We start from the raw sequence: 72,089 nt of genomic DNA, 5'->3' as shown, positions 1-72,089 counted from the left end.
CCTAAGACTCTGACGGGTCTATGTGTCCATAACGGGTGTGGATTGTAAGGAAAATTAAAACAAGATTGGCTTTGAGAAGAGCACTTACCAATTTTATAAACGAAACGAGGAAGTATAGCACTGACGATTGAAGCAAGTGAACGGTTCAGCCCCTGACAAAACGTGACGGATACGCTTTGACAGGTGTGACGGGTAAGCTCTGACAGGTTAATTTTTGCTGAAACTGAAGAAATGAGAGGGAATACTCCCTTATTTATAAGGGAGATACACGGAAGTCAAAGCATCACTTCGATCCGAGGTAAAACCCAATCAAATTATGACACGTGTCATCATCATTAATGACTTTCGTACAGCCTGTCTATAGTTGGTATGGTCGACGGACTCCTCGTTTGCATCGTCATCCTAGCTTGCATGAATCCGTCAACCCATTGTCACTATAACCTTAAAACCTCCTTTTTGTCTTATTGGTCTCATTCCGTCATAAAAAATATCCGTCACGCCCTTACCTTAGGGTCGTCACCCCATGGTTCCTTTGTCCTAAAAGCTGACGGACCCTTAGGGTGAAGGGGGCAACTGAAAAGGATAAAATATGAGCCTGACGGGCCTATGGTAATGGGCCTGATGGATAGGAACTGTTGGGCCTGTGTAAAGATGATCCAACGCACTTTGAAGGCCCATCGCTGAAAGGCACAGTAAGGGCCCATGATTTGAGATCTCTATCGCTCATTGCCTAGAAACGCCCTAGAATCCCAATATGGAAATCCGAGTACAAGGGTGATTCTAGAAGACACGCACGCTGAAAATAGATCTCCTCTATAAGGAAAACCTTGCTCACCACGCTCGGAAAGACTTGAAGTAGAGTCCCATATGGTAAAAGACTTCTAGACTAAGAAGGAAAAAGCCGACTCTCTACTACTATAAAAGCCCTAATACTCTCGCGAATCAAGGTACGCATAATTTACCCTCTCTAGCACTCTAGAGTTGTGAGAATAGTTCTAACTTGACCTTCGGAGAGTGTTTGGCCGGCACCACACCGGTGCTCTCTAAGGTTTTATTTCGATTGTTTTTGTTGTGCAGGTTCGCTTTGAGTCGTGAGTGTTGTGTGACCTATTGGTGATATTTTCGACATCATCACCTTAGATCCCCAACAAACTTTGTTTCCCAAGCAGGATACCAATTGATTTAGAGAAGTCAATTTTGCTGCAACAAACACCTAAAAAAACAGCCAAACACCAAAATCAACATAAAAAAATTTTGAAAAAAAAAAAAAAAAACTGAATAGTATCATTTTTGGAAAAAAGTGTTTTAAAAAACTCATATGCCAAAAGAGAAATCAAGAGAAGGGAAGAGTTTGCTTATTGTTGCAGTCAACACAGCACAAACTCCCCTCCTGTAGACATGTTGTTATCAATAACACCAAACATCACCCTCACAAATTTACAAAACAAATATTGGCAGCTTCTAAAGAAGGATATTGTTGTTTAGTGCATTTGAGTCCAAAATAATAGCAAAACCTTCAAACTAAAAATGGACTAGGCAGGATGTTGACAGTATCTCCTCATTTTCAATGACTACAAAACCAAATCAGCAACAATTCAAGATTACAAATTATGGTGCAAATCCAGAGAGATAAATTAATTCCAAAGAGCACATTAAATTAAACTGGAACTAACCCTAACACAGCATATATTTATATTAGGGTTATAACATGATTACAAAAATACCATTAATAATATGCTAAAATAAACGACAACTATAACTAACCCTAACACATTAAATCAAACTTAGCCATTTAAGCTGCTATGCACCAAAAATAAAATAAAAAGTTCCTGGCAAAACAATTAATTGAAAAACTAGAACATTTCACTAGGATCTAGCAATTATAAAGATAAATTATTTAACAAAGTTTAGTTACAAAATTGTTGTAACCTTATACTACAACTTTACTCAATATCTTCTTATTGAAGGTGAATTTTGACAAATTTACCACTAGATTACATCTTCTTTTTATATCCAATAGCTATATCATCAATAAATTGTTTAAATTGCAAGTTTTTCTTCTAGATCATATGGTAAATAATATCCGATTTACACAAATTTTGACGTGTATTAAGAGAATAAAAAACAAGCAATTCAACAGTTGTAATATTTATTTTATGTAGTAATGCTTATTTTATTGAGTAAGTTTGTAACCTAAGGCTATATAGCCCAATTTATAACTAAACTTTGTCCTAAATTATTCTAACTCCAAAATCCCTTGTCTTCTCTATTGTCAAATATTTGGTGCTAAGGGTATCAATTAGCAACAATCCAGGCTTAAGCTCTTGAACCCTAGAAAAACAGAGAGATCACCAAGATAAATCTATATATAAGTCCAAAATCCCTTCGCAATTTCTTGAAAGAAAACCTAGAAAATTGCCAGGTTTTAAGAAATAAACCCTAATCTCTTAAAGACATGTATTGAAAGATACCATCGTAATCGATATTATTAACTGAGGAAAAAGAAAAAAGCGAGTTATGAAAAATATGAGGGTTGGGTAAGGGTGGGTATATATAGGAAACAAAGTCGGCCTAATCCAGAGTTGGTTTCTTATTACGCTCCAACTCTGACTATGACTCGAACTCGAACTTAAGTCATCGCTAATTTAATTTAGGGAAAATTACAAAGTTAGTTCTTATCATTTACACTATATTTTAATTTGGTATCTAATCTTTCAATTGTGTCAATTTGGTCCTTAATTAGTTCTTGTCGTTATCTCTTGCATGAAAAAAATTTGATGTGTCAAACATAATAATAATAATAATAATAATAAATTCTATGCCACATCAACTAGTAGTAGTCTAGTACCACCACGTCAGATTAAAATAAAAAAACCAAATTAAAATAATCACACATGAGATCTTGAGGAAAATTCTAAAATCCCTAATTTCCTCTCTCTCTCTCTCTCTTCAGATTCATCTCCCTCTCTTCTCCCTCATCCTTGTTCTCACTCTCACGTGAGTCAAGATCAAGTTGTAGACAACGAACTCCGATGGCAGCAGCTTCATTCTCTCTATCTTGCGATCTCTCTCTCTATATATATCTTGGCTAAAATGGGTTTTTCCATCCAAGAATAACGACATGGACTAAATTGGCACATGATAAAAAGATTAAGAACCAAATTGGCACAATTGAAAGTTTAGGGGATAATTAAAATATAATGTAAAGAATAGTGACCAATATAATGTTAAAAAGTGTTTAAATTATATACGAAAATTTTGTGTATTAAATTATTATAATATAATATAAAACATGCTCAGATCTCGTTCCAAATAACTTGATAATATATATATATATATATATGTGTGTGTATGTGTGTTACACGAGTAGAATTAATGTATTTTTTATATTAGCTTATTAATTTATAAAAGTCTATAATAATTTTCAAGGGACTCGTATAATTTTGATGTTATTAAAAAAAATATTATATCTTTTATTTACATTAGTTTAAATAATATTTTATTTCTCAAAAACAAAAAGTTTAAATAATATTGATAAAATATTATCTTTATCTATATATATATATATATACACACATACATATATATATATATATATATATATATAAAGTTATATATAATTTTTAATTAATCCATGCATGCTATGGACATATTATTAATAAAAAAATAAAATTACTAAGTACCAACCACATGTTATCTCGACTTCTTTTTAGTAATTTCCAAAAAGCGAAGTGTCCACTCATTTCATTCATTCAATCCTGTAGTGAGGTTTGTTTGAAAAAATACTTTAAATAAATTATAAAATGAGTAATGCTATTTCTATTAGCTTACCCGTTTAGAAGTTTCTTTAATTAAAAAAATATTGAATGCATTTCGTCAATCAGATAATATATCTCTGACCTATCCAATGGCAAAACCCACAATTATTTCTACAATTAACTTTCAATTGCGCACTGGGTACATAAGGTTTCAATATTTCATGCAATTTTATTGTAAATTGCCTAACTAAGAGGAGCTCTTGACAGAGAGAATGTAGCACGTGTAAAGGAAATAACCACTATCAGCTCACATTAATTACCCTCACTTACCAATAGCTTCTCAATATTAAATGTTGATCTAATTACCCTTCCTTCCCAATAGCTTCTCAATATATTTTTTTTTATACAAGATAAAATTTTACTCTAACCTAATCTAAGTGTATATGTGTGTAAAACTCCCTCTTGAAGACTTGAACCCTAGCCCTTATCTCTCACACTCTACAAGCACTCATACTTGTGGAGTGACCATCACACCAAACTTTATTACATTCAATCTGAAAAACAGTATTAGAAGTGAGAATGCAAAAGGAAAATACAATAACAAAGCCTTAACAAAAGAAATGTTAGAGAAATGGCTCTTGGTTGTAATACCCTTCAAGAGAAGAATTTGCTAGGCTACTGTAGGCGTATTCTTTCCCTCCTCCGAAATGACCTATAAAAGTGGGTGAAGAGACGAGTGATGGAACGAAAGCTCACTACTACATTTCTGTTCTTGGGAAATAAATTTGAGCAAGTATAAATACCCACCCAATACCCACAAGAAGTGGCAGAAAATAGAGAAAAGAAAGAATTAAAATATATATATATATATATATATATATATATTGTTAACGGATGCTCTAACAGATAAAATTATGGGTAAAGATAAAAATAATTGTCTTGTTTAATAAGTTTTTATATTTCCCATGAAAATGATATTAAAATTTTCTAAAATAGTTCAGTAATCAATGTCCTAAGGACGTTTGTTAACAAAACCCAAAAAATAAAAGGTAAACACACAAAAGGGGAAGTGACTCACTTTTGTAATAAATAAGTTAATTTTTTGAATTCCTCACAAGATCAAATTAAATTAATGGTACTTTTTGAGTTTTTTCTTTTTTCAAATTTTCCAAGGCTTGTCCACAAGCATTGCACAATTTTCAAAGTATACCTCTATTAGTAAAAAAATTTCAGATGCTTAAGTTAATTTAATTTAAAAATAAATTTTAAAAAATGTTTAGATTATGAAACATGCTCACTACAGACCTTGCTCCAAATAACTCAATAGTATGTGTGTGTATTACACTATTATAATTAAAGTATTTTTGTCATTAGCTCTTTAATTAAAAATTATTAACACAGTTAATTTATTTTATGTAAAAGTCTATAAAATTTTGAATGGACTTGGATAATTTTGATATTATTAAAAAAAATCTTTTATATTTACATATAATTATTTTTATTTTAATAATATTATCTTTTATACATATAATTAGTTTTAATAATATTAATAAAATATTATCTTTATCTACACATAATTTTTTATAGAAGATATCTACATATAATTAATACTTTTATACTTATATATAATTTTTAATTAATCTATGTGTGGACATATTATTAGTAAACAAATAAAAATAAAATTAATGGATACCAATCACGTGTAGTATGCATTTGAATGCAACTTATTTTGCTGAAAACTAAAAACTAAAAACTGAAAACAATAAATTTTTTTTTTTAACTATTTATTACTGTTTGGCACTGTTCCTTGGCCTAAATACACTGTTCATGGCCAATGAACAGTGCATAATACGCTGGTTTTAAAAAAAAAAAAAAAAAAAAAAAAAAAAAAAAAAAAAAAACGCGAACGCGCAATACAAACAAACCTGTAATGTCTCAACTTCTTTTTAGCACTTTCCCAAAAGCAAAAGGGAATATTCAAATCAATTATCGTGATTTGGAGATATATGTTTTTAAAAAATTATTTTAAATGAATTATAAAATGGGTAAATGTTAATTCTATTAGCTTGCCATTTAGAATTTTTTTTAATTAAAAATGAGATAATACGTCCAGAATGACAAAACCTATGATTATTTCATACATTTAACTTTCAATCCTTGGTCAACAAAAGGTTAAAAGTATTTTTATATTGATATTATTATTTAGGTTATATTAGCAAGTACCCTTAAAGTAATAGTTAATAAACCATTTTAGAAAAGTTTTAAGTTATAACACCGCTTTTATGAAAAATATTAAAAACCTTCATAAAAACTAATTGCTTTTTTCTAATCCTCTACAAAGTTTCTAAAACTATATTCAAAATCCAAGAAAATTCTTATATACTCCTGAAGTACGAAGAAATGGTACTCTCTTCTCTAAGATTCATGCCCATCATGAATTTAAAGAATGGACTCCTCCATGAATATGAGAGGAACACCATTTTTTATGCTCCAAAAGTACATAAGAATTACTCAATCTACGTCCATTAACTTTTTCCTTATTATTTTTGTGCACCTAAAGAGGCAGATTACAATAATGGAAGAAGCAGTTTACATGTTTGTGCACCTAATAAAGAGGACCAAGTTGATCTAGAAAAGCATATCAAACATACATGCCTTAAAAAAACTGCCAAGAAACAAAATCCATAAAATAAATTGAACAAGTGACAAGGTTCAAGGGTAAAAAATGTGAAATCAAAAGAGTATTATAAAGGATTTCATATTGCCCAAGAACAATAAAGATTCAACGCTTCTATACACTCTTGCTGCAAAAGTAAATCACAATTTTTCCACTCATAGACAAACCATGAGTTAAAGTCTTTGAACTAACAATAAATAGCAAGACATAATGAAAAACCAGTGTCTAGTAGAAATGAAGTTGCAAGCTGATAAACTAAAGACACCATTGTTGTTGTTGTTGTTTTTTTTTTTTTTTTTTACCAATACACTCACATGTTCAGGAAAGAATAATGATTTCAATTGATAAAAAGAGAAAATTGCCTTATGTCCTCAAATATAAAGATTTGAGAACTTTATGTACTCTGTTGCGAAAATCATCATTTCCCCTCCCTATAGAGTGTAGACACATCATCACAAATCAAGATTGTGAATCACAATTTCCCCTTTCATAGACACATCAAGATTCAAAAACTTCTAACTAACAACAAATAGCAAAATATAAATAAAAGTATAAAACTCCAATTGCCAGCTGACAGAAAATTATATCAATGATGAAATAAACAACAAATAGCAAGACTTCAATTAACAAAAATGAAGCTGCAGGCTAACTAACAAAGAAAAAACACACAAGCTGAAACATTACCATTCAACTAGCTAAAACATTTTTATTCAACTATTATGAAGAGTATGAATAAATCAATTGATAAAGAAAGATTATTCCTTCGATCCTCATCAAACACCATCCTAAGTAGACATACCATACCTAAACATATTAAACTGATTGATTTAGGGGTAAAAAAATCATAAAAATCCTCAGTATCACAGAGCATGACCCAACAATACAAGAGAAAACTTCATAACTTTGAAACCCTACCAACTCACCTATGGAGTGCAAATAAGGAAGCACAGACATAAACTGGTATTTAGAGAACAACAATGTATAAAGCATGCCGATCATATCTTATATGGCTGCCAATAACAATAAATCACCAACAACTAATGCAAAATATCATATGAAGCTGTAGAGCTAATGACAAATTTAAAATTGTAAATCTTAAGTTCTAAAAAGTTGTGATGTGCAAATGGATGTCAATAAGAAAAAGAAACCAGGGAAAACATGTTGAGTGTTGGAATTAGTTAGATCTGCACAAACGTAGCCTGAAATATCCACAATAGAAACACCCATTTTCATTTACAAAAAAAATTTAAATTTCTTAATCCATAGTAACTAGCCAGCTCAAAAGAAAAGGGAAACTAAAAAAGTTCACATATTTGTGCTCCTATAGAAGAGTACCAAATTGATTTAGAGAAACCAAACCTTGCTACCACAACCAATCTTTGATTCCATCCACACACACACACAAAAAAAAAAAAAAAAAGGCCAATCTCCAAATTTTATAAATAAAAAAATTAGAGCAAAGAATATTATAATATTTCAATGATCAGTGGTAAAATACTTGCAATAAGGCTTTTAAAATGACTTTAAAATGGCTTGATAGGCTGTAGGAATTTTTTTTAGAGTGGTCACTAGGAAATTTAAATTATGCAAAATCTAATAAAAAGACAACTTGAATATATCAAGTTCAAAAAAAAAAAAAAAACACTCAAATACATAAAAGATTACAATTTTTTTCGTACTAACAAATTGAAAGGGAAAAAAAAATACTAACAAGAAATAAAATGGAAATTGAAAATACTGAAATGAGAATAATAAAGTAACCACAATAATTTCATAACAAATATTATGCAACAAATTGTTATTGGTGGATAAAACATGTCAATGTTGAGCCCAAATCAGAATTAATAACAGCTTACCATATAATATTTATTGTAAAAATATTACGGATGTGTCGCATTACTTTTATTTTTATTAAACTCAAATTCTTGTAGTTCTCAAGTCAAGGTGTTTTAACAATTTTATTAAGGTAGTCAAAATAGGTTAATTTAATATATAATTTTTTTTTATAAGTGTATATATATTTTTTCAAGTCATGATGGTCACAGAACAGATTAGTTTAAACTAATTATTTGCTACGTATTTAAAAAAAAAAAAAAAAATTGGCAAGTGAGGGTGGTCCTGTGACCACCCTCACATACAAGTGGAGCCGCCATTGAACTCAACACCGCCCCACCCTGCTCAAACTCCCCCCAAAAACAAATCTTGAAAGCCCCAGTGAAATTGATTGTAATATCACTTCAAGAGGTAACAGTCAAGCCATTAATAAAGGGCAAAAAAAAAAAAAAAAAAATACCAAACTTCATACTTTTACATAGATTTACGATTCCTTAGTTTTGATAAAGGCATACAGGTTTCTCACATAACTCAGGAAATAATGCGTAAGGCATCCACTGCTTCTTTTACAAACTCACTATACGAAGATAATTCATATATAGCATATCCATGTGCAGTAGGGGTGGCAATTTTTATCTATATCTATGAACCCGCTCATTACCCACCTTATTTGAATAAGTCTTAACACAATCCATTTGAATATTTAGGTTAAATGGATAAATACTCATTTGGTTATTTAATTAGATGGGTCTAAATAGATAAATCCATTAATACCCACTAAACCCATCTAAAATTTAAAGTTAAATAAACCCACTAAACCCTTCTAAAATCTAAAACTTAAATAAACAGTATGACCTCAGTCTCACTCTCCCTCAGATTTTATCAGTAACCAAACACTTTCCCTCAAATTTGAAGAAGAAGAACAACCCTAACACACCATTGACTTGGGTATCAGTATAGAAAGGAATCACCCCTTTGGCCAAATCTTCAAGTAAGTAAAACACATCGTGAATGACCTCCAACCCGTTGAGATCGAACGTGCCATTCACGTATGACGAAGCTCTAGATTGCGTCTTCAAATTGTTCTCCCTCAACCTTGTCAAGGCCAAGATCGAGCACCTCGATTCCAACTCTAATTCTGATTCCAATTCCAATATTGTTTACAAGATTGTCGATTTGGTGTGTAGGTCTAGGGGGCTCGGAGAGGAACAAATCGAGCTCATCGTGCTTCAGGTTCTTCTCTCCGCGGTTCGATCTCCCATCATGTTGATCTGTCGTGATTGTTTGGTTCACGTAGTGCGGACTTGCTACAATGTCTATCTCGGTGGATTGAATGGTACCAATCAAATCTGTGCCAAGTCTATTCTCGCTCAGATTTTTTAGCTTTTTTTTTTTTTTTTTTTTTTTTTTTGAAGTTGACAACTTTTCTCTTTCTTTCTCTGATGGTCTATTTGGTTGCCGAGTAAAACAGAGGGAATAGAAGGGAAAGAGGAAATGAAAGGAATTTTATAACTTTCGTCTGGAGCCTTACGATAATATTGCTTGAGATTCTGTTTCGTTGCCAAGAAAAAAAAAAGTCATTTTTTTCTCTCTTTGTGGCCTTGTTTGATTTCTGAGAAATGAATTTTATGAAGAGAAAATGAAAGGAAAGAACAGGAAAAGTGATTTTTGAACTTTTTAATTTTTATTTTTAAAGTTTTTAACAAGTTATTTTTTTATTTATTTGGATCATATTGGGTTAAATGGGCAGGTTACTAATTAAATGGGTTGAACGGGTAATGGATAATTAATTTATATATAAATAAGTCATAAATGGATAATTATACACCCAACCCATTTATAACCCAACCAACCCATTTATAACTAAACCCGCCTATTTGCCACCCCTACTGAGCAGTATATCAAATGGCCAACCTAGCACGCCATATAATAAGCCTGCTACGAAACTCCACATTCCCCGGAACCAACAGAAACAAAATCCACGAAAGGTCACATATCTACCAAGAGCCCAAAAACTTATTTCCTAATAGTCCAATCCAAGACAAAACATTATAAGACAAAATAACTTATAGAACCTGTTACAACATAGTTAATGTCTACAAAGAATGAGGTTTAGAACAGTAGCACATTTTTTTTTTTTTTGGTGGCGTAAATGCACTTTTGGTCCCTACATTTTGGATCATTTCTCGCTTGAACTGATTTTGCTCCTAGGTCAGTCCTTGATTTTTTTAAAATCGTTTTTAAAATGGTCCTTGCCATCAATCCAGTAACACAAAAATTTAAGATGGCAAACAGAGTGCATAGGTGGCATGTTAGATGCCAAAATAACAAATAAAATAATATTAAAAATACCATATCAGCATCCATGTTAGTAGAAGAGTATTCTAATGACAAGTCAGCATTTTAATTAATAAAAAATTCAAAAAATTTAAATTCAAAAAATTCAAAATCAAAAACAAAAAAAGTAAAAACTTTTTCAAATCCTCTCTTTCTCTGTGTTTGTGTCTGTATCTTCTTTCTCTTTTTCTTTTTTTTTTCTTTTTTTTTTTTCCAGATCCTCTCTTTCTCTATCTTTTGGTGCGTATTTGTGTTTGTATCTTTCTTTTTATTCTTTCTTTATTCAAGCTTTCAATCTCTCTCTCTCTGAACCTGAGACTAATCTCTGGGTTTTTCTAGTTTTCTAGTTATTCATGGGGTGGCCGGTAATAGAGGTGGAGATCGGTGTGGTTGGGGTGGAGATCGATAATCCATTGGTCTTGGATTATGGGTTGGGGTGGAGATCGATAATCCATTGGTCTTGGATTATGAGTTTGGTTGGAGATGTAGATGGCTAGGTTTGGTTGGAGAGGTTGGGATTTTTTAAAAAAATAACTACAAAACCCATACTATATTATAAGTTAGCCAACATTTTAAACTTATTTCATTTCTAACAATTCGAGTCCAATGGACTCGATTTACCCAGAAACTGATACGGACAAACTAGGAAATCGAGTTCAATAAACTCGGTTTCCATGTACAGAAACCGAGTTCATTGAACTTGGTTTATCTACACAGAAATCGAGTTCTTTAAACTCGGTTTCTATACATGGAAACCGAGTTCATTGAACCCGATTTCCATGTCTGATCCACCTCCTCCCCACTTGGTTTTTGTTCAAACACGAACACCATGCATGAAATAACTTAACCCTGTTTTACTCTCCACAAAACAGAGCATACTTCACAAGGCATCTAGTTTGGTGTAGAGTTTCATGTCATGTTCAGATAGCAAACAAAAGTCTAACATCATCACTGTACTTTGATAGCTTTGTGTACTATAATATTTTCCAAAGTAATGTTTAGTCTTATAGCTTTGTAACTGATTGTCTTTCTTAAACTCATAATGCTCTGTTTTGTGGAGAGTAAAACAGGGGTGGTGTAGTTTGAACAAAAACCGAGTGGGGAAACATGGATGAGACATGGAAATCAAGTTCAATGAACTCAGATTCCATGTATAGAAACCGAGTTTTCAAATTACCATTTTGATTTTTTTTTTTTTTTTAATTTATGTGGCAGAACGCACATTCTGTATATATTGCGTTGGATTTTCGCTTTGCGTTGGATTTTCGCATTTGTAGAGGTATGGAAAGTTTGATAGTACGGCGCACATATCCCCGAGTTATTAACACAGGTTTTTAAATTTTTTATGGAAATCGAGTTTAATGAACTCGGTTTCCATGTATAGAAACCGAGTTCAATGAACTTGGTTTCCATACATGGAAACCAAGTTCTTTGAACTCGATTTCTGTGTATATAAATCGAGTTCATTGAACTCGATTTCCTAGTTTGTCTTCTGGGTAAATCGAGTTCACTAGACTTGAAATTTTAGAAATGAAATAAGTTTGAAACGGTGGCTAACTTATAATATAGTATGAGTTTTGTAGTTATTTTTTTTAAAAAAACCAAGTTGGGTTTTTCTGGGTTTTAGTAGGGATGGGTTGTGGCCATGGAGATTGGTGTGAGTCTTGGATTTGTGTTTACAAGTTTGGTTGTAGGTGGGTTTGGATTTTTTTTTTTTTTTTTTTTGGTTTTCTGCGGGGGTGGGTGGTCAATAGTGGAAGTAGAGATTGGTGTGGCCATGGAGATTGATGTGGCCGTATTTGTGTTTCAGAGATGGAGATGTCTCGGTGAGTTTGGTTTCGTGTTTGTGGGTTTTTTTTATTTTTTTTTATGTGGATTTGTATATTTATTTCTTGGATTTATTGGGTTTGATTTACTAGAGGTTTATGGGTTTGATTTTTTGGATTTATTGGGTTTGATTTTCTGAATGTTTATGGGTTTGATTTCTTAGATTTATTGTGTGGTTTATAAGTTTGATTTTTTAGATTTATTAGGTTTGATTTACTGGATGTTTACGGGTTTGATTTCTTAGATTTATTGTGTGGTTTATAAGTTTTATTTTTTAGATTTATTAGGTTTGATTTACTGGATGTTTACGGGTTTGATTTCTTGAATTTATTGGGTTTGATTTGGGGAAGAACATGAAGCTTGAAGTTCATGTCTTGGGGAAGAAAAAAAAAATTAAGGTGTCTTAAAAAAAAAAAATTTCGTTATTTGTTTTTTATTTTTTGAGATGGCTTTTTTACTTATTAAAATGCTGACATGGTTGCTAACGTGATATTTATTAATGTTATTTTATTAGCCACATCAGCATCTAACATGCCACCTATGCACTCTTTTGCCACCTCAGATTTTTCTGTTACTAAGTTGATGGCAGAGACCATTTTAAAAACAATTTTAAAAAATCAAGGATTGACCTAGGAGCAAAACCAGTTTAGGGACCAAACCGAGAAATGACCCAAAATATAGGGATCAAAAGTACATTTATGCTTTTTTTTTTTTAATGAATCCAAGAATTACACTTAAGTAATAAATATCTACAACTTTGCCAAGCACCCCGAGCAAGAACTTGCAGAACATGCTCCAAGCACACTGCTTGAAACACCTACAAAAGTAGCCGATGCAGATCCAAAGAACAAATTCAAACGGAAGAGATATAACAGTTAATACTATTTTAAGCCCAAAAGAGCACCAAAATGTCAAATAATGTATGCTAGATAGAGTAAGGAGGCGAATATAGACAAGCTCCCAATAAAACTTCTAAGCTGTCTCTACAAGATAAAAAATATTTCCTTTTATATAATGAAAGAAAATATAAGACAATAAAATCACAATTTATAGAGCATGGCACATACTGGTGCTTCAAAAAGTATAACCACATATGAGGTTAAAGAAAATAGAAAGAACCCTAACAAAAGATACCACACGAGGTTAAAAGAAAATAGAAAAAACCCTAACAAAAGATACCATACCACGTAAATGGGCAAGGAAAATAATCTCTTGCTAAATACTAAAACTAACTAAAGCACCACTGTACAAGACCCGATCCCACTTCACCGAAACCATCTTTCAAGAGACTAACCACAAAATTCTTCCTTCAGTGGACCTGGGGGATCAATGAAAGATAAGTGCTACTTTCATAAAAACAGATTGCAAGAATTAGAAATAACCAATGAAGTACATGACACTAAGAATCACATCATGCTTAGCCAAAGAAAGAAGCCCCTATTTAAGAATTCTACAAAAATAAACAAAAACCAGCATGTTCATTCCGAAGCCAAAATTTCCAGAGTGTACATTTTTCGTGACTACAGTTTTAAAATGTAGACAAATAATTTCCAAGGAATTCTCAATTTTTCAAACCAAATGTCCATGATCCACTCATTTGCAATATAGCAAAACTTCGACATAATATTTTAGAATAATTACATATAGACATATACTGCATTTAAAAAATAAAATATTAAAGGAAGCATGAAAGAAGGAGCCAAACACAGCTGCTTAAAACAGACAAAAAAAAAAAAAAAAATTCAGACAAAAAAAATATCTTTCGCATGAACACAATACAACACTTATGGATCTAAAGACCAAAAACATTACTATAAGTTTAAAGGCCTAGAATAGAGAAAGGAACACCAAATTAATCCTTTATTAGACTGATAGGGTAAGTGCACCATTCAATGCAAAGGAGCACAAATTGTAAATTGTAAACCAAAGCAAGTAAGGTATCCATGGGAACTGAGATACTATTAGTTCCCTCCACTTCAATCAAATTTACACCATTTGTTGATAATGTTTGTCCTTATAAGGCAATCTCATAGGACACATGGCACTTAAGTAAAGATCAATCCAACAACATAATAGCATCACTTTCCATGAGACTCCAAATTGGATGTCCTCACAATCTGGATATGCCCTCCAAAAGAAAAAAAAACAAAACACCAAAAAGTTTTCTTATAACCTAAGAGCAAGAAAGATTAAAGACTTCCACACACTGTTGCACAAGTAAATCACAACTTCCCCTCCTGTAGTAGACACATCAAGATTCAAGACTTCAGACCAACAACTTACAGCAGGATGTAACGATCCAACAATAAAAGAGAAAACTATATAACTTTGAAACCCTACCAACTCACCCATAGAGCGAACATAAGGAAGCACAGCCCCACACTTCAGAGTCATTTAGAGAAAAGCAAGTCTTTAAAGCATGCATATCTTATATCCTATATGGCTGCCAATGACAATAAATCACCATATTGACAAAAGCTCCAAAAATCATAAGAGGTAGAGCAAATGACCAAATTCATGATTGAAATCTCAAGTTCTAAAAAGTCGTGAAGTGAAAGTTGATGGTAGTAGAAAAAGGAACAAGTGCTAATGTTATGAATTATGATGCAAATACCAAGACTCAAGCTAAAACCACTTAATTCACATAAAGCCAAAGTGCCAAACTATTGCCAATCACAGGACAAGGCAAAAACGTCTATTTTTCTACCTCCACATCCAAATAGGGGTCACTAAGTCCAAAAAAATTATGCTTACTGTAGTCATGTAAGGATTGAGATTTAACACACTCCTAAAATTGCAGAAGTAGAAAAAAAAAATTAAAAGAAAAAAAAGGAAGAACTCATCTCTACAAGATAAAAATACAAGAAAGTCAAAATCAGTTTGACCTCCTGTAAACAATTAAAATTAAATTATCAACATTGCGTTCATAAAACCACAAAGAGAGCACCACCAGCTTATAAAGACACGTGTTACTCGATGCTCATATATGATGAGGAAATCAATCGACAATAACATAAGATTACAAATTATGATGCAAGTTCTCCATGTAATTCCCAGAAAGCCCAACTCATACAGAAGCACAAACCTATACTTTAAAGGCATTTAAATAGCAGACATGTTTAAACCAAGCTACAGCTATCTTACATAACTAACCAAGACAATAAATGACCATATCAACCAAAGCTCCCAAAACCACAAGAGGTTTTAATGAATAATGAATTAATCAATTATCTTAGATTCTAAAAAGTTGTAATAAGTTCAAGTAGATGGCACTAACAAACATGCAAAGTTGTAATAAGACTGAAATGCACACAATACAAGAATCAGCCACCCAACAATAAGGGAAAGTAAAATTTTCTTATTTGTGCCACTAAAGAAGACAAACCAGATCAATCTATAAAACCAACTTTGCAGCAACAAATTCCTTAAAAACTGCCTAGTACCAAAATCACTAAAATAAATTAAAATGGAACAGGATCATATTCAAGGGAAAAACTTCAAATACTTGTAAACAAAAGGTGAATAGGTACAAGAAAGACATAAGATGTTACACAAAATCTGTTGCTCCAGTATATATTTGTGAAATCTTCAGACTAATAAAAAACTTGGTTCAACATGGGATGCATCTGGCTACTCCTATTCAGTTATGATATCATTAAAAAAAAAAAAATCTACGATATCCAGAGATAAAAGTTAAATCCATGTAATTCTAAGAAAGCTTTATAATCCAGTCGGAAACCAAAGCCTAGAAAAGCAATCACAGGCCCAAATATTAGAAAGAATTAAATCAAGAATTTCTTCCCTATAATTCTAATCATTATAGGAGACAAAAACGAAAACAGGAGGAAAAGAGATCTTATTGCCAAATCAACTCCACTACTTAAGCTGCCCAAAGGGGGGAAAAATCCAACTTCCTGTAACCAATAAGAAGCAATGCCAGATTAAATCCAAATTAGATATGGGACAAGTATCACTAGAAGCAGAGATTAACAACAGAAACAAGACACTAAGACAAATGCACAAGCACTGAATGAAAGTGCAATTCCTCAGTTGTGCAGGCATTAATTTCACACGAGAAAACTGAAAATACATGCATTCCAAAGCTACAATTCCGGACAACTAAGTTATAAAAAATATTTTTTCAAAGAGGAAATAAAAAAGAAAAGAAAAGAGCAACACTACTCAAAACACAAAATCATATGTATGATTGAAAATAGACAAAATCAAATTAGCCTTAGTGAAGGCACTACAAGTGCATCTGCAATACATCATACCCAAACAAATAGATAAATCCACATAATGCAGACAGACAATACACACAATCCTAAGAACACAAACTGACATGTGTCCTGAAAAAAAAAAAAAAAGCAAAAGATAACAAGAATAAAGAGTCAAGTAAGTAGTTAAAGAGGAAATTACCTTCTTTTTTATGCAAATTTAAGAGGAAATTACTGTCGATCTAAAATACAAAAGCAAAAAGGTTAAATGATAAATAACTATAGTCAATGTAAGCCATTTAAGTTACTTAACAAAAAAAAATATAAGCCTTTTAAGTTATAATAAGGGAAATGGAAGTCTACATATTTATCCTCCTATTCAAGAGAACCAAACTGACCTAGATGCCAAATTTGCTGCAAAAAATGCCTTGAAAAGTAGCCTAGCACCGAAATCTATAAAACAAATTGAACAACTAGGAATGGTAAACACATTCGAGGAAGAGTATATCAAAAGATTAATAAGAGAAGAATGAAGACGAAAGAATAAAAGGAGTTTTCAATTGTCACATTCAATTACACAGCTCAAGCACCATTTTTAAGCAAGACTTTTACAAAAACTCTGTTGCTCAAGTACAAGAAAGCCCAAATCACAATTTCCCCTCCAGCATACATATCAAGTTTAAATAATCAAACATTTTTGTTTCAACATACAAAACAATTGTAGGAGCTAGGAAAGTACTCGTCACAACCACAAAATAAACATCACCAACTTATAAAGAAGTCTTGATGGCATCTACTCACTCATTTTCTTTGAATTGGAAATCAATTAGCAACATATTATATGAATAATGATGCAAAATTCAAATACGTAAGTTAAAAGCATTTCATTTACAGAAAACCCCAACTAATGGCAATTACAGGACAAACCAATAAACTATATAATTCTCCCTTGGCAACAAAAGCATTGACATCAATCTACCTGCCCCACATCAATAAGAGGAATCTACCTGTCCAATACCAACAAGAAGCATGATCAAAATCCAATGTCACCCAGTGAATAGGAATTCAAAAATACCTTAATCTAATACTTAAACCTCCAGTAGTCAAATGAAGAAGAAAATGTAAATCTATCTACTCCTTCAATAAACCAATGCCAAGAAATGCATTGCAGGCTGACAAACTAAAAATCATATCATATATATAACAGTAAAAGCTAAGAGAAAGTAAGGCCCTTACAATTAAGGATGTGCTGACATGTAGGAAAAACAAACCCAACTAGAAATCTGCCACATTAAACGCTGAATAAAAAATGAAAGGTTTTGCCTTTCGGGCCTTTAGGATTTAAAAAATCAAGCGTTGCACTCCTTCCCTATTGAAAGAAAAATGCTTTAGTGAATTAAAAGCTAAAACACTTAAGCGGACCGTTAGCTGCCAACTTTTATCAATAAACACTGCCTAAAATTCTTTCAGCCAATTCATAGAAATCTGAAACAACGTGATCCTAGATAGTTGCGAAATTAACCACAACGGCCATCTTCCATTCAAAACCTCAATTTATATTTACCTTTTGAACCATTTCTTTCCCTGCGAAAACAGTGATAGAAGTTCTGAATTAAGGTTTTACTCTTCTGCAGGAATAATTTACTCAGGAAAGAAAGTTGCTGGATTTACTGCAGCAAGTCGAAAGGTGAGAATATTTTGCAGCAAGTTGAAAGGTGAGAATAATTTTCACGTGCTATTTTTTTATGAGACCAAAAAAAAAAAAAAAAAAAAAAAAAAAAAAGAAAAAAAGAAGAAGATGAAGGGAAGGGAGTTCACAAAGGCCCACTGATGAGGAAGAAGTACAGAACTGAGGAAAGGAAAAGTGATTTAATAGGAATAGTAGAGGTGAGATAAATCACAATCACGGATGGGATTGGGAATAGTAAAAGCAATTTAATAGGAACCTTCTTCGAAGGTTCATACTTTACAAAATACCCAATATGTGTCTTTATATACAAAAAGACCATTTTATTGCTTTATTTTTAATAAGAATCCAATCACTTTATTTATTTATGCTTTCACTCAAAAACAAATTAACAATCATTATATATTAGGTCTTAAAAATACACACTATTAAATTTATTCAGTTTAATTACATTTACTTTGTCTATACATCTATTTCATTTTTTCTTTTTCTTTTTTTGGATCCATCACGATCCAACAATACAAGAGAAAACTATATAACTTTGAGACCTTACAAACTCACCTATAGTGTACATAAGGAAGCAGATACTCACATTTCTCAGGCATTTAGAGAACAGCAAGTCTTTAAAGCAGGCAGATCGGATATATTATAAAGCCAACTTATTGCCAATCACAGGGCAAAGCAAAAACCAGTATTATTCTACCTCCACAACCAAATTTGGATCACCATCACTACCAATCTACCTGACCCATACAAATAAGAGATGAGTTGTACCAACCAGAATGATCAAAACTAAACAAGACTGTATTACAAAAGGAAAAGAATTGCAACGGAAGTTTCAAACCATCACAGGCAGACACTAACAGAAGGAAAAGAGATCTTATTGCAGAATCTAACTTCCCCCATAAGTCCCAAAAAAAAAAATCTGCTTCCTGTAGACATGTTAGGATTGAGATTTTAACACACACTCAAAACTGCAGAAGTTGCCATAAAAACTTTCTTTCAAAGAACTCATCTCTACACGATAAATACAGGTAAGTCAAAATCAGTTTTGCCTCCAGTAAACAATCAAAATAAAAATTATCAACATTGTGTTCATAAAACCAAAAAGAGATCATCACCAGCTTATAAAGATGCCTGTGTTACTCAGTGCCCAAATTGTACAGTCCAGAATAACAAAGACTTCAGATTAACAACTTGGTTCGATATTGACAAGATCTGCCAACTCACTTTCTATGATGAGGAAATCAATCGGCAATAACCTTAAGATTACAGATTATGATGCAAATTCTTCATGTAATGCCCAGAAGGCCCAACTCATGCCAATCACCAAGGCACGTGATCTGCCCACACCAATAAATGTAACTACTATAAAAAAATCATATATCAGCTTGCCAAAACATAATGACTAAAAATTGAATGAGTCAGCAGGACAAGGGGACAAGAATTCCAATGAAAGTTTCAAACCCTCATTGAGTGTGACTGGAATTTATAATCCTCAAGGAAACCAAATCCTAAGAAATGCATACATGTCCCAAGTATTAGAAGGAATTAGAACAATTGGAAAAATATTCTTATAATTCATTTGATTGTAGCATAGAATAAAGAAAACAAGGGAGGAAAAAGGAAGCTTATCGCCAAACCAAACTCTACTGCTTGAGCTGCCTGGCACCAAAAAAAATCTGGAGAGAATTTTTCACATGGACCCAAAATTGCAAAAGTTGCAAAAATGACTAGAATTGATGACATTCAAAACAACCATGTTTGAAGCTGGCTGCTTTTATCTTATATGACTGCCCAATGATGATATTGAAGACCTTAGGTTCTTAAAAGTAGTAAGAAGTGCAAGTAGACAGCAATAGAGAAAGGAACCAGGACAAAAATCCTAAGTAGTTCTGTAATTAGTTAAAACCAAACAAATGAAGCCTGAAAAACACACAATGCAAGCAACAATTTTCATTTACAATGTTAATTGAATTTTTAAACTTAACATTACCAGCCAGCCAACAATAAGGGATTGTGCTCCTACAGACAAGAACCAAATCAATCTAGAAAAGCCAACTTCACAGAAACACATGCCTTCACAGAGCTGTCAAGGACCAAAACCTACAAGAAAATTGAACAAGAAATAGTATAGTATCATGTTAGTGGGGACACTATACTAAGGACGTATAAGCAAAATGTGAAATTCAAGAACCCAAAAAAAAAGAGCCTTTTTATTGTTACAGTCAATGCAGCCAAGTTCAAAAAAAAAAGTAAGACTTTTATACAAACTCAGCTGCTCAAGTACAAGAAAGTACAACTCAATTTCCCCAGCTGTAGATAGATCAAGATTAAAATAATCAACATTGTCCACACAAAACAACAAGATGGACATCTACAGCTTATAAAGAAACATGTCAATCAGTGCTCAAATATGAGACCAGAAATAGCAAAAACTTCAGACTGAAAATGAACCTGATTTGATATTAACAGTATTTGCCCACTCACTTTCTACGACAAGGAAAGCAATCAGCAACAATCTAAGGTTACAAACTATAATGCAATTCTAGAGACATAAATTTGATCCATGCTGTTCCTACAAAGCCCAACACATGCAAATCATAACAGGATAAAGCCAAAGCCTGTATTATTTTTCCCTGGCAAAGATCGGCTACAAAATTTGTTAATTTACCTGCCCCACAACAATAAGAGGCATTACCATCTTCAGATTGAATGAGAAAAAAATTAAACAAGACAGGACAGAGGAAATATAATTGCTAGGGAAATTTCAAACCCTCACTAGGCGGGACATTGAATTTATGGCTGTCCAGAAAAGCTAAGCCTAACAAAAGCAGGCCCAGATATTATAAAGAATTAAAAGAGCCAAAATTTGTATAATTCTTATGATGGCAAGAAAGAGATTAAAGCGGGACAAAAAGAGAGCTTATCACTATATCAAACTCAAACCACTTCTGCTAAGTATCCAAAAAGAAAATACCGGTTCCTGTAGATTTATGAGGAATAGATTTTTAGCATACACTAAGAGTTTCAAAACAATGAATAAAATAAACTTACTATATTTCGGAATAAATATAATCCAACAAATATAAAGATAAGTACTTAAAACACTGAAAGCCTAGCTCTTCCCTGTTGCCAGATATTTGGTGACACGGAAAAGAATCAACAACAATCCAACTTAACAAATTATGAAGCAAATCTAGAAATATAAAGTGAATTCCTTGTAATTCCCAAAAATTCCAAATACTGCTAAGAGAAGAGAAAGCAAAACCTGTATTGTTTTACGTCCACAACCAAATTCAGGTCACACATGGCTATATTACTGCTCCACACCAATAAGAGACATCACTGGCTTAAACTGGGTATTCATTACTGAGGTTGCCAACACAAAATGACCAAAAATTAAATGAGACAGCAAGTAAAAGGAACAAAAATTACCGTAGAAGTTTCAAAACCTCACTTAGGAGACTAGAACTTGTAACTCTCCTAGGAAAAGCATTCACATACCCTATTAGAAAGGCATTAAAACAAGAAAAAATTATCCTCCAAATTCTTATGATTGTAGTAGAGGAAAAGGAAGTAACATAAAAAGGGAGGAAAAGAGAGCCTATTGCCAAATCAGACTCCACTGCTTAAGTGGCATACCACAAAAATAATAATTAAAAAAAAAAATGTTGCATTCGGTAGATAGATAATAAGCGGCAAACCAAATTGGATATGAAACTCCCAACACAGGATGACCAAACAGATATAGAAAGCTCAAAACTTTAGTGGCTTATAATTCATATGATTGATGGAGAGAATAAAGAAAACGATGGGGAAAGAAAATATTGCTTATCACCAAACTAAACTCCATCACTTAAGCTGCCAACAACAACAACAAGCCTTAAGCTGCCAAGCACCAAAAAATATTCCCAGTGAGATATTTTCACATGCACCTACAATTGCAAAAGTTGCATAACGAATGGAAGAGTATACAGGGTAAATCTTATATTTTTTCTGGCATTCAAACAACCATTTTTAAAGCTGGCTGCTGTTATCTTATATGACTGCCCAATGACAAAATTGACGATCTTAAGTTCTTAAAAGCTGTAATAAGTGCACGTAGACAGCAGTTAGAAAAAGGATCAGGGACAAAAATGCCAAGTAATGCTGGGATTAGTTAAAACCAAACAAATGGAGCCTAAAATACACATAATGCAAGCACTTTCTTTTTTTTTCTTTTTTTTTTACAATGTTAATTTAACTTTTAAAATTCATAATTACCAGCCAGCCAACAATGTGGAATTGTTCTCCTATAGAGAAGGACCAATTCGATTGAGGAAAGTCAACTTCACCAAAACAAATGCCTTAAAAGAGCTAGCAAGGACCAAAACCTACAAATAAATTGAACAAGGAATAGTATAGCATCACAGTTAGTGGGAACACTATATTAAAGGACTCATAAGCAAAATGAAAAATCAAGACAATGTGAGATTTCTTATTGTTGTAGTCTACACAGTTTAAGTTCAAGAAAGATTTAAGACTTCTACACAAACTCGCCAGCTCAAGTACAAGAAAGTCCAAATCAGTTTCCAATCCTGTAGGCAGATCAAGATAAAAATAATCAAACATTGTCCACATAAAACAACAAAATAGACATCACCAACTTATACAGAAGCATGGCAAAAACTTCAGAGCTCAAATATGAGTCCAGAATGGCAAAAACTTCAGCCTGGATATGGACTTGGTTCAGCAATGACAGTATCTACCCACTCACTTTCTACAACTAGGAAATTAATAAGCAACAATCTAAGGTTACGAACTATGATACAAACCTTTCTGAACGAATTAGCTCCTTGGTAATCGTAACCTATGATGCAAACCATTCAAACTTTTATCAAAAGAACTATGATGCAAACCTAAAGACATAAGTTAGATCCATGTCATTCCAAGGAATCCCAAATCATGTAAATGAAGACAAGATAAAGCAAAAATTTGTATTATTTACCCTCGGCAACCATCTTAAGGTCACAAACTTTGTCATTTACCTGTCCCACAACAATAAGAGGCATTACCATATTCAAATTGAACAAAACAAGACAGAGGAACAAGAATTGCAAGGGAAATTTCAAATCCTCACTAGGTGAGACTGAACTTACAGCAGTCCAAAAAACCAAAGCCTAAGAAAAGCAGTTATAGGAACATGAATTAGAAATTTAAGACGAGCCCAAAATTGTATAGATCTTATGATTGCAAGAGACTGAGGACCAAAAAAAAAAGAAAAAAAAAACTCATAGACATATAAGGAACATATTTTTGTCATGCACTAAGAAAGCAAAACAACTAATAAAAAACTACAATATTTCAGTTGAAACCAATAATTATAAATATAAATTATTCTAACTCTGAAAACCCCGGTCTTCTCTATTGCCAAATATTTGATTACAGCGATATCAATTAGCAACAATCCAATTTCACAATATATAACACAAATTAAGAAATATAATGTTAATTCCACGTAATTCCCAAAAGTCCAACTAATCTAGGAGAAGAGAAAGCAGAACCCGAATAGTAATATTCTTGCCATGATCCAATAAGAGGCAGTGTCGGATTAGCTTGTGAATTCATTATTGAGGTTGCAAATGCAGAATGACCAAAAATTTAAATAAGCCATCAAGAAAAAGGAACAAGAATTACAATAGAAGTTGAACACCTCACTCAAGGAGACTGGAATTATAATCCTCCTACGAAAGCCAGTTACAAACCCAAGTATTAAAAAGAATTTAAGAAAATGAAAAACTCTCCTTCAAACTCTTATCATTGTAGCAGAAATATTTATAAAAAAAAAAAAAAAAAAGGGGGGGGGGGGGGGAGGGGGCCGAAAGGAAAGCCTATTGCCAAATCAGATTCCACGGCTTAGCCTGCTTCCTGCATAAACACTGTCACAAACCAAATTGGATATGGTGGATGATCAGTTCCCCTTAAAGCCAAAAAAATCAAAAGGTACAAGACAAGAAGACAGATGTAGGGACCTCACCCCCTTGGTAGCATTGGCATTGACTTCCTGCATGAGCAAACTGGAAAATACAGTCCTAACCACACAGTTCAGGGCAATATTAAATTACATAATAGTACTTAAAAGCATGTCTCATTCAGAAGCAAAAAAACCAAATCAACCTTAGGTCCACCGCAAGCAAATTCAGCACCCCTAGAATTAAATAAACCCTAATAGCGCGCAGCCTGGGAAGTACAAAATCTAAGCTAGAAAAAAATTTAAAAAATTAAAAAAATATATATATATATATATAAATAAAATAAAATAAAACCAACAATATTATTTGAAGATAGAAAAAAGGTCAGGCAAGTAGGTACAGGAGAATAAAGATCAAAAGTATAATCTAAAACACAGTGGCAAAAAGGTTATTATAAACAACAATAATCAATATAAAAACTTTAAAGTCACAATAATGGGAAAAATAGCAATATGAATTAATTGCGAAAACCAAAGAAAAGTGTGATGTCAGTACTACAATTTGTTTTCCTCACTCATAAATATCTTAATCCAATACTTATATCTTCAAATTTTAGGATAAGAATAATGACATACAGAGATAAAGAGAGCTTAATTAATGCCTTAGGTCCCCAACAAACTTTATTTCCCAAGTAGGATACCAGATTGATTTAGAGAAGTCAATTTTGCTGCAGCGAATAGCCAAGCACCAAAATCTGTAAAATAAATTGAACAAAAATACTGAATAGTATCATGTTTGGGCAAACAATGTTTTAAAAGACTCATAAGCAAAAGGAGAAATCAAGAGAAGGGAAGAGATTGCTTATTGTTGCAGTCAACACAACACAAAAACCTGCTCAGGCATATTAAAGTCCAAATCACAATTTTCCCCTCCTGTAGACATACTGTTATCAATAACACCAAACATCACCCTCACAAATTTACAAAACAAACATTGGCAACTTGTAAAGAAGAATATTGTTCTTTAGTGAATTTGAGTCGAAAATAGCAAAACCTTCGGACTAACAAAGGATTAGGAAGGATGTAAACAGTATCTTCTTGTTTTCAATGACTACAAAATCAAATCAGCAACAATTCAAGATTACAATTATGATGCAAATCCAGAGAGATAAGTTAATTCCAGAAAGCACTCCTCATGCCCGTCACTACAGGATAAAGAAATATCATAATTACTTTCCCATGACAGCCATATTTAGCACACAAACTCAGTTAATCTACCTGCCCGACACCATTAAGACGCATTACCACACTGAAATGCAATGGAAGTTTCAAAACCTCTATAAAACCAACACCAAAGAAAAGCATTCACACGCCCAAGTAATAGAAAGAAATTAAACAAGAAAAATATTATCCCTATAATTCTTATGATTGTAGCAGAGATTAACCACGGACTCGGTTCGACAGTATCTGCTCACTTTTGATGGCTACAAAATAATCAGCAACAATTCAAGATTATAATTATGAATAAAATCCATGGACACAAGTTAATTCCAAACACATCGATCCAACGTACATGCCTTAAAAAATATGCAAAGAAACAAAGTCCATAAAATAAATTGAACAAGGGACAAGATCATGTTCAAGGGTAAAAAACGTGAAATCAAAAGAGAATGATAATCAAAAGACTTCTACACGCTCCTGCTGCTAAAGTAAAATCATAACTTTTCCACCTATAGACACATCATGATCAAAGTCTTTGAACTAGCAATTACTAGCAAGACACAATGAAACTCCAGTATTTAGCACAAACTAAAGAAACATTCAAGCAGAATCATTAATCTTCACATGTTGGGGAAAGAATGATGAGATAAATTGATAAAAAGAGATTATTGCCTTAGGTCCTCGTATTAAAATTCAAGACTTCTATGCACTCTTTTGCGCAACTAAATCACCATTTCCCCTGCAATAGAAACATCAAGATTGTAAATCACAATTTCGCCATACACATCAAGATTCAAGAATTCTGACTACCAACAAACAGCAAGACTTCAATTAACAAAATGAAGCAGAAAGCTGATGAACTAAAAAAAACACACAAGCAGAAACATTATCATTCAACTATTATGAAGAGAATAGTGAAATCAATTGATAAAGAGAGATTATTGCCTTAGGTCCTCATCAAACTCCATCCCAAGTAGACATACCACACCTACACATATTAAACTGATTAATTTAGGGGAACAAAATCACAACATTACAAGAGAAAACTACATAACTTTGAAACCCAACCAACCTATAGAGGAGTATAAGGAAGCAGCTCTAAACTTCACTTGTATTTAGAGAACAGCTATTTTTAAGGCATCCAGAACACATCTCATATTGGCTGCCAATGACAATAAATCAATATTGACTATGATGAAAATTCAAAGCCCAACTCATGCAAATCACCACAGGAACTACCCAAACTAATAAAAGGTATTACCACATACGAAATAGATACAAGCTTTCCAAAATAGAATGACTAAAGTCAAACTAGAAAGCAGGACAAAAGGACAAGAATTTCAATGGAACTTTCGAACCCTTGTTGAGTGAGACTGAAATTTATAATCCTCAAGGAAACCAAATCCTAAAAAAAAGCATATATTGCCGAATATTAGAAAACAATACGGAAAATATACTTATAATTCATATGATTGAAGGAGAGAATAAAGAAAACAAGGGCGGAAAAATTGCTTATTGCCAAACTAAACTCCATCACTTAAGCTGCCAACAACAACAACAAGCCTTCAGCTGCCAAGCACCAAAAAAAATTCCAGTGAGATTTTTTCAAATGCACCTACAATTGCAAAAGTTGCATAACAAATAGAAGAACTCTTCCATGCAAGGTAAATCTTATATTTTTCTGGCATTCAAACAACAATTTTTAAAGCTGGCAGCTCTTATCTTATAAGACTACTCAATGACGAAATAGACGATCTTAGGTTCTTAAAAGTTAAAATAAGTGCATGTAGATGGCAGTTAGAAAATGGAACTGGAACAAAAATGCCGAGTAATGCCGGGATTAGTTAAAGCCGAACAAATGGATCCTAAAATACACAAAATGGAAGCACCAGTTTTTTTTTTTTAACAATGTTATTTTAACTTTTTAAAACTCATAATTACCAGCAAGCCAACAATAAGGAATCACGCTCCTATAGACAAGAACCAAATCAATCGAGGAAAGCCAACTTCACCAAAACTAATGCCTTAAAACATCTATTGAGGACCAAAACCTATAAATAAATTGAACAAGGAATAGTATAATATCACAGTTAGTGGGAACACTATATCAAAGGACTTACAAGCAAAATGTAAAATTCAAGACAAAATGAGTTTTCTTATTGTTGTAGTCTACACAATTTAAGTTCAAGAAAGATTTAAGACTTCTACACAAACTCGACTGCTCAAGTACAAGAAAGTCCAAATCAATTTCCACTCCTGTAGACAAATCAAGATAAATAATCAAACATTGTCCACATAAAACAATAAAATCCAACTTAAACAGAAGCATGTCATTAGCTCAAATATGAGTCCAAAGTGGCAAAAACTTCAGCCTGAAAATGGACTTGGTTGGACAATGACAGTATCTACCAACTCACTTTCTACAACTAAATAATTAATTAGCAACAATCTATGGTTACGAACTATGATGTAGACCTTTCTGAAGGTATTAGCTCCTTGGTAATCGAAACCTATGATACAAACCTTTCAAACTTTTATCAAAAGAACTATGATGCAAACACCTTAAAATAGCTGCTGAGGACCAAATTCTATAGAATAAATAGAATAGAGAATGTATAGTAGGGAACAGTATATTGAAAGACTTATTAAAAAAACGTGACATCAATAGAAAAACAAAAAGATTTTTATTTTTTTACTTACAATTTTGACTGCTGTACATATATCAAGATCAAAATAATAAAAAATTGTCCTCACAAAACGAACATCTACAACTTCGGAAAAAGCATATGTACCTCAGTTGATAAATATGAATCCAGAATACTTCAGACTAAGAACACTATCTTCTCACCCACTTTCTATGACATCAATCAGCAACAATCTAAGGTTATGAACTGTGATGCAAACCTTTCTGAACGAATTAGCTCCTTGGTAATCTTAACCTATGATGCAAACACCTTAAAACAGCTGCTGAAGACCAAAATCTACAAAATAAATGGAATAGAGAATGTATAGTAGGGAACAATATATTGAAGGACTTATAATATAAAAAAACGTGAAATCAACAGAATAACACAAAGAGTTCAATTTACAGTTAAAGTGAATAAAGCCCAACTCCAAATTACAATACATATCAAGATCATCAAAATGATAAAAAAAAAAAAAATTTCCTCACAAAACCACAAAACGGACATCTCCAGCTTTTGAAAAAGCATATGTACCTCAGTTGATAAATATGAATCCAGAATAGTTCAGACTGAGAACGGTATCTTTTCACCCACTTTCTACAACATCAAGCAGCAACCAGATTATGATATGTATTTCATAGAAAGCCCACACCAATAAGAGTGTTACCAAATATCATACAAGACGAGATGCAATGGAAGTATCAACCCTTACTGAGTGAACCAGAATTTCTAGTCCTCTTGAAAACCAAAGCCTAGAAAAGCAGTTACGGATCAAGTATTAGAGTGAATTAAAACAAGCAGAAAACTATCCCTACAATTCTTCTTTAAAATAACAAAAAAGAAGTTTATCACCAAATCAAACCCTGTCACGGACACAGAAAACTCTTCTAGTTTAGTTGCAATAGAAGATAAATCTATATAGTTCTAAAAGGAAAACTCTCATCCACAACAGGCATAGACAATAAAGCAATAAATCAATACCGTCTCCCATTTTCTCAAAAAAAAAAAAAAAAAAAAAAAAAAAAAAAAAAAAAACAAAAACGAGAAGCAGTTTCATTGAGATAATATCTATAGGAAAAAAAAAAAAAAAAGTATTTCTCAAGAAGATTCTATTCATAATCCTTTTATTTGTCACTATTTCTAACCTACCCAAGTGTAATAATAGAAATATAATATATTTTGTTTTTTATTTCCACCAATCTATGCGCTTAATTTTTTCCCCATTTTAAACTTCAGTTTTTTTATAAGGAAAGGGGGGAAGTCTTGGTTCGACATGGATGGCACCTACTTAAACATTCCTATGACAAGGAAATCAATCAATCAACATACCATTTTTAAAAATAATGATGCAAAAACCACATACATAGATTAAAAGAATTTGATTCACAGAATTTTTACAAATAAAAATGCTAAGACCAAATGTGCAAGTTAAAAGAATTTGATTCACAAAAAGCCTAAGTCATGCCAATCACAGGACAAGCCAATAACCTGAAGAATTCTACCACAGCAACCACAAGATTAGCATCAATCTACCTGCACCATACCAATAAGAGAAATTACCACATTCAAATAAGCGATGACCTTGCAAAAATAAAATGGCCCCAAATTAAACCACATTCAGCATCAATCAATCTCTACAGAAGTTTGGTGCAACAAGGAACAAGGATTCCATTTGAGGGAACAATATATTAAAAGATGTATGCACAAAAAGTGAAATCAAGAGAACAAGAAAAGAGTTTTAAATGTTAGACCCATAATTACCAGACGGCCAACAATAAGGGAATGGAAACTTCATCTATTATATGCTCCAATAAAAGAAACAAATTGATCTAAAGAATTGTAGCAAAAAAAATTGATCTGCAGAAGCTTGCTGCAACAAACACCTTTAAAAAAATAAATAAACCACACACCCAAATCTATTAAATAAATGGAATGAAGTCATACCTGGACCATTCTTAATCTACTTGTCCATCGACAAATGCCTTAAAAAGAAACCATGCACCAAGTAATTCCTAGAAAGCCTAACTCGTGCTATAGGATGAACCAAAAAAGCTGTATTATTTTCCCTGGCAACCATATTAAGGTCAAAAACTTTGTTAATCTACCTGTCCCTCAACATCAACAGGCATTACCACATTCGAATTGAATGACCAAAATTTAAACAAGAGAAGACAAAGAAACAAGAAGAATTGCAAGGGAAATTTCAAGCCCTCTCTAGCTGAGACATGAATTTATGGCTGTCAAGGAAACCAAAGCCTAAGAAAAGAATTTACAAGCACAGTAATAGAAAGAATTAAAACAATACAAAAAATTTATAATTCTTAAGCACAAAAACAAAAAGTTTAAAAAACCTAGTTCCTGTAGAGAAACAAAGAATAGATTTTTAACATGTGAATTGCAAAAGTTGCAAAACAACAAATGAAAGAACTATATATTTCAAAAGAAATTAAACAAGCCAAAAGTTTTTTAAGTTCTCATGATTGCAAAAGAGAATCATGAAAGCAGGAGAAAAAGAGAATTTATCAACCTAATCAAACTTGGCTGCTAAAACTGCCAGTACAGCAGAAGAAAAAAAAACAGTTCTGTAGACATATAAGCAATAGAATTTTAACATGCACAGAGAATCACAAAAGTTGCAAAACAACAAATGAAAAAACTACAATATTTCAAAGAATGCAAAAATATAAAGATAAATCCTCTCTAACTCAAGAAAGCCAAGCTATTCTCTGTTGCCAGATATTGGGGGGCAACGAAATCAAGTAGCAACAATCCAAGTTAATAAATTACAATGCATACCAATGTAACTCCCAGAAAGCCCATAAATGCCAGGAGAAGAGAAAGCAAAAGCTTTCCCTCATAAACCATATTAAAGACACACTACGATTATAATTGTGGACTACAACAATAATAAGCATTGCTAGATTAAGCTGTGAATTCATTATTGAAGTTGCCAACACATAATGAACAAAAATAAAATAAGACAGCAAGACAAAGGAAGAAAAATTGCAATAGAAAATTCAAACCCTCACTTTGCAAGACTTGGAATTATAATTCGTCTCGATAATGAAACCTAGGAAATTCAGTCACAAACCCAAGTATTAGACAAAATTAAAACAACAAAAAACGTATCCTTATAACTATTATGCTTGAAGGAAAGAAAAACAAAGGGGAAGAAAAAGAGAGTTTATCGCCAAACTCAGCTGCTTAAGCCATGAAGCAGCCAAAAAAAAAAAAAAATTTCTTGCTTCCTGCATACAGACAATGTGACAATCCAAACTAGAAATAGAGCTGCTAGCACAACATAACCAGGTTCCTCTAGAAGCAAGAAAAAGACAAGAATACAAATGTACAAGTGCTACGTGAAAGACAAGGAATAGTATAATATCACAGTTAGTGGGAACACTATATTAAAGGACTTATAAGTAAAATGTAAAATTCAAGACAATATGAGTTTTCTTATTGTTGTAGTCTACACAGTTTAAGTTTGAGAAAGATTTAAGACTTCTACACAGACTCAACTGCTCAAGTACAGGAAAGTCCAAATCAGTTTCCACTCCTGCAGACAGATCAAGATAACTAATCAAACATTGTCCACATAAAACAACAAAATAGACATCACCAACTTATACAGAAGCATGTGATTCAGAGCACAAATATGAGTACAAAATGGCAAAAACTTCAGCCTGAAAATGGACTTGGTTGGACAATGACAATATCTACCCACTCACTTTCTACAACTAGGAAATTAATTAGCAATAATCTAAGGTTACGAACTATGATGCAAACCCTTCTGAACGAATTAGATCCTTGGTAATCGAAACCTATGATGCAAACCTTTCAAACTTTTATCAAAAGAACTATGATGCAAACACCTTAAAATAGTTGCTGAGGGCCAACATCTATAGGATAAATAGAATAGAAAATGTATAGTAGGGAACAGTATATTGAAAGACAAAAAAAAAAAAAAAAAAAAGAATAACATAAATTTTTTTTTTTTTTATTTACAATTTTGACTGCTGTACACATATCAAGATCAAAATGATAAAAATTGTCCTCACAAAACTAAAAAACGAACATCTCCAACTTCTGAAAAAGCATATGTACCTCAGTTGATAAATATGAATCCAGAATACTTCAGACTAAGAACAGTATCTTCTCACCACTTTCTATAACATCAATCTAAGATTATGATATGTATTTCCCAGAAAGCACACACCAATAAGAGAGTTTTACCAAATATTAAACAAGACAAGAGATGCAATGGAAGTTTCAACCCTTACTGAGTGAACCAGAATTTAGTCCCCTTGAGTGAACCAGAATTTATAGTCCCCTACAAAACCAAAGCCTACAAGTAGTCACAAAAGCGGTCACAAAAGCAGTCACAGGCCAAGTAGTAGAATGTATTAAACAAGCAGAAAACTATCCCCATAACTTATACCCAAATCAAACCCTGCCACGGACACAGAAATTTTCTTGTAATTGACATTTTTAACATGAACCAGAATAGCAGTAGTTGCAATAGAAGATAAATCCATATAGTTCTGAAAGGAAAACTCTCTTCCACAAGAGGCATACGCAATATAGCAATAAATCAATACCGTCTCCCTCTGCAAAAACAAACGATGACCAGCTTCTTGAACGAAACCCAGGTTAACCATAGAGCGATAAATCCATATAATTCTGAAATTCCTGTAATTTCTTGAAACAAAACCTAGAAAATCACCAAGGTATTGCCTAATTTACAAGTATTAACATAAATCCAGGTAACTCTGACAGCTTAAAAACAGAGCAATCACCAACATATACAAGATAAATCCATATAAATCTGAAATCCCAATGCAATTTCTTGAAAGAAAACCTAGAAAATCGCCAGGTATTGAAACAAAAATCCCTAATTTGCAAGTATAAACATAAACCCATGTAACTCTAAAAGCTCAAAGCTCTTTTCTACAAGATAGCATCAACAAAATCATATCAAATTCGAAACAAAGAAAACCTGAACCTCTGATTCATAACAAAGAAAACGAATCTCAGATTTGTAACAATATGTATTAATTGCAAAAACCAAAGAAAAGTGTGATGTCAGTACTACAATTTGTTTTCCTTGCTCATAAATATCTTAATCCAATACTTATATCTTCAAATTTTAGGATAAGAATAATGACATGCAGAGATAAAGAGAGCTTAATCAATGCCATAGGTCCCCAACAAACTTCATTTCCCAAGTAGGATACCAGATTGATTTAGAGAAGTCAATTTTGCTGCAACAAACAGCCAAGCACCAAAATCTATAAAATAAATTGAACAAAAATACTGAATAGTATCATGTTTGGGCAAACAGTGTTTTAAAAGACAAATAAGAAAAAGGAAAAATCGAGAAAAGGGAAGAGATTGCTTATTGTTGCAGTCAACACAGCACAAACTCCAGCTCAGGTATGTTGAAGTCCAAATCACAATTTTCCCCTCCTGTAGACATATTGTTATCAATAACACCAAACATCACCCTCACAAATTTATAAAACAAACATTGGCAGCCTATAAAGAAGAATATTGTTGTTTAGTGAATTTGAGTCCAAAATAGCAAAACCTTCGGACTAACAAAGGATTAGGCAGGACGTTGACAGTATTTTCTCATTTTCAATGACTACAAAATCAAATCAGCTACAATTCAAGATTACAATTATGATGCAAATCCAGAGGGATAAGTTAATTCCAGAAAGCACTCCTCATGCTCATCACTACAGGATAAAGAAATATCAAAATTACTTTCCCACAACCCACAATAATAAAAGGTATTAACACATCCGAATTAGATATAAGCTCGCCAAAATAGAATGACTAAAGTCGAACTAGAAAACAGGACAAGAATTTCAATGGAACTTTCGAACCCTTGTTGAGTGACTAAAATTTATAATCCTCAAGGAAACCAAATCCTAAAAAATAGCATATGTTGCCTAATATTAGAAAACAATAGGGAAAATATACTTATAATTCATATGATTGAAGGAGAGAATAAAGAAAACAAGGGGAAAAGAAAAGATTGCTTATCGCCAAACTATACTCCATCACTTAAACTGCCAACAAGAACAACACTCCTTAAGCTGCCAAGCACCAAAAAAAATATTCCATAGAGACTTTTTCACATGCACCTACAATTGCAAAAGTTACATAACGAGTAGAACCCTTCCATACAAGGTAAATCTTATATTTTTCTGGCATTCAAACAACCCTTTTTAAAGCTGGCAGCTCTTACATTATATGACTGCTCAATGACAAAATTGACAATCTTAGGTTCTTAAAAGTAGTAATAAGTGCACGTAGATGGCAGTTAGAAAAAGGGACTGGAACAAAAATGCCAAGTAATGCTGAGATTAAAATACACAAAATGGAAGCACCAGTTTTTTTTTTACAATGTTATTTTAACTTTTTAAAACTCATAATTACCAGCAAGCCAACAATAAGGAATCGTGCTCCTATAGACAAGAACCAAATTGATCGAGGAAAGCCAACCACACCAAAACTAATGCCTTGAAACAGCTAACGAGGACCAAAACCTATGAATAAATTGAACAAGGAAAAGTATAATATCACAGTTAGTGGGAACACTATATCAAAGGACTTACAAGCAAAACGTAAAATTCAAGACAGTATGAGTTTTCTTATTGTTGTAGTCTACACAGTTTAAGTTTGAGAAAGATTTAAGACATCTACACAAACTCAACTGCTCATGTACAAGAAAGTCCAAATCAGTTTCCACTCCTGTACACAGATCAAGATAAATAATCAAACATTGTCCGCATAAAACAATAAAATCCAACATATACAGAAGCATGTCATTAGCTCAAATATGAGTCCAAAATGGCAAAAACTTCAGCCTGAAAATGGACTTGGTTTGACAATGACAGTATCTACCCACTCACTTTCTCAAGAATCTATGGTTACAAACTATGATGTAGACCTTTCTGAAGGTATTAGCTCCTTGGTAATCGAAGCCTATGATGCAAACTCTTCAAAATTGCTGCTGAGGACCAAAATCTATAGAATAAATAGAATAGAGCATGTATAGTAGGGAACAGTATATTGAAGAAAAAAAAACAAAAAAAAAAAAGTGCAATCAATAGAATTACATAAAGATTTTTTTTTTTTTTTAATTTACAATTTTGACTGCTGTACACATATGAAGATCAAAAATGACAAAAAAATTGTACTCACAAAACTACAAAACAAACATCTCCAACTTCTGAAAAAGCATATGTACCTCAGTTGATAAATATGAATCCAAAATACTTCAGACTAAGAACACTATCTTCTCACCCACTTTCTATGACATCAATCAGCAGCAATCTAAGGTTATGAACTATGATGCAAACCTTTCTGAACAAATTAGCTCCTTGGTAATCGTAACCTATGGTGCAAACACCTTAAAACAGCTGCTGAAGACCAAAATCTATAAAATAAATGGAATAGAGAATGTATAGTAGGGAACAATATATTGAAAGACTTATAAAAAAAAAAAACATGAAAACAATAGAATAACATAGAGTTTTATTTATAGTTAAAGTGAATAAAGCCCAGCTCCAAATTACAATACATATCAAGATCATCAAAATGATAAAATATTGTCCTCACAAAACCACAAAACGGACATCACCAGCTTTTGAAAAAGCATATGTACCTCAGTTGATAAATATGAATCCAGAATAGTTCAGACTAAGAACAGTATCTTCTCACCCACTTTCTATGACATCAATCAGCAACCAGATTATGATATATATTTCATAGAAAGCCCACACCAATAAGAGTGCTACCAAATATTATACAAGACAAGAGATGCAATGGAAGTATCAAACCTTACTGAGTGAACCAGAATTTATAGTGCTCTTGAAAACCAAAGCCTAGAAAAGCAGTTACAGGTCAAGTATTAGAATGGATTAAAACAAGCAGAAAACTATCCCAATAATTCTTCTTTAAAATAACAAAAAAGAAGCTTATTGCCAAATCAAACCTTGTCACAAACACAGAAAATTCTTGTAGTTTAGTTGCGCTAGAAGAGAAGTCCATATAGTTCTAAATGGAAAACTCTCTTCCACAAGTGGCGTACACAATAAAGCAATAAATCAATACCGTCTCCCTCGGCAATTTCTCAAAAAAACGATAACCAGCTTCATCAAGAGATTATCTATAGGAAAAAAAGTATTTTTTAAGAAGATTTCTATTCATAATCCTTTTATTTGTCACTATTTCTAACCTACCAAAGTGTAATAATAGAAATAGACTATTTTTAGTGTTTTTTTTCCACAAATTGAACTAATATGCCATGTGCTTAATTTTTTCCTCCATTTTAAACTTCAGTTTTTTATAAGGAAAGGAGGGGGAAGTCTTGATTCGACATGGATGGCATCTACTCATACATTTCTATGACTAGGAAATCAATCAATCAACATACCATTCTTACAAATAATGATGCAAAAACCAGATACATAGATTAAAAGAATTTGATTCACAGAATTTGTACAAATAATTGATAAACCAAATGTGCAAGTTAAAAGAATTTGATTCACAAAATGCCTAAGTCATGCCAATAACAGGACAAACCAATAACCCGAAGAACTCTACCTGGGCAACCATATGATCAGCATCATTCTACCGGCACCATACCAATAAGAGAAATTACCACATTCAAATAAGCGATGACCTTGCAAACATAAAATGGCCCCAAATTAAACCACATTCAGCATCAATCAATCTCTACAGAAGTTTGGTGCAACAAGGAACAAGGATTCCATTCGAGAGAACAATATATTAAAAGATGTATGCACAAAAAGTGAAATTAAGAGAACAAGAAAAAAGTTTTAAATTTTAGACCCATAATTTTTTTTTGATAAGTAACGTAAGAATATTATTAATAATAGAAAAAGTGCCAAGCCGAGTACATTGGGGATGTACTATGGGGGCACAAACTATGAAACAAAAGTACAACGATCAAGAAAAATAGGAATAGAAGAACAAGAAAAATGAGAAAAAACCACACTCCATTCAAAGAGAGCGCGCAAGAAAAAAGACTTAATCTCCAACAAAGAACGTTCACCACCCTCAAAACTTCTAGCATTCCTTTCACGCCAAATGCACCAAATCAAACAATGAGGCACTAATCTCCAAACATCAATGTGACGATGTCGTGCAAACTTTCCTTGCCAAGCCTCAAACAACTCAAGAACAGTATGAGGCATAACCCATTGGACACCAAACAAGCAGAAAACCAAAGACCACAACTCCCAAGCTACGGGGCAATGAAGTAGAAGATGATCTACCGACTCCCCACATCTCTTACACATATAGCACTAGTCAAGCACTATCACACATCTTTTACGAAGGTTGTCTGTTGTTAAGATCTTACCTAAGGAAGCAGACCAAGAAAAGAAAGCCACCCTTAGAGGAACCTTTGATTTCCATATCATTCTCCATGGGAATGAAACAAGAGTAGGAGGGTAGAAATAGCTATAATATCCTCTAACCTCAAAACCTCTATTCCTAGCAGGCTTCCAACAAACCTTATCTGGGCCAAACCCCCGCACTGTCGAAGAATAGACCAACCCCATAAACCGATCAAAGGCTTCTTCTTCCCAATCTTGTGGTGGACAACGAAATTGCACATTCTAGTGAAATCTCCCAGCAGACCAACTCATAACTTCAACCACCAAGGAATCCTTTGACCTACTAAGACAATAGAGCTCTGGAAAGGCCTCTTGGAAAGTACACTCCCCGCACCACACATGCTTCCAAAATTTCACTCTAGTACCATCCCCCACATCATATACAAGGAATTTAGAGAAGTTCAACCAGCCACTTCTAATGTATCTCCACAGGCTGACCCCATAATTTTGGACCCATAATTACCGGCCAGCCAACACTAAGGGAAAGGAAACTTCATGTATTATGCTCCAATAGAAGAAACAAATTGATCTACAGATTTGTAGAAAAAAATATTGATCTACAGAAGCTTGCTGCAACAAACACCTTTAAAAAAATAAATAAACCACGCACCCAAATCTATTAAATAAATGGAATGAAGCCATACCTGGACCATTCTTAATCTACCTGTCCCTCAACAAATGCTTTAAAAAGAAACCATGCACCAAGTCATTCCTAGAAAGCCTAACTCGTGTTATAGGATGAGAAAGCAAAAGCTTTCCCTCATAAAACATATTCAAGACACACTACGATTATAATCGTGGACTACAGCAATAATAAGCATTGTCAGATTAAGCTGTGAATTCATTATTGAAGTTTCCAACACATAATGACCAAAAATAAAATAAGACAGCAAGACAAAGGAAGAAAAATTGCAATAGAAATTTCAAACCCTCACTTTGCAAGACTTGGAATTATAATTCTTCACGAAAATGAAACCTAGGAAATTTAGTCACAAACCCAAGTATTAGACAGAATTAAAACAACAAAAATGTATCCATAAAATTATTATGCTTGAAAGAGAGAAAAACAAAGGGGAAGAAAAAGAGAGTTTATCGCCAAACTCACCTGCTTAAGCTGTGAAGTACCACAAAAAAGAAGAAAAAAAAAAATCTTGCTTCCTACATACAGACAATGTGACAATCCAAACTAGAAATAGAGCTGCTAGCACAACATAACCAGGTTCCACTAGAAGAAAAAAAACATCAATAGAAACAAGACAAGAAGACAAATGTACAAGTGCTACATGAAAGATGACCACATGAGCAAACTGAAAAACAGAATTCCAGCTACATAGTTTGGGATAATTATAAATTATAAGATTTTACTTCTAAAGGAAAAATGAAAATTTTTATAAAGAGCAAGACTACTCAAAAGCACGTTTCACTAAGAAGCAACCAAACAAAATCAACCTAGCTTAAGTACCACAAATGCATCACCACTTAAATTTAAAAAACTGACAAAGTAGACAAGCAAGATATCCAATCTCCAATAATAAAAATGTAGATTAAAATAATTAGTCATTATTATTATTATTATTATTATTAAAGACTACAAAGAAAGAATATATATATATATATATATATATAAAATAGAAAACCAAAAACCTCTTAAGGGTCCAGCAAGTAGTTAAGGGAGTATTAGGATCAAAAGCAAAAACTAAAACACAGTTGCAATAGAAGCCTATGCTCAACCCAAAGTCAATCCAACAAATTGTTTTTCTAACTCATAAATATCTTACTCCAATACTTTAAACTTCAAATTAAGAAAAAAATAATGAAATCAAGACATAAAGAGAGCTTATTACCTAAGGACCCCCATCAAACTTTGCCACCCAAGTAGATATACAGCATGAAATTTTTTAAACACAAGAATTGGGGCAACCGAGCCATAAGACCCAAAATATCACACCCACACAGTCCAACTATACAAACCACATCCATAGAAGTAAAACTATGAAACCTATACAGAAGACACAAGGAAGCATACACATGTACTGTTCTGGAATTTAAAGAGCAGCCATGTTTAAAGAATGCAAATATTTAACATATATGACTGCCCAATAATGAATCACAATTTATTATTTATTTTTCACAATATTGACCAAAGCTGATGGCAATAGAAAAAAATGATCTTAAGTTCTAAAGTTTTCATGAGTGCAAGTTGAAGGCAATAAAAAAAGGAACAAGGACAATCGTGATGAGCAATGCTATGGTTTAATAAAGTCAGCAAATTCTCATTTACAAATTGAATTTTAAATACTTGGAACACAGAATAACCTACCAGTCCTTTTTCTTCCATACTCTCCTTGAATGGTGCTTAGTTTTACCTTCATGCACTTCTTTGTCCCTCCCTGTTCTTCTTGATCATTGTAATTTGGGTTACTAATTTCTGCCACTATAGTACATTTCCAGTGTACTTGGGTGGGCTACTCCCTAATTAAAAGTTCTTACGTTATTTATCAAAAAATAAATAATAACCTGCCAGACAACAATAAGGGAAGAGACAGTATACATATTTGGGCTCCTAATAAAGAGGATCAAATTGATCTAGAAAAGCAGACATCGATCCAACATACCTGCCTTAAAAATCTGCTGCCTTAAAAATCTGCAAAGAAACAAAGTCCATAAAATAAATTGTACAAGAGACAAGATCATGTTCAAGGGTAAAAAAACATGAAATCAAAAGAGAATGATAATCGAAAGACTTCTACACACTCTTGCTGAAAGAGTAAATCAAAATTTTTCCACTTGTAGACACATCATGATTAAAGTCTTTGAATTAGCAATAGATAGCAGGACATAATGAAGCTCCATTGTTAGCACAAACTAGAGAAACATTCAAGCAGAAACATTAATCTTCACATGTTGGGGAGAGAATGATGAGATAAATTGACAAATTGATAAATAAAAAAAATGCTGCCTTAGATCCTCATATAAAAATTCAAGACTTCTAAGCACTTCCCAATCTGTAGACACATCAAGATTCAAGAATTCTGACTACCAACAAATAGCAAGATATAATAAACCTCTAGTTGTAGGCTAACAAAAATGACATTGATGGTGAAATAGACAACAAATAGCAAGACTTCAATTAACAAAATGAAGTTGCTGGCCAACGAACTAAAAAAACACACAAGCAGAAACATTATCATTTAGCTATTATGAAGAGAATAGTGAAATCAACTGATAAAGAAAGATTATTGCCTTAGATTCTCATCAAACTCCATCCCAAGTAGACATACCATACCTACACATATTCAACAGATTAATTTAGGGGTAACAAAATCAATAAAACCCTCCTATCCCAGAGCATGATCCAACAATACAAAAGAAAACTACAGAACTTTGAAACCCAACCAACCTATAGAGGAGGTATAAGGAAGCACAAACCTAAACTTCCCTTGTATTTAGAGAACAGCTATTTTTAAGGCATGCAGATCTTATCTTATCAATCTGCCAATGACAATAAATCGATATTGACTATTATGAAAATTCAAAGCCTAACTCGTGCAAATCACCACAGGAACCACCCACACTAATAAAAGGTATTACCACATACGAATTAGATATAAGCTTACCAAAATAGAATGACTAAAGTCGAACTAGAAAGCAGAACAAGAATTTCAATGGAACTTTCGAACCCTCGTTGAGTGAGACTGAAATTTATAATCCTCAAGGAAACCAGATCCTAAAAAAAAGCATATATTGTCCATTATTGGAAAACAATAGGGAAAATATCCTCATAATTCATATGATTGAAGGAGAGAATAAAGAAAACAAGGGAGGGAGAAAAGATTGCTTATGCCAAACTAAACTCCATCACTTAAGCTGCCAACAAGAACAACAAGCCTTAAGCTGCCAAGCACCAATAAAAAATTCCAGTGAGATTTTTTCACATGCACCTACAATTGCAAAAGTTGTATAACGAGTAGAACTCTTCCATACAAGGTAAATCTTATATTTTTCTAGCATTCAAACAACCATTTTTAAAGCTGGCAGCTCTTATCTTATATGACTGCCCAATGACAAAATTGACAATCTTAGGCTCTTAAAAGTTGTAATAAGTGCATGTAGATGACAGTTAGAAAAAGGAACTGGAACAAAAATGCCGAGTAATGCTGGGATTAGTTAAAGCTGAATAAATGGATCCTAAAATACACATAATGGAAGCACCAGTATTTTTTTTACAATGTCATTTTAACTTTTTAAAACTTATAATTACCAGCAAGCCAACAATAAGGAATCGTGCCCCTGTAGTAGACACATCGAGATTCAAGACTTCAGACCAACAACAAACAGCAGGACATAATGATCCAACAATACAAGAGAAAACCATATAACTTTGAAACCCTACCAACTCACCCATAGAGCGGACATAAGGAAGCACAGCCCCACACTTCATAGGCATTTAGAGAAAAGAAAGTCTTTATAGCATGCATATCTTATATTTTATATGGCTGCCAATGACAATAAATCACCATATTGACAAAAGCTACAAAAATCATAAGAGGTTTAGCAAATGACCAAATTCACGATTGAAATCTCAAGTTCTAAAAGGTTGTGACAAGTGCAAGTAGATGGTAGTAGAAAAAGGAACAAGTGCTAATGTTATGAATTATGATGCAAATACCATGACTCAAGTTAAAACCAATTCACATAAAGCCAAAGTGCCAAACTATTGCCAATCACAGGACAAAGCAAAATCATCTATATTATTCTACCTCCACAACCAAATATGGGTCACTATCACCATCGATAAACCTGTCCCATAAAAGCAAGAGATGAGTTCATACATTTGAATAAGAGATGAGTTGTCCCACATAGAATGATCAAAACTAAACAAGACTCTGGTAAAAAGGGAAAAGAATTGCACAGGAATTTTCACACCACCACTGGCTGAAACTAACACGAGGAAAAGAGATCTTATTGCAGAATCAAACTTCCGCCATTAAGTCCAAAAAAATTCTGCTTCCTGTAGACATGTAAGGATTGAGATTTAGCACTCCTAAAATTGCAGAAGTAGACAAAAAAAAATTTAAAAGAAAAAAAAGGAAGAACTCATCTCTACAAGATAAATACAAGAAAGTCGAAATCAGTTTCGCCTCCTATAAACAGTCAAAATTAAATTATCAGCATTGTGTTCATAAAACCACAAAGAGAGCACCACCAGCTTATAAAGAACGTATTACTCAGTGCTCATATAATACAGAGTCCAGAATAACAAAGACTGAAGACTAACAACTTGGTTCGATTTTCACATGATAAGCCACTCACTTTCTATGATGAGGAAATCAATTGACAATAACATAAGATTGCAAATTATGATGCAAGTTCTCCATATAATTCCCAGAAAGCCCAACTCATACAGAAGCATAAACCTATACTTTAAAGGCATTTAAATAGCAGACATGTTTAAACCAAGCTACAGCTATCTTACATAATTAACCAAAGACAATAAATCACCATATCAACCAAAACTCCCAAAACCACAAAAGAGGTTTTTAATAAATAATGAATTTATCAATTATCTTAAATTCTAAAAAGTTGTAAAAAGTTCAAGTAGATGGCACTAACAAACATGCCGAGTACTGCTGGAATTAGTTATGACTACAGAAATGCAGACTGAAATGCACACAATACAAAAATCAACCACCCAACAATAAGGGAAAGGAAAATTTTCTTATTTGTGCCACTAAAGAAGACAAACCAGATCAATCTATAAAACCAACTTGGCAGCAACAAATTCCTTAAAAACTGCCAAGTACCAAAATCACTAAAATAAATTAAAATGGAATAGGATCATATTCAAGGGAAAAACTTCAAATACTTATAAACAAAAGGTGAAAAGGTACAAGAAAGACATAAGATGTTACACAACATCTGTTGCTCCAGTATATAGTTGTGAAATCTTCAGACTAATAAAAAACTCGGTTCAACATGGGATGCATCTGGCTACTCCTATTCAGTTATAAGGATATCAATCAAAAAAAAAAAAAATCTATGATATCCAGAGACAAAAGTTAAATCCATGTAATTCTAAGAAAGCTTTATAATCCACTCGGAAACCAAAGCCTAGAAAAGCAATCACAGGCCCAAATATTAGAAAGAATTAAATCAAGAAGTTCTTCCCTATAATTCTAATCATTATAGGAGACAAAAACAAAAACAGGAGGAAAAGAGATCTTATTGCCAAATCAACTCCACTACTTAAGCTGCCCAAAGGGGGGATAATCCAACTTCCTGTAACCAATAAGTAGCAATGCCAGATTAAATACAAATTAGATATGGGGCAAGTATCACTAGAAGCAGAGATTAACAACAGAAATAAGACACTAAGACAAATGCACAAGCACTGAATGAAAGTGCAATCCCTCAGTTGTGCAGGCATTAATTTCCCACAAGAGAAAACTGAAAATACTTGCATTCCAAAGCTACAATTCCAAACAACTCTTAAGTTATAAAAAAATAAAATTCAAAGAGGAAAGAAAAAAGAAAAGAAAAGAGCAACACTACTTAGAACACAAAATCATATGTATGATTGAAAATAGACAAAATCAAATTAGCCTTAGTTAAGGCACCACAAGTGCATCTGAAATACATCATATACCCAAACAAATAAATAAATCCACATAATGCAGACAGACAATACACACAATCCTAAGAATACAAACTGACATGTGTCCAGAAGAAGAAGAAAAAAAAAAAAAAGAGTCAAGCAAGTAGTTAAAGAGGAAATTACCTTTTTTTTAATGCGAGTTAAAGAGTAAATTACTGTCGATCTAAAATACAAAGGCAAAAAGGTTAAATGATAAATAACTATATTCAATATAAGCCATTTAAGTTACTTAACAAAAAAAATATATAAGCCTTTTAAGTTATAATAAGGGAAACGAAATTTCACATATTTACCCTCCTATACAAGAGAACCAAACTGACCTAGATGCCAAATTTGCTGCAAAAAATGCCTTGAAAAGTAGCCTAGCACCGAAATCTATAAAACAAATTGAACAACCAGGAATAGTAAACACATTCGAGGAAGAGTATATCAAAAGATTAATAAGAGAAGAACGAAGACGAAAGAAAAAAAGGAGTTTTCAATTGTCGCATTCAATTACACAGCTCAAGCACCATCTTTAAGCAAGACTTTTACAAAGACTTTGTTGCTCAAGTACAAGAAAGCCCAAATCACAATTTCCCCTCCCGCATACATATAAAGTTTAAATAATCAAACATTTTTGTTTCAACATACAAAACAATTGTAGGAGCTAGGAAAGTAGTCGTCACAACCACAAAATAAACATCAACTTATAAAGAAGTCTTGATGGCATCTGCTCATTCATTTTCTTTGAATTGGAAATCAATCAGCAACATATTTTATGAATAATGATGCAAAATTCAAATACGTAAGTTAAAAGCATTTTTTTCATTAACAGAAAACCCCAACTAATGGCAATTACAGGACAAACCAATAACCTATATAATTCTCCCTTGGCAACAAAAGCGTCAGCATCAATCTACTTGCCCCACACCAATAAGAGGAATCTACCTGTCCAATACCAACAAGCATGATCAAAATCTAATGTCACCCGGTGAATAGGAATTCAAAAATACCTTAATCTAATACTTAAACCTCCACTAGTCAAATGAAGAAGAAAATTTAAATCTATCTACTCCATTCATAAACCAATGCCAAGAAATGCATTGCAGGCTGAAAAACTAAAAATCATATCATATCATATCAAATACTATATATAATAGCAGAATCTAAGAGAGAGCAAGGCCCTACAATTAAGGATGTGCTGACATGTAAGAAAAAAACCCAATTAGAAATCTGCCATGTTACTAGTCAAAAAACACGGAATAAAAAGCGAAAGGTTTTGCCTTTCGGGTCTTCAAGATTTAAAAAATCAAGCATTGCACCCCTTCCCTATTGAAAGAAAAAACGCTTAAGCGGACTGTTAGCTGCCAACTTTTATCAATAAACACTGCCTAAAATTCTTTCAGCCAATTCATAAAAATCTGAAACAACGTGATCCTAGGTAGTTGTGAAATTAACTACAACGGCCATCTTCCATTTTGAACCATTTTTTTCCCTGCGAAAACAGTGTTAAAAGTTCCAAATTAAGGTTTTGCTCTTCTGCAAAAATAATTTACTTAGGAAAGAAAGTCGTTGGATTTACAGCAGCAAGTCGAAAGGTGAGAATATTTTTCATGTGCTATTTTTTGATGAGACCAAATAAAATAAAATAAAACAAAACACTGAAACTTGAAAATGTTGGCAGAGAAGCACAGTGAAAAGGAAAAAAAGAAAAAAAAAATAGAAAAGAAAAGATGATGGGAAGGGAGTTCACAAAGGCCCACTAACGAGGAAGAAGTAAAGAACTGAAGAGTAATGGAGGAAAGGAAAGTGATTTAATAGGAAGAGTAGAGGCAAGATAAATCTCAATCACGGATGGGATTGGGAATAGTAAAAGTAATTTAATAGGAACCTTCTTTCAAGGTTCATACTTTACAAAATACCCAATATGTCTTCATTTACAAAAAGACCATTTTATTGCTTTATTTTTAATAAGAATATAATCTCTTTATTTATTTATACTTTCACTTAAAATAAATATATATATATATATATATATTAACAGTCATTATTATATTGGGTCCTAAAAATAAAACACTATTAAATTTATTAAGTTTACTTACAATTACTTTGTCTATGCATCTATTTCTTTTTTTCTTTTTTCTTTTTTTGGATCCATCACGATCCAACAATACAAGAGAAAACTATATAACTTTGAGACCTTACAAACTCACCTATAGAGTGTACATAAGGAAGCAGATACTCACACTTCTCAGGCATTTAGAGAACAGCAAGTCTTTAAAAAGCATGCAGATCGGATATATTATAAAGCCAAATTATTGCCAATCACAGGGCAAAGCAAAAACCAGTATTATTCTACCTCCACAACCAAATTTGGATCACCATCACTGTCAATCTACCTGACCCATACAAATAAGAGATGAGTTGTCCCAAACAGAATGATCAAAACTAAACAAGACTGTATTACAAAAGGAAAAGAATTTCAATGAAGTTTCAAACCATCAGAGGCAGACACTAACAGGAGGAAAAGAGATCTTATTGCAGAATCTAACTTCCTCCATAAGTCCAAAAAAAAATTCTGCTTCCTGTAGACACGTTAGGATTGAGATTTTAACACACACTCAAAATTGCAGAAGTTGCCATAAAAACTTTCTTTCAAAGAAATTATCTCTACAAGATAAATACAAGTCAAAATCAGTTTTGCCTGCAGTAAACAATCAAAATAAAAATTATCAACATGTGTTCATAAAACCACAAAGAGATCATCACCAGCTTATAAAGAAGCATGTGTTACTAACAAAGACTTCAGACTAACAACTTGGTTCAATATTGACAAGATCTGCCAACTCACTTTCTATGATGAGGAAATCAATCTTCAATAACCTTAAGATTACAGATTATGATGCAAATTCTTCATGTAATGCCCAGAAGGCCCAACTCATGCCAATCACCACGGCACGTGATCTGCCCACACCAATAAATGAAACTACTACAAAAAAATCATATATCAGCTTGCCAAAACATAATGACTCAAAATCGAATGAGTCAGCAGGACAAGGGGACAAGAATTCCAATGAAAGTTTCAAACCCTCATTGAGTGTGACTGGAATTTATAATCCTCAAGGAAACCAAATCCTAAGAAATGCATACATGTCCCAAGCATTAGAAGGAATTAGAACAATTGGAAAAATATCCTTATAATTCATTTGATTGTAGCATAGAATAAAGAAAACAAGGGAGGAAAAAGGAAGCTCATCGCCAAACCAAACTCTACTGCTTGAGGTGCCTGGCACCAAAAAAAATCCAGTGAGAATTTTTCACCTGGACCCAAAATTGCAAAAGTTGCAAAAACGACTAGAATTGATGACGTTCAAAACAACCATGTTTGAAGCTGGCTGCTTTTATCTTATACGACTGCCCAATGATGATATTGAAGACCTTAGGTTCTTAAAAGTAGTAAGAAGTGCAAGTAGACAGCAATAGAGAAAGGAACCAGGAAAAAAATGCTAAGTAGTTCTGTAATTAGTTAAAACCAAACAAATGAAGCCTGAAAAACACACAATGCAAGCAACAATTTTCGTTTACAATGTTAATTGAATTTTTAAACTTATCATTACCAGCCAGCCAACAATAAGGGAATGTGCTCCAACAGACAAGAACCAAATCGATCTAGAAAAGCCAACTTCACAGAAACAAATGCCTTCACAGGGCTGTCGAGGACCAAAACCTATAAGTAAATTGAACCAGGAATAGTATAGTATCATGTTAGTGGGAACACTATACTAAGGACATATAAGCAAAATGTGAAATTCAAGAACCCAAAAAAAAAAAAAAAAAAAAAGATCTTTCTTATTGTTGCAGTCAACACGCAGCCAAGTTCAAAAAAAAAGTAAAGACTTTTATACAACCTCAGCTGCTTAAGTACAAGAAAGTCCAACTCAATTTCCCCTGATGTAGATAGATCAAGATTAAAATAATCAACATTGTCCACACAAAACAACAAGATGGACATCTACAGCTTATAAAGAAACATGTCAATCAGTGCTCAAATATGAGACCAGAAATAACAAAAACTTCAGACTGAAAATGAACCTGATTTGATATTGACAGTATCTGCCCACTCACTTTCTACGACAAGGAAAGCAGTCAGCAACAATCTAAGGTTACAAGATATAATGCAATTCTAGAGACATAAATTTGATCCATGTCATTCCTACAAAGCCCAACACATGCAAATCATAACAGGATAAAGCAAAAGCCTGAATTATTTTTCCCTGGCAAACATCGGTTACAAACTTTGTTAATTTTCCTGCCCCACAACAATAAGAGGCATTACCATCTTCAGATTGAATGAGAAAAAAATTAAACAAGACAGGACAGAGGAAATATAATTGCTAGGGAAATTTCAAACCCTCACCAGGTGGGACATTGAATTTATGGCTGCCCAAAAAAGCTAAGCCTAACAGAAGCAGGCCCCAATATTATAAAGAATTAAAAGAGCCAAAAATTGTATAATTCTTATGACAAGAGACAGATGAAAGTGGGACAAAAAGAGAGCTTATCACTATATCAAACTCAACCACTTCTGCTAAGTACCCAAAAAGAAAATACCGGTTCCTGTAGATTTATAAGGAATAGATTTTTAACATGCACTAAGAACTTCAAAACAACGAATAAAATGAACTACTATATTTCGGTATAAAAATAATCCAACAAATATAAAGATAAATACTTATAACACTGAAAGCCTAGCTCTTCCCTGTTGCCAGATATTTGGTGACACGGAAAAGAATCAACAACAATCCAACTTAACAAATTATGATGCAAATCAAGAAATATAAAGTGAATTCCTTGTAATTCCCAAAAAGTCCAACTACTGCAAAGAGAAGAGAAAGCAAAACCTGTATCGTTTTACTGCTACAACCAAATTCAGATTACACATGGCTATATTACTGCTCCACACCAATAAGAGACATCACTGGCTTAAACTGGATATCATTACTGAGGTTGCCAACACAAAATGACCAAAAATAAAATGAGACAGCAAGGAACAAAAATTACAATAGAAGTTTCAAAACATCATTCAGAAGACTAGAACTTTTTTTATTTTTATAAATACTAGAACTTGTAACTCTCCTAGGAAAAGCATTCACACACCCTATTAGAAAGGCATTAAAACAAGAAAAAATTATCCTTCAAATTCTTTTGATTGTAGTAGAGGAAAAGGAAGTAACATAAAAAGGGAGGAAAAGAGAGCCTATTGCCAAATCAGACTCCACTGCTTGAGTGGCATACCACAAAAATAATAATTAAAAAAAAAAATGCTGCATTCGGTAGAAAGATAATAAGTGGCAAACCAAATTGGATATGAAACTCCCAACATAGGATGACCAAACGGATGTAGAAAGCTCAAACCTTTAGTGGCTTATAATTCATATGATTGAAGGAGAGAATAAAGAAAACAAGGGGGAAAGAAAATATTGCTTATCACCAAACTAAACTCCATCACTTAAGCCGCCAACAACAACAACATCAAGCCTTAAGCTGCCAAGCACCAAAAAATATTCCCAGTGAGATTTTTTCACATGCACCTACAACTGCAAAAGTTGCATAACGAATAGTACAGGGTAAATCTTATATTTTTTGGGCATTCAAACAACCATTTTTAAAGCTGGCTGCTGTTATCTTTTATGACTGCCCAATGACAAAATTGACAATCTTAAGTTCTTAAAAGCTGTAATGAGTGCATGTAGACAGCAGTTAGAAAAAGGATCAGGGACAAAAATGCCAAGTAATGCAGGGATTAGTTAAAGCTAAACAAATGGAGCCTAAAATACACATAATGGAAGCACTTTTTTTTTATTTTACAATGTTAATTAACTTTTAAAACTCATAATTACCAGCCAGCCAACAATATGGAATTGTGCTCTTATAGAGAAGAACCAAATCAATTGAGGAAAGTCAACTTCACCAAAACAAATGCCTTAAAAGAGCTAGCGAGGACCAAAACCTACAAATAAATTGAACAAGGAATAGTATAGCATCACAGTTAGTGGGAACACTATATTAAAGGACTCATAAGCAAAATGAAAAATCAAGACAGTGTGAGATTTCTTATTGTTGTAGTCTACAGAGTTTAGGTTCGAAAAAGATTATAGACTTCTACACAAACTCGCCAGCTCAAGTACAAGAAAGTCCAAATCAGTTTCCAATCCTGTAGGCAGATCAAGATAAAAATGATCAAACATTGTCCACATAAAACAACAAAATAGACATCACCAACTTATACAGAAGCATGGCAAAAACTTCAGGGCTCAAATATGAGTCCAGAATGGCAAAAACTTCAGCCTGGATATGGACTTGGTTCAGAAATGACAGTATCTACCCACTCACTTTCTACAACTAGGAAATTAATAAGCAACAATCTAAGGTTACAAACTATGATACAAACCTTTCTGAACGAATTAGCTCCTTGGTAATCGTAACCTATGATGCAAACCATTCAAACTTTTATCAAAATAACTACAATGCAAACCTAAAGACATAAGTTAGATCCATGTCATTCCAAGGAATCCCAAATCATGTAAATGAAGACAAGATAAAGCAAAAATTTGTATTATTTACCCTCGGCAACCATCTTAAGGTCACAAACTTTGTCATTTACCTGTCCCACAACAATAAGAGGCATTACCATATTCAAATTGAACAAAACAAGACAGAGGAACAAGAATTGCAAGGGAAATTTCAAATCCTCACTAGATGAATTGAACTTATAGCAGTCCAAAAAACCAAAGCCTAAGAATAGCAGTTATAGGTCCATGAATTAGAAAATTAAGACAAATTGCAAGAGACTAAGGGCCAAAAAAAAAAAAAATCCTGTAGACATATAAGGAACAGATTTTTGTCATGCACAAAGAAAGCAAAACATTTAATAAAAAACTACAATATTTCAGTAGAAACCAATAATTATAAATATAAATTATTCCAACTCTGAAAACCCCGATCTTCTCTATTGCCAAATATTTGATGACAGCGATATTAATCAGCAACAATCCAATTCAAAATATATGACACAAATTAAGAAATATAATGTTAATTACATGTAATTCCAAAAAGTCCAACTAATCTAGGAGAAGAGAAAGCAGAACCTGTATTGTTTTCCCTCTACAACCATATCCAAGTCACGCATAGTAATATTCTTTCCTCAATCCAATAAGAGGCATTGCCAGATTAGCTTGTGAATTCATTATTGAGGTTGCAAATGCAGAATGACCAAAAATTTAAATAAGCCATCAAGAAAAACAAACAAGAATTACAATAGAAGTTGAAGACCTCACTCAAGGAGGCTGGAATTATAATCCTCCTACAAAAGCCAGTCACAGACCCAAGCATTAGAGAGAATTAAGAAAATAAAAAACTATCCTTCAAACTCTTATCATTGTAGCAGTAATAAAATAAAAAGGAAGGAAAAGAAAGCCTATTGCCAAATCAGATTCCACGGCTTAACCTGCAAAGTACCACAAGATTATATATATATATAACCTGCTTCCTGCATAAACAAAATAAGTCACAAACCAAATTGGATATGGTGGATGATCAGTTCCCCTTAAAGCCAAAAAAAGTAACAGGAACAAGACAAGAAGACAAATGTAGGGACCTCACACCCTTGATGGCATTGGCATTGACTTCCCGCATGAGCAAACTGGAAAATACACAAGTCCTAACCACACAGTTCAGGGCAATATTAAATTACATAATAGTACTTAAAAGCATGTCCCATTCAAAAGCAAAAAAAAACCAAATCCACCTTAGGTCGACCGCAAGCAAATTCAGCACCCCTAGAATTAAATAAACCCTAATAGTGCGCAGCCTGGGAAGCACAAAATCAAATCTAGAAAAAAATTAAATATATATATATATATATAAATAAAATAAAAAAATAAAAAATAAAAAAAACCAACAGTATTATTTGAAGAAAAAAGTCAGGCAAGTAGGTACAGAAGAATAAAGATCAAAAGTATAAACTAAAACACAGTGGCAAAAAGGTTATTATATAAACAACAATAATCAATATATCAAACTTTAAAGTCAGAATAATGGGAAAAGTAGCAATATGAATTAATTGCGAAAACCAAACAAAAGTGTGATGTCAGTCCTACAATTTGTTTTCCTCACTAATAAATATCTTAATCCAATACTTATATCTTCAAATTTTAGGATAAGAATAATGACATACAGAGATAAAGAGAGCTTAATTAATGCCTTAGGTCCCCAACAAACTTTATTTCCCAAGGTGGATACCAGATTGATTGAGAGAAGTCAATTTTGCTGCAACAAACAGCCAAGCACCAAAATCCGTAAAAAAAATTGAACAAAAATACTGAATAGTATCATGTTTGGGCAAACAGTGTTTTAAAAGACTCATAAGCAAAAGGAGAAATCAAGAGAAGGGAAGAGATTGCTTATTGTTGTAGTCAACACAGCACAAACTCCTGCTCAGGTATGTTGAAGTCCAAATCACAATTTTCCCCTCCTGTAGACATATTATTATCAATAACACCAAACATCACCCACACAAATTTACAAAACAAACATTGGCAACTTATAAATAAGAATATTGTTGTTTAGTGAATTTGAGTCCAAAATAGCAAAACCTTCGGACTAACAAAGGATTAGGCAGGACGCTGACAGTATCTTCTCAATTTCAATGACTACAAAATCAAATCAGCAACAATTCATGATTACAATTATGATGCAAATCCAGAGAGATAAGTTAATTCCAGAAAGCAATCCCCATGCCCATCACTATGAGATAAAGAAATATTAGAATTACTTTCCCACAACAGCCATATTTAGGACACAATCTCAGTTAATCTACCTGCCGACACCATTGAGATGCATTACCACACTGAAATGCAATGGAAGTTTCAAAACCTCTATAAAACCAACACCTAAGAAAAGCATTCACATGCCCAAGTATTAGAAAGAAATTAAACAAGAAAAATATTATCCCTATAATTCTTATGATTGTAGCAGAGATTAACAACGGACTAGGTTCGACAGTATCTGCTCACTTTTGATGGCTACAAAATAATCAGCAACAATTCAAGATTATAGTTATGATAAAAATCCATGGACACAAGTTAATTCCAAACACATCAATCCAACATACACACCTTAAAAATTCTGCAAAGAAACAAACTCCATAAATTAAATTGAACAAGGGACAAGATCATGTTCAAGGGTAAAAAACGTGAAATCAAAAGAGAATGATAATCAAAAGACTTCTACACACTCCTGCCGCAAAAGTAAATCATAACTTTTCTTCCTGTAGACACATCATGATCAAAGTCTTTGAACTAGCAATAACTAGCAGGGCATAATGCAACTTCGGTGTTTAGCACAAACTAAAGAAACATTCAAGCAGAAACATTAATCTTCATGTGTTGGGGAGAAAATGATGAGATAAATTGATAAAAAGAGATTATTGCCATAGGTCCTCATATAGAAATTCAAGACTTCTATGCACTCTTTTGTACAACTAAATCACCATTTCCCCAGCAGTAGAAACATCAAGATTATAAATCACAATTTCTCCATACACATCAAGATTCAAGAATTCTGACTACCAACAAATAGCAAGACTTCAATTAACAAAATGAAGCCGCAGGACAATGAACTAAAAATAACACACAAGCAGAAACATTATCATTCAACTATTATGAAGAGAATAGTGAAATCAATTGATAGAGAGAGATTGCCTTAGGTTCTCATCAAACCCCATCCCAAGTAGACATACCATACCTACACACATTAAACAGACTAAATTAGGGGTAACAAAATCACAACAATACAAGAGAAAACTACATAACTTTGAAACCCAACCAACTAACCTATAGAGTAGGTACAAGGAAGCAGCTCTAGACTTCCCTTGTATTTAGAGAAAAACTATTTTTAAGGCATCCAGATCTTATCTCATATTGGCTGCCAATGACAATAAATCGATATTGACTATGATGAAAATTCAAAGCCTAACTCATGCAAATCACCACAGGAACTACCCACACTAATAAAAGGTATTACCACATACGAATTAGATACAAGCTTGCCAAAATAGAATGACTAAAGTCAAACTAGAAAGCAGGACAAAAGGACAAGAATTTCAATGGAACTTTCAAACCTCGTTGAGTGAGACTGAAATTTATAATCCTCAAGGAAACCAAATCCTAAAAAAAAGCATATATTGCCTAATATTAGAAAACAATAGGGAAAATATCCTTATAATTCATATGATTGAAGGAGAGAATAAAGAAAAGAAGGGGAAAGAAAAGATTGCTTATCGCCAAACTAAACTCCATCACTTAAGCTAACAAAGCACCAAAAAAAAATTCCAATGAGATCTTTTCACATGCACCTACAATTGCAAAAGTTGCATAACAAATAGAAGAACCATTTTTTCTGGCAAAAGTTGCATAACAATATAAATCTTATATTTTTCTGGCATTCAAACAACCATTTTTAAAGCTGGCAGCTCTTATCTTATATGACTGCCCAATGACAAAATTGACAATCTTAGGTTCTTAAAAGTTGTAATAAGTGCATGTAGATGGCAGTTAGAAAAAGGAACTGGAACAAAAATGCCAAGTAATGCTGAGATTAGTTAAAGCCAAACAAATGGATCCTAAAATACACATAATGGAAGCACCAGTTTTTTTTTTAACAATGTTATTTTAACTTTTTAGAACACATAATTACCAGCAAGCCAACAGTAAGGAATCGTGCTCCTATAGACAAGAACCAAATCAATCGAGGAAAGCCAACTTCACCAAAACTAAGGCCTTAAAACAGCTATCGAGGACCAAAACCTATAAATAAATTGAACAAGGAATAGTATAATATCACAGTTAGTGGGAACTGGGAACACTATATCAAAGGACTTATAAGCAAAATGTAAAATTCAAGACAGTATGAGTTTTCTTATTGTTGTAGTCCACACAGTTTAAGTTTGAGAAAGATTTAAGACATCTACACAAACACAACTGCTCAAGTACAAGAAAGTCGTCCAAATCAGTTTCCACTCCAGTAGAAAGATGAAGATAAATAATCAAACATTGTCCACATAAAACAATAAAATCCAACTTATACAGAGCACGTCATCAGCTCAAATATGAGTCCAAAATGGCAAAAACTTCAGCCTGAAAATGGACTTGGTTGGACAATGACAGTATCTACGCGCTAACTTTCTACAACTAAGAAATTATTTATCAACAATCTATGGTTACAAACTAAGATGTAGACCTTTATGAAGGTATCAGCTCCTTGGTAATCGAAACCTATGATGCAAACCTTTCAAACTTTTATCAAAAGAACTATGATGCAAACTCCTTAAAATTGCTGCTGAGGACCAAAATCTATAGAATAAATAGAATAGAGAATGTATAGTAGAGAACAGTATATTGAAGACAAAAAAAAACCTGACATCCATAGAATTACATAAAGATTTTTTTTTTTTTTTAATTTACAATTTTGACTGCTGTACAAATATCAAGATCAAAATGATAAAAAATTGTCCTCACAAATCTACACAACAAACATCTCCAACTTCTGAAAAAACATATGTTACCTCAGTTGATAAATATGAATCCAGAATACTTCAGACTAAGAACACTATCTTCTCACCCACTTTCTATGACATCAATCAGCAGCAATCTAAGGTTACGAACTATGATGCAAACCTTTCTGAACGAATTAGCTCCTTGGTAATCGTAACCTATGGTGCAAACACCTTAAAACAGCTGCTGAAGACCAAAATATATAAAATAAATGGAATAGAGAATGTATTGTAGGGAACAATATATTGAAAGACTTATAAAATAAATAAATAAATAAATAAACGTGAAATCAATAGTTAAAGTAAATAAAGCCCAACTCCAAATTACAATACATTTCAAGATCATCAAAATGATAAAAAATTGTCCTCACAAAACCACAAAACATACATCTCCAGCTTTTGAAAAAGCATATGTACCTCAGTTGATAAATATGAATCCAGAATAGTTCAGACTAAGATCGGTGTCTTCTCACCCACTTTCTATGACATCAATCAGCAACCAGATTATGATATTTATTTCATAGAAAGCCCACACCAATAAGAGTGTTACCAAATATTATACAAGACGAGATGCAATGGAAGTATCAACCCTTACTGAGTGAACCAGAATTTATAGTCCTCTTGAAAACCAAAGCCTAGAAAAGAAGTTACAGGCCAAGTATTAGAATGGACTAAAACAAGCAGAAAACCATCCCTATATTAGTATATTTCTTCTTTAAAATAACAAAAAACAAGCTTATCGCCAAATCAAACCCTGTCATGGACACAGAAAATTCTTGTAGTTTAGTTGCTATAGAAGATAAGTCCATATAGTTCGAAAAGGAAAACTCTCTTCCCCAAGAGGCGTACACAATAAAGCAATAAATCAATACCGTCTCCCTCTGCAATTTCTCAAAAAAACGATAACCAGCTTCATCGAGAGATTATCTATACGAAAAAAAAAAGTATTTTTTAAGAAGATTTCTATTCGTAATCCTTTTACTTGTCACTATTTCTAACTTACCCAATTGTAATAATAGAAATATACTATTTTTAATGTTTTTTTTTTCCCACCAATCGAACTAATATGCTATGTGCTTAATTTTTTTCCCCCATTTTAAACTGCAGTTTTTAATAAGGAAAGGGGGGGAAGTCTTGGTTCGACATGGGTGGCATCTACTCAAAACACATCTATGACCAGGAAATCAATCAATCAACATACCATTTTTACAAATAATAATGCAAAAACCAAATACATAGATTAAAAGAATTTGATTCACAGAATTTTTACAAATAATAATAATAAGACCAAATGTGTAAGTTAAAAGAATTCGATTCACAAAAAGCCTATGTCATGCCAATCACAGGACAAACCAATAACCTGAAGAACTCAACCTGGGCAATCACAAGATCAGCATCAATCTACCTGCACCATACCAATAAGAGAAATTACCACATTCCAATAAGCGATGACCTTGCAAACATAAAATGGCCCCAAATTAAACCGCATTCAGCATCAATCAATCTCTATAGAAGTTTGGTGCAACAAGGAACAAGGATTCCTTTTGAGGGAACAATATATTAAAAGATGTATGCGCAAAAAGTGAAACCAAGAGAACAAGAAAAAAATTTTAAATTTTAGATCCATAATTACCAGCCAGCCAACAATAACGGAAAGGAAACTTCACGTATTATACTCCAATAGAAGAAACAAATTGATCTACAGAAGCTTGCTGCAACAAACACCTTTAAAAAAATAAATAAACCTCGCACCCAAATCTATTAAATAAATGGAATGAAGTCATACCAGGACCATTCTCTTAATCTACCTGTCCCTCAAGAAATGCCTTAAAAAGAAACCATGCACCAAGTCATTCCTAGAAAGCCTAACTCATTCCTGGCAACCATATTAAGGTCAAAAACTTTGTTAATCTACCAGTCCCTCAACATCAACAGGCATTACCACATTCGAACTGAATGACTAAAATTAAAACAAGAGAAGACAAAGAAACAAGAAGAATTGCAAGGGATATTTCAAGCCCTCCCTAGGTAAGACATGAATTTATGGCTGTCAAGGAAACCAAAGCCTAAGAAAAGAATTTACAGGCAAAAGTATCAGAAAGAATTAAAACAATACAAAAAATTTATAATTCTTATGATTGCGAGAGAATAATGAAAGCTGGCAGAAAACAGAGCTTATCACCAAATGAAAAGTTCAGTTTATTAAAGCTGCTAAGCACACACACACAAAATTTAAAAAAAAAAAAACCTAGTTCCTGTAGACAAACAAAGAATAGATTTTTAATATGTGAATTGCAGAAGTTGCAAAACAACAAATGAAAGAACTATATATTTCAAAAGAAATTAAACAAGCCAAAAGTTTTTTAAGTTCTCATGATTGCAAAAGAGAAAGATGAAAGCAGGAGAAAAAGAAAATTTATCAACCTAATCAAACTTGGCTGCTTAAACTGCCAAGTACAGCAGAAGGAAAAAAAAAACAGTTCTATATACATATAAGTAATAGAATTTAACATGCACAGAGAATCACAGGAGTTGCAAAACAACAAATGAAAAAACAACTATATTTCAAAGAATGCAAAAATATAAAGATAAATCCTTTCTAACTCAGAAAGCCAAGCTCTTCTCTGATGCCAGATATTGGGGGACAAGGAAATCAAGTAGCAACAATCCAAGTTAACAAATTACGATGCATACCACTGTAACTCCCAGAAAGCCCACAAATGCCAGGAGAAGAGAAAGCAAAAGCTTTCCCTCATAAACCATATTCAAGACACACTACGATTATAATTGTGGACTAGCATTGCCAGATTAAGCTATGAATTCATTATTGAAGTTGCCAACACATAATGACCAAAAATAAAATAAGACAACAAGACAAAGGAAGAAAATTTGCAATAGAAATGTCAAACCCTCACTTTGCAAGACTTGGAATTATAATTCTTCTCAAAAATGAAACCTAGGAAATTCAGTCACAAACCCAAGTATTAGACAGAATTAAAACAAATATGTATCCTTAAAATTATTAAGCTTGAAGGAGAGAAAAACAAAGGGGAAGAAAAAGGGAGTTTATCGCCAAACTCAGCTGCTTAAGCTGTGAAGCACCCAAAAAAAAACATCTTGCTTCCTGCATGCAGACAATGTGACAGTCCAAATTAGAAAAAGAGCTGCTGGCACAACAAAACCAGGTTCCACTAGAAGCAAGAAACATCAATAGAAACAAGACAAGAAGACAAATGTACAAGCACGAAAGATGACCACACGAGCAAACTGAAAAACAGAATTCCAGCTACATAGTTTGGAATGATTATATATTATAAGATTTTACTTCTACAGGAAAATATAAAAAGTTTTATAAAGAGCAAGACTACTCAAAAGCATGTTTCATCAAGAAGCAACCAAACAAAATCAACCTAGCTTAAGTACCACAAATGCATCACCACTTAAATTAAAAAAACTGACAAAGTAGACAAGCAAGATATCCAATCTCCAATAATAAAAATGTAGATTAAAATAATTAGTCATTATTATCATTGTATATATAACAGAAAACCAAAAACCTCTTAAGGGTCAAGCAAGTAGTTAAGGGAGTATTAGGATCAAAAGCAACAACTAAAACACAGCTGCAATAGAAGCCTGTTCTCAACCCAATGTCAGTCCAACAAATTTTTTTTCTAACTCCAATACTGAAAACTTCAAATTAAGAAAAATAATAATGAAATCTAGACATAAAGAGAGCTTATTACCTGAGGTCCACCATCAAACTTTGCCACCCAAGTAGATATACAGCATGAAATTTTTTAAACACAAGAATTGGAGCAACAGAGCCATAAGCCCCAAAACATCACCCCCACACAATCCAACTATACAAATCACATCCATAGAAGTTATAACTTTAAAACCTATACAGAAGACACAAGGAAGCATACACGTGCTGTTCTGGAATTTAAAGAGCATCCATGTTTAAAGAATGCAAATATTTCCCAATAATGAATCGCAATTTATTATTTATTTTTCACAATATAGACCAAAGCTGATGGCAATAGAAAAAAATGATCTTAAGTTCTAAAGTTGTCATGAGTGCAAGTTGATGGCAATAGAAAAAGGAACCAGGACAACCATGATGAGCAATGCTAGAGTTTATTAAAGTCAGCAACTTTCATTTACAAATTGAATTTTAAATACTTGGAACACATAATAACCTGCCAATCCTTTTTCTTCCACACTCTCCTTGAATGGTGCTTAGTTTTACCTTCATGCACTTCTTTGTCCCTCCCTGCTCTTCTTGATCATTGTAATTTGGGTTACTAATTTCTGCCAATATAGTACATTTCCAGTGTACTTGGGTGGGCTATTCCCTAATAAAAAGTTCTTACGTTATTTATCAATAAATAAATAATAACCTGCCGGACAACGATAAGGGAAGAGACAGTATACATATTTGGGCTCCTAATAAAGAGGATCAAATAAATTTAGAAAAGCAGACATCGATCCAACATACATGCCTTAAAAAATCTGCAAAGAAACAAAGCCCATAAAATAAATTGAACAAGAGACAAGATCATGTTCAAGGGTAAAAAAAGGTGAAATCAAAAGAGAATGATAATTGAAAGACTTTTAAACACTCTTGCTGAAAAAGTACATCATAATTTTTCCACTTGTAGACACATCATGATTAAAGTCTTTGAATTAGCAATAGATAGCAGGACATAATGAAACTCCATTGTTAGCACAAACTAGAGAAACATTCAAGCAAAAAAACTAATCTTCACATGTTGGGGAGGGAATGATGAGATAAATTGATAAAAAGAAATTATTGCCTTAGATCCTCATATAAAAATTCAATACTTCTATGCACTTTATTGTGCAATTAAATCACCATTTCCCCTGCTGTAGAAACATCAAGATTGTAAATCATAATTTCCCAATCTGTAGACACATCAAGATTCAAGAATTCTGACTACCAACAAATAGCAAGATATAATAAACCTCTAGTTGTAGGCTAACAAAAATGATATCGATGGTGAAATAGACAACAAATAGCAAGACTTCAATTAACAAAATGAAGTTCCAGGCCAATGAACTTAAAAAACACACAAGCAGAAACATTATCATTCAGCTATTATGAAGAGAATCGTGAAATCAACTGATAAAGAAAGATTATTGCCTTAGATACTCATCAAACTCCATCCCAAGTAGACATACCATACCTACACATATTCAACAGATTAATTTAGGAGTAAAAAAATCATTAAAACCCTCCTATCCCAGAGCATGATCCAACAATATAAGAGAAAACTACATAACTTTGAAACCCAACCAACTAACCTATAGAGTAGGTAGAAGGAAGCACAGACCTAAACTTACCTTGTATTTAGAGAACAGCTATTTTTAAGGCGCAGATCTTATCTTATCAATCTGCCAATGACAATAAATCGATATTGACTATTATGAAAATTCAAAGCCCAACTCATGCAAGTCACCACAGGAACCACCCACACTAATAAAAGGTATTACCACATACGAATTAGATATAAGCTTGCCAAAATAGAATGACTAAAGTCGAACTAGAAAGCAGGACAAGAATTTCAATGGAACTTTCAAACCCTCGTTCAGTGAGACTGAAATTTATAATCCTCAAGGAAACCAGATCCTAAAAAAAAGCGTATGTTGCCCAATATTAGAAAACAATAGGGATATCCTTATAATTCATATGATTGAAGGAGAGAATAAAGAAAACAAGGGGACAGAAAAGATTTCTTATCGCCAAACTAAACTCCATCACTTAAGCTGCCAACAAGAACAGCAAGCCTTAAGCTGCCAAGCACCAAAAAAAAAATTCCAGTGAGATTGTTTCCCTACAATTGCAAAAGTTGCATAACGAATAGAAGAACTCTTCCATACAAGGTAAAACTTATATTTTTCTGGCATTCAAACAACCATTTTTAAAGCTGGCAGCTCTTATCTTATATGACTGCCCAATGACAAAATTGACAATCTTAGGTTCTTAAAAGTTGTAATAAGTGCATGTAGATGGCAGTTAGAAAAAGGAACTGGAACAAAAATGCCGAGTAACACTGAGATTAGTTAAAGCCGAACAAATGGATCCTAAAATACACATAATGGAAGCACCAGTATTTTTTTTTTACAATGTTATTTTAACTTTTTAAAACTCATAATTATCAGCGAGACAACAATAAGGAATCATGCTCCTATAGACAAGAACCACATCAATCAAGGAAAGGCAACTTCACCAAAACAAATACCTTAAAACATCTATTGAGGACCAAAACCTATAAATAAATTGAACAAGGAAAATGTAAAATGTAAGACAGTATAATATCACAGTTAGTGGGAACACTATATTAAAGGCCTTATAAGAAAAATGTAAAATTTAAGACAGTATGAGTTTTCTTATTGTTGTAGTCTACACAGTTTAAGTTTTGAGAAAGATTTAAGACTTCTACACGAGCAGTCGTTTGAGAAAGATTTAAGACTTCTACACAAACTCGACTGCTCAAGTACAAGAAATCCCATATCAGTTTCCACTCCTGTAGACAGATCAAAATGGCAAAAACTTCAGCCTGAAAATGGACTTAATTGGACAATGACAGTATCTACCCACTCACTTTCTACAACTAGGAAATTAATTAGCAACAATCTAAGGTTACAAACTATGATGCAAACCTTTCTGAACGAATTAGCTCCTTGGTAACCGAAACTTATGATGCAAACCTTTCAAACTTTTATCAAAAGAACTGTGATGCAAACACCTTAAAATAGCTGCTGAGGACCAAAATCTATAGAATAAATAGAATAGAGAATGTATAGTAGGAAACAGTATATTGAAAGACTTAATAAAATAAATAAATAAAAAAACTTGAAATCAATAGAGTAACATAAAGATTTTTTTATTTATTTACAAATTTGACTGCTGTACACATATCAAGATCAAAATGACAAAAAATTGTCCTCACAAAACTACAAAATGAACATCTCCAACTTCTGAAAAAGCATATGTACCTCAGTTGATAAATATGAATCCAGAACACTTCAAACTAAGAACACTATCTTCTCACCCACTTTCCACGACATCAATCAGCAACAATCTAAGATTATGATATGTATTTCCCAGAAAGCACACACCAATAAGAGGGTGTTACCAAATATTAAACAAGACGAGATAAAATGGATGTTTCAACCCTTACTGAGTGAACCAGAATTTATAGTCCCCTTCAAAACCAAAGCCTACAAGCAGTCACAGGCCAAGTATTAGAATGGATTAAAACAAGCAGAAAACTATCCCTATAATTCTTCTTCAAGATAGCAAAAAATAGAAGCTTATCACCAAATCAAACCCTGCCACGGACACAGAAATTTTCTTGTAATTGGCATTTTTAACATGAACTCAGAATAGCAGTAGTTGCGAAAGATAAATCCATATAGTTCTCAAAGGAAAACCCTCTTCCACAAGATAGCATCAATACCGTCTCCCTCTGCAATTTCTCAAAAAAAAACGATGGCCAGCTTCTTGAACGAAACTAGGGTTAACCCTAGAAAACCAGAGTAAAGAAAACCAGAGCGATCACAAGAGTCATACACAATAAAGTAATAAATCAATACCGTCTCCCTCAAAAATTTCTCAAAAAAACGATGAAACCAGAGCTATCAAAGCAAAGAAAACCAGAGCTATCACCAAGGTATACAAGATAAATCCATATAATTCTGAAATTCCTGTAATTTCTTGAAACAAAACCTAGAAAATCACCGCCAAGGTATTGAAAGAAATACCTAATTCGCAAGTATTAACATAAATCCAGGTAACTCTGACAGCTTAAAAACAGAGCAGTCACCAACGTATTCAAGATAAATCCATATAAATCTGAAATCCCTTTGCAATTTCTTGAAAGAAAACCTAGAAAACCGCCAGGTATTGAAAAAAACAAAACCCTAATTTGCAAGTATAAACATAAATCCATGTAACTCTGAAAGCTTAAAGCTCTTTTCTACAAGATAGCATCAACAAAATCATATCCGATTTGTTACAAAGAAAACCTGCAACTCTGATTCGTAACAAAGAAAACCTGAATCTCTGAAAGCAATCATAGACGTATTGAAAATATCATCGCAATCGGTACCAAACAAAAAATCTTACAAAAAAATAAAAAGCAAGTTATGAAATATGAGAAGGGTTGGGTGGGTATATATAGCAAACTAGGTCGGCAAAATCCGGAGTCGGTTTCGGGCCTTTCGGCGAAATCCAGAGTGGGTTTCTTATTTTTAACGCGTTTCTGACGCTTACTTTTTGACTAAAACCAAGGCACCCTCGGTTTTGTGAGTTGGCACGCACACGTGTCTTGCTTTCTTTTATATTCACTTGCGTAAAGTCCAAGCAAGCACCCCAGAAAGGACTCGGTCAAGTCATCTTTAATTTAATTTAAAAATAAACTTTAAAATTATTTAAATTATAACGTCTATCATATAATCCATGCATCACATAATATCGTAGAGTTATTAATTTACAATAAATAGTTTCTCAAAAAAAAAATTTACAATAAATAAAAAAAAAATTTATGTGATGGGGTATTTTTTATATTAAATGAGATGGTTTATTTTATTTTATTGGAACACATTGTGGTTTCTTTTCTATATAACAAATCATATCCGCACGAAATCATGATGCGAGCTCGCTCACTACTGTAGGAATACCAGCTTGCTCACCTTTAGCCCACCTAGTTCAAGGAAGCCACAGATAGTCGTTGGGTCCCACCTACATTCCCATGGTACAAGGTCATTCGGGACCACTTTGGATCAATCATTACTACCTTAAGCAAGCACTTACCTCTTCCTTTGGGTCCTTTGGCAGCAAAGGCTAAAGCGCTAGATGAAGCCACTATTTTTGCATGGGACATAGGAGTTAAAGATGTCATTTTTGAAACTAGGAGTTAGAGATGTCATTTTTGAAACTAACTCCATTATTGTTTGCCATGCTATGGAGAGCCCCACTAATGCCCCGATCTCTATCTCTACTATAGTCTTAGGACTTTGCTCTAAATTACGTGAGTTTAGAACTTTCTAATCATCACACATGGGGAGACAAGGGAATGAACCAGCTTATACTTTGGCAGCTTTTGCTAAGAATATTGACTCTTTTGTAACATGGATGGAAGAGTGTCCACCTTTCCTTGCATCCTCTGTTTCTTAGGATGCTGTGTTCTTTTCCACATTTTAATGAAATGAAAGTCTTTCTTATAAAAAAAAAATGGTAGTTTATATATATATATATATATATATAACAAAATGGGGTAGTGGAAACTAGGAAGTTTGTTTTTTGTGATAAATTGGGTAGGAACTTTGTATCTATCTATTATCTAGTGGGGAGTTTTTACCTGGTAGATTTTTTTGTTTTTAATTTTTGTCTATTTATGGTTTTAGCTTCATTTCTTATGTTTTAAGAATAAAGATAATTTACCACAACGCACCCTTGATACGATGGCCACTTCACAAGTATAAGTGCTTATGGGGTGTGAGGGACAAGGGCTAGAGTTCAAGTCTCCAGCACGGAGTTTCACACACATATACACTTACATTAGGCTAGAGTAGAAATTATATTTTGTATATATATAAAAAAAATAAAAAATAAAAAGGAATAAAGATAATTTAATTAAATTAGAGATATTTTTGGAAGTCAAAAAGACTAACTAACTTTTTGAATCCTTTTAATATATAGAGATATTATGTTTACTAGGGTGTTCACCAAACCACACAAATCGCAAAAACTGAATCAAAATCGCCTGCAAAATGGCATAACCGCACCGCACCGCAAAAACTAACAAATCATATTAGTTTAATAACTCTAGTTTTCAAAAAAAAAAATTAATAACCCTAGTAAGTGTTAATTAGGAAAGTCAACTCAAAATAAAGAAAAACTAGCTCAATAGTTTAAAACTTGGCCCAAAACAAAGGGAAAAATTATTTTTGGACTGAGTAGGAAAAGCCCAAATTTTGAAAAATATACCTTCAAACTATTCAAACTACATCTTATACACCGCACCGCACATGTGACCGCAAAAATGAGATGCAGTGCAATTATGGTTTTGGTTAAATTATAAACTGCACCGCATTGCACATGTGACCGCAAAAATGAGGTACGGTGCAGTTATAGATTTGGCTAAACCGCACCGTAAAGTGTAATACTAAAAATGGCCCAAAATCGCATCACACCACACCCCAAACAACCCTACCCACTACAAATCTTGTTCCAAATAACTCAAAATTATAATATATATATATATATATATATATATGTATGTATGTATTACACTAGTTATTAACATAGTTAACTTATTTTAGACAAAAGTCTATATCATATAATTTTGATATTATTAAAAAAATTATATATCTTTTATTTACATCAGTTTAAATAATATTATTAAAACGTTATCATTATCTACATATATGTAATTATATATAATTTTTAATTAATCTGTGCATTCTATGGACATATTATTAATAAACAAATAAAATTAGTGAGTACCAACCACATATTTTCTCGTCCTCTTTTTAGTACTTTCCCAAAAGCAATTGTTAAAAAAATTTATTTTAAATGAATTATAAAAAGTAATACCATTTCTACTAACTTACCTGTTAGTAAATTTTTTTTTTTTTTTAATTACAAAAATATTGAATGCATACCGCCAAAGAGATAATATGTCCAAGACTTTGGCCAGTGGCAAAACTCATGATTATTTCACGCAATTAACTTTCAATTGTGCATTAGGTAGATTAGGTTCCAATATTTCATTTGAGATGCAATTTTATTGTAGATTGCCCAAATAAGAGGAGCTCCTAAAAGGACTAGCATCAGGTGTGTCAAATGCTAAATTTTTAGCATTTAGCACTCCAAACACTAGAAATTGACCCTCACAAGGTATGTCAAATGCCAAATAAAATTGGCATTTGCTATAGTACAGTTCCAATAGTAGAATTGTACCATCAAAATGCTAAAATAAAATCCTATTATTTTATTATACTTTTCTCTCTCCTCAATGTATCTCTCTCTATCTCTCTCCCCAAAATACTTCTCTCTCAATCAGTGGTTGTGGGTTTTTTAGATTGATTTTGATTGGTTATGGTGGGTTGCGGTGGTTGTAGTGGGTTGCGGTGGTTGTAGGCTGATTTTGGTGATTGTGGTTATAGCATCAGGTGGTGGTTGGGTTGATTTTAGGTTTTAGGTACGGTGGTTGATGGTGGTTAGTTCATTCGGGTTTATGGTTATGGTGGTTAGTGGTTGATTTTGGGTGGTGGTGGCGGTGGGATTCGAATCTAGTGAGTGGGTTGTTGGTAGTGGTGGTGGCGACTATGGTGGGTTGTTGGTAGTGGTGGCAGCTATGGTGGGTTGTGGGTTTTGTTATTGTATAAGTTTTTTTTAAGTTATTTTAATTTGTTGCATATATTATTTTAATTAACTTGCAACCGCATGCATATGTATGAATACACTTAAATATATACAAAAAGATGGATAGTGTAATTCCTATATAAATAATTTAAATACTATTGATAGTTATTCTTATATTTTGTTAACTCTTTAAAAAATCTTGTAAGAATCTTATATTTTGTTAACTCTTTAAAAAGTCTTGTAAGAATATTATAAGGTATAAAATGTAAACTATTCGTGTTTATGTATTTATTACTTATTGATTTTTGTTATTGTGAAGCACTTTTTTCTTTTGCAATTCACTTATTCTAAACTATTTGATTTTTGTACTCAATAACTCATTTGAATGAATATTTATGATGTCCCATATTTGATTCTAAAATTATGTAATAAAATTCTCTCCAAAAATAAATAATTTAATACACATGACCCAAAATTGGACTCTAATTTGAAATTATAATTAGAATTTCCCTAAGCTTTACCTATTAATATATGTGTGTGTGTGGAATAATAAAATACCTGACGTAGGTGAATTGTAAAATGATATGTTAAAATAGATAAAAATAACTTTTTGATGTGTGAAAATAAACTTTTTTTTAGAACAACTGATGTTGATGCTCTAATAGAGAGCAACTAGCATGTGTAAAGGGAATAACCATTACCTCGCATTAATTACCCTCACTTACCAACAACTTCTTAGTATTAAATACTGAATGATCAGTATAAGTAGCGCAACCTACTACAGGCCTATTCCCTCCCTCCTCCCAAATGAACTATAAAAGTGAGCAAAGAGACAGTTGATGGAACTAAAGCCCACTATCACATCCTCATTCTTGGAGAGATAAACTTGAGCAAGTATAAATACCAACCCAATACCCACATGAAGAAGCAACAAAAAGAGAGAGAGAGAAGAAAGGATTAAAAAAATGGGGAAATATTAACGGCTGCTCTAAGAGCATTTGTTACTTAACCATTTTTAGAAAAAAATTATGAGAAAAGAAAAAATAATAATTGACTTATTTGAGAGCTTTTTATATTTCTCATGAAAGTGGTATCAAAACTTTCTTAAAATTATTCATTGACCAAAGCCCTAAGGACATTTGTTAACAAAACCTTAAAAAAAAAAAAAAAAAAAAGGAAGAAAGTCCAACCCTGGAAAAACCAACCAACCTTGGGAAAACCAAGGTGGACACACAAAAAGGGGAAGTAACCAACCTTTGTAATAGATAATTTGATTTTTATAGTTCCTCACCAGATCAAATTAAATTAATGGTAATTTGAGTTTTTCTCAATTTTACCCACTACAGTTACATATTAGTGGATTATATTCTTTTGAGTTGAAGTAGATCTTTATGTATAGAATAAAAATGAATGGCAATTACACTTTACCACATTAAACTATAGCCTATATTACACTTTGAACCCTAAACTTTTTCGAATGCACGTTTTGTACCCTAAACTATGAACTTTGTTACACTTTGCACTCCAAAGTCAAGTTCTATGTTAACTTGGATGGAAATTTAAAATTTAAGATGCAAAGTGTAATTGAGAGTATAGTTTAGGGTGGTAAAGTATAAATTTTCTTTTATTTTTAAGAAATTGAGAAAATGGGCAATTGGGTATTCTCACATGATGTCATACTTTTTCTTCCAAGTTAATGGCAAACTTAATGTCGGGATACAAGATATAACAAGGGTTATAGTTTAGGGTGTAAAACATGCTTTCGAAAAGTTTAAGGTGTAAAGTATAATTTAGGGTGGTAAAGTGTAATTTTTCCTAAAAATTACAAGAAACCATTAATTGGTGTATAAACAAATGTATACATATAAAAATGTCTACATTCATAATCATTATGTATAAACAAATGTATACAACCCCAAGGGGTGTGGCGTATTGGTCAGGCAAACTCTGAGATGAGTAGTTTGATGTCTTGGGTTTGAGCAACCATACATGCATTCACTTCCTTGGAGCCATCAGACTAGGGAAATTTAATTGCTCCTTGAATTACTCGAGGTACACTTTCGGGAAACTCCTTATCGAGGGCCCATGCACCCCCTGGATTAATTAGGACAAAGTCCTAAACACATGGTGCCAATAAAAAAAATAAAAAACAAATGTATACACCTTCGTTTTGAGGTGCATTTATATGATTTCAAGGTGACTTTACTCTTTTTCTTTTCTTTTTTTCCTTTTTATTGACATCTTTTGAGTTGTTCCGTCAAATTATTTACCTTAAAGTGAAATTCATCATTTATTTTCTTCATTCATTACAATATCTTCCCTTTCATCAATTTTGTATTGATCCTAATGAAATACAAAAGGTCAAAGTTTGCATCCGTATACACACCCCCTAACATTTCTCTTCAAAAATATTAATTAGGAAGCACATGATTTGTAAATGATTGTGTGCATCAAAAGACTTGACAAAAGTGATGATAATTGATAAAGTAGATTACAACACCTCAGTTCAAACATAGAAAGCAAAATTTTCAGGAAGCAAAACTCCTAACTTTAAGGGAGGACCTAAAGGGGCTAATACTTGTTACGCTTTTTAGCAAAAGCCCTTGGTGCAGGACCAGGCAACACTGCAACAGTAGGCTAGGTCCTCTAGAAGGGGTAATTAAGCTAGATCCTTTTTTTCTAATGTTTGGACCCAAAATAAATAAATGAATAAACAAAAAAAGAATAGATACAAGAAGACAACCATTTGGAGCAATATAGGAACTAAAAAGGGGATGCAATTAAATTGAGGTTTTGAAGCCTTCCTAGAAGACAACTGATGAACCAGAAAATTATGGTCATCATTATACACAGATCGTCATTCACCAAGAGAAGACGCTACGCATTTATTACGCACATTGATGACGAAACGTAACAGACGGAGCAACGATCACAAAATGAGCTGTGATCTCTAGACAAAGATTCTGTAACGCACTAGCTGTTGAGCATAAATGCTGCATATCATTGCACATTAATGGGGTACATAATTATAAAAAAGAAGACAACAGAAGTTAAAGGTATACACAAATACTCTACGAAATCACTCTGAATTCATTTTTCTCTCTAGAATCTTTCTCCCTTATTGACTTAAGCATCAGAGGTGGTTTGGCTGACACCACACCGGTGTGTTACTCTTCCCCTCAATTCATTTTACAAGATTCCCATCTACAGAGACAACCCCATTCACAACATCATCCATCCGCTACAACGAGGAGCTCAACTGTTGATTTTTTGCATCATCAATTTGGTGCCATCTGTGGGAACGCTAATCATTCAAGCCATCTTTCATAGTGACAAAAGAGTCCCTCGAAGTATGAGATGGAAGTAGAAACTAGACCTCAGCCAGATGCTGTGCAATAACAAATCCAAGCCCTCTTGGCTAATGTGGAAGAGCTGACTCACTAGAATGAAGAGCTATGAAAGACGATGAGTCTCAAAACACAGAACGTCGACGGATAGGTGAAAACCAAAATGAAGAAGAATCAAACTCTCAAGCCAACAGAGGAGATAGAATTTCAGGAGAAGATTCCACCATTCAGGAGAAGATTCCACCAGGGTGGAGAATGAGCTTCGCAACATGAGGAAAGAGATGGACGAACTAAAAAGTGCCATGAAGGACAAAAGTAGAGAGAATTTGGATGGGATGATTTGAAGGACGGACTCACCATTCACTATTGAAGTGCTGAATTGTCCTCTCCCACCAAAATTCCATCTCCCATAGTTGGAGTCATATGGCGATTCCAAGGATCCCTTGGATCACATCGAATCATTTAAGACTCTAATGCTACTACAGATGACCCCAAATAAGGTGATGTGTAGGGCATTCCCAACAATATTAAAGGGAGTAGCCAGGGTATGGTTTAGCAAGATACCCCTGGGAACTATTGCATATTTTGAACAACTCAACAAAGGTTTTGTTCGTCATTTCATTGGGGGGCAAAGACACAAAAAGCCAATTGGTCATCTTCTCAATATTCAACAGACACAAGGAGAATCACTAAGATAGTACGTCACCCGATTCAACAAAAAGCTATTGCAGGTAAATGAAGCTGAAGATTAAGTCATCTTAACGACCCTTGATTTCTTCTTCTTAATTGCTAAAAGTCCACCAAAAACAGTAGTAGAGTTGCTCTGTAAAGCTCAGAAGTACATGAATGTAGAAGATGCGGTGCTCGTAAAGGAAATGAAAGGAAAAAGGAAGAGAAACGAAAGAATAAGCAGCAATCGAGACAAGAAGAAGGAGATATGAAGTGTTGGGCAGACTACAAGGAAAAAGAAGGAACTTCTAGATAGGAAACAAAGATTCACTAACTTCACTCCTCTAATAATGCCAATTGAGTAGATCCTTATGCAGATAAGAGACGATCCCTCCCTACAATGGCCGAAGCCAATTAGCACTCCAGTGGAAAGGAGAGACAAGAATAAGTACTATAAGTTCCACTAGGATCACGGGCATCGCACCGATGAGTGTAGATAGCTCAGAAAGAAAGAAAAGCAGGATTAGCAAGACAATAAAAAAAGTATTGTGGGGATCCTGGGAATTATGAAACAGAATTTCATTAAGGCATTATCTGTTTAATTACAGAAAGCTCATTAGGACGTGATACAAGGTCCAATCGAGCTCAAAAATTGCAGCCTTGAATGGCTATTTCAGCCTTCAAAACTTGCGAAGTTTGATTCTCGTTGAATCCGAGTATGTACCATAGTTGCTTTTACGGGATATCGGGAAACAGTATTCGTTTTTCCCTTAGTAATTTTCTTTCCGCACAGATTTTCTGA

At 33.1% G+C, this 72,089-nt stretch overlaps 3 long non-coding RNA genes across 55 annotated transcripts; all 3 read right to left on the bottom strand.

Moving 5' to 3' along the window:
* Nucleotides 1–16,790: 16,790 nt before the first annotated feature.
* Nucleotides 16,791–23,602, bottom strand: LOC126705649 (uncharacterized). 3 transcript variants are annotated; one of them, XR_007648378.1, is made up of 3 exons: nucleotides 18,898–23,602; nucleotides 17,048–17,656; nucleotides 16,791–16,891 (listed from the first exon to the last, which is right to left on the bottom strand). It is a non-coding gene; the product is annotated as an uncharacterized LOC126705649 (long non-coding RNA). The 3 variants fall into 3 exon arrangements; XR_007648377.1 differs by lacking the exon at nucleotides 16,791–16,891 and having other exon boundaries at nucleotides 17,190–17,656; nucleotides 18,898–19,704; nucleotides 20,333–23,602; XR_007648379.1 differs by lacking the exon at nucleotides 16,791–16,891 and having other exon boundaries at nucleotides 17,190–17,656; nucleotides 18,898–19,701; nucleotides 20,333–23,602.
* Nucleotides 23,603–23,929: 327 nt separating this feature from the next.
* Nucleotides 23,930–64,196, bottom strand: LOC126705646 (uncharacterized). 50 transcript variants are annotated; one of them, XR_007648363.1, is made up of 7 exons: nucleotides 57,685–64,152; nucleotides 38,273–38,292; nucleotides 36,811–38,157; nucleotides 36,045–36,089; nucleotides 28,729–28,901; nucleotides 27,452–28,491; nucleotides 26,455–26,498 (listed from the first exon to the last, which is right to left on the bottom strand). It is a non-coding gene; the product is annotated as an uncharacterized LOC126705646 (long non-coding RNA). The 50 variants fall into 50 exon arrangements; XR_007648360.1 differs by lacking the exon at nucleotides 36,045–36,089 and adding an exon at nucleotides 29,683–29,775 and having other exon boundaries at nucleotides 28,729–28,946; nucleotides 36,890–38,157; XR_007648366.1 differs by lacking the exon at nucleotides 36,045–36,089 and adding an exon at nucleotides 29,683–29,775 and having other exon boundaries at nucleotides 28,729–28,946; nucleotides 36,890–38,157; nucleotides 38,273–38,604; nucleotides 58,833–64,151.
* On the bottom strand, nucleotides 44,401–49,850 carry LOC126705650 (uncharacterized). Of its 2 annotated transcripts, XR_007648381.1 has the most exons (4): nucleotides 46,512–49,850; nucleotides 45,141–45,213; nucleotides 44,604–44,658; nucleotides 44,401–44,446 (listed from the first exon to the last, which is right to left on the bottom strand). It is a non-coding gene; the product is annotated as an uncharacterized LOC126705650 (long non-coding RNA). The 2 variants fall into 2 exon arrangements; XR_007648380.1 differs by having other exon boundaries at nucleotides 44,604–45,213.
* Nucleotides 64,197–72,089: the final 7,893 nt, after the last annotated feature.

This window comes from Quercus robur, chromosome 11 (assembly GCF_932294415.1).
Source record: "Quercus robur chromosome 11, dhQueRobu3.1, whole genome shotgun sequence".
NCBI lineage: Eukaryota > Viridiplantae > Streptophyta > Magnoliopsida > Fagales > Fagaceae > Quercus > Quercus robur.
This window is presented reverse-complemented; position numbering and strand designations above follow the sequence as displayed.